Here is a 72089-nt window from a genome sequence, read left to right on the forward strand (position 1 = left end):
TGTTCAATAAGAGAGGAAAAGGAAAGTATTCAGCTAGCTCTTCCGGTTTATTTTTTAATCTTTACTGCCTCTATATTTAGTATTTCTGAGGATCTCATTAATGCCCCCCAGGAACTTTAGGCCCAAGAATCTACTAAAGTTGACCATAGTCATACAGTATGGCAGAAAATTTATTCCTAGGTATTTACCCACCAGAAATGTGTATGGATGTTCACCAAAAGACAACCGCAAGAATGTTCACAGTAGCACTTTTTGTAATATCCCCAAACTGGAAGCTACCTAAAGACTAGAATGGATAGTACCTAGCCGTCACCAATAAAGAAAAGGATGGCTATGGGCGCTCCATCAATAGTAGAATGCATACATTGTGGTATGCTCACCAACGGATTACTATCCGGCTGTGAAAATGAGCAAACCACAGTGAAAATACAAATGAATCTCATAAACATAACATTGACAAGAGAAGCCAGACAAGAAAGAGGGCATAGTGCATGGTTCTATTTACATAATATACAAAGATGGGTGAAACTGTTCTAAGCTACACTGTTAAGTCAGGAGATAGGTTACAATGGGAGACTAGTGACTAGAGGGAACCAGGGTCTCTGGGATGAGGATAATGTTCTCTTATTTGAGCTGGCTGCTCAAGAAAGGGTGAGTCTCTTCTAGAAAACCCAAGCAGTACATTTAGAATTTGTGCACTTACCCGTAGGTATGGGACTCTTCACTAAAAAATTCCCCAAGTGAATGAGTTGGGCCCTGAGACTCAGGAATTATACCTTCTCAAAACTAGGCTGACTCTTGTACAGATCTAGTAGTGCTGGTGGATGGCATGATGCTAGAGACCTGGGTGAACCTAGTAGACTCTCTACCCACGGCTGGTCCTCATTATTCACCTCTCCACAGCTGAAATCCATGCAATGGCACAAATACGCAGCCAGCTGTGGCTAAGACATTGGCCTCTCAGCCAAGACCAGGGCACTTAGAGACTCTCTGTTAGCCAAGCTCTACAGCCTCTCATTTCTCCATTGTCCCCCAGATGTGTGGCCTGAAATATAACACAGGGGTTGTTCCAAATCATTGTATCAGGGGACACAGTGACCTACCAAGCACCAGGCGTATGGCGAATGTATCATTCTATTCAGAAAAAAAAAAATAGATGAATGGAAACAAGCAGCAATGTGGCTTTCAGTACAGAAACCCTAAATTCAGCATCTTCTGGAACAACAGTACAGTTGGCCCTTGAATTGCATGGGTCTACTTATACATGGATTTTCTTCTGCCTCTGCCACCTTTGAGATAAGAAGACCAATCCCTCCTCTTCTTCCTCCTCAGCCTGCTGACATGAAGACAGTGAGGATGAAGACCTTTATGATGATCCACTTCCACTTAATGAATAGCAAATATATTTTCTCTTCCCACTGATTTTCTTAAAAGTATTTTATTTTCTCCAGATTAAGTTATTGTAGAATACAGTATATAATACATATAACATACTAAATATATGTTATTCAACTGTTTATGTTATCCGTAAGGTTTCCAGGCAGCAGTCAACAGTAGGCTATTGGGGGGTCAAAAGTTTTATGTAGATTTTCTACTGCAAGAGGAGTCAATGTCCCAACCCCTGTGTTGTTCAAGAGTCAGCTGTGTATATACACACATAGACATATAGTTATAATTTTTATATGTGTGCTTACATGTAGTTATATATTTTCATATATGATTATATATAGTTTTAAATAAATCTTGATTTTCTATATATGCCCTTGATATGAAATTGTTTCTGGCCTCAGGAAAGCAGTCTTTTAAAAGTTCTCCAATGAGTTAGAAAAGTCATTTTTGGCCACAGGCAATTTCAAGTACAGAATTTAAGTAAAGATTTTAAATACAGCTTCCTAATATACTTAATACTTTTGTACAGCAGTCATTTTTTCAGTGATTACATTTATTTAAATGGTCACACAGACTTTCGTGAAAAATATGTTGAATCCTGTCATTTTTCTCCTCCAAACACTGTGATGGCTCCATAATTCTCCCAGGAGTGGGTGCAAATCCTTTGCTATCCCCAAGTTGCCAGTGTTCAGTCTCCATTCACTGAGTTTAATGTGAGGGGCCAAGCTCCCTGATGGGTGAAAATCTCCTCAAATCTCAGGCACAGGGGCCTGGGAGAACCTTAGGGCCATCTCCTTCAATCTCCCCTCCTTTAGCATCTACCTCATGAGGTCACTTTGTGGATGACAAGACAGCCATGGAGTCAAGCCCTGACCACCCTCTGGTCTCATTTGCAGGTATCGCCCATTAGCCTTCAGGACTTCCAGCCACAGACCCCGTCCTGCTGCCTTCAGGCCTTTCTTCTCCACACTAGCATCCCACATGTCCATTGTCCTTTCCTAAAACAGCCCTTCACCATCCTGTTTATGCCCCTCTGCATGAGCTCCAAATTCTCTCTATCCCTTTCAGGATGTGGGGCCCCAGAAAGAAGAAATAATTCAAGTTGAAGTGCCAGCCAGAGGAGAATAGAGTAGAACTGTCACCTCCATTGCAGTACTACCCTCTATTTATGCAAGCTGCAGTGGCCCAATAATGGCTCCCAAAGGTGTGTCCGTGTCCTGATCCCCAGAACCTGTGTTAACATATTTGGAAAAAGAGTCTTTGCAGCTTTGCAGGCGTGATTAAGTTAATGAACTGATTATTTGGGGGGTGGAGAGATGATGCTGGATTATTTGGGTGGGCCCTAAATGCCATCACAAGTATCCTTATAAGGGAGAGGCAGAGGGAGTTAGACACAAAGAAGAGGGGAAATGATGTGAAGACAGAGGCAGAGATTGCAGTGATGCAGCCACAAGCCAAGGAACACCTGGAGCCACCAGAAGCTGGAAAGATTCTCCTCTAGAGTCTTAAGAGGTAACCAATACCTTGACTTAAGCCCAATGACACTGATTTTAGACTTCTGGCCTCCTGAACCATGAGAGAATGGTTTTGTTGTTTTAAACCCCATTTGTGATACTTTTTTTTACAGCAGCAATAAGCAAAGTAATATTTAACCCAAGACTTCATTTGTTTTCTTGTTTTTTTTTCTCTCCATGATGCTGACTTACTAAATCTAATCAATTCTTTCCTTCTACAAAAAAGCCAATAATGAAGTGGCACAGCTGAGAGGAAAACGTGCTATTTTTTTTTTTTTATTCCAATGCACAGAATATGGAAAGAAGGGCCTTAGTAGAAGTTGGAGACTGATTGGCTGTGTGACCTTGGATAAGTCAGCCTATCTTTGGGTCACTTTCCCCATTTGTAAATGAAGAAATAACCTCTATAGTCTTCCCAGATCATTCTGTAAGTCTGCAAAGCTTTTTACTCAGTTATCAATAATTTCACAGAGTCTCCAGCTGAGCACTGACTTCATGTCACCTCCTTAAGGATCACCTCCCCTGGGAAGTCTTCTCTGATTCACCTCCATTCTCTATGCTCCAATAGATCTTGTATGTATCTATATTGCAACATGTATTGCACTGTGATCTAATGATTTGTGTCCAAGACCATCTTCCTCACTAGACAAGAGTTTCTCGAGGGCAAGAGCCTCATATTATTCATCTATTTTCAGTGCTTAGCTCATCAATAAATGGACAAATGAAGAAATTAATGAGTGGCTATGAGGTATGGACTTTCTCACTGTACACAATTGACTGATGCAAATGTCTGAACACCAGAGTTCTGGAGCCCAAACCTCTGCTGCATGGGAGCCATTGATCAAATAGTCCTGGCATCCATACTGCATTTTATGAGTGATGTATGTGTTTTCATCAATGTGATCTGACTTGTTTTATCTATTTCATAAGGTTAAGTCATAATTCAAAAGCTAACTTGACTACTTGTATGCTTGAATTTTATAATTATGACTAATATATCCATACTTGAAAAATCAAATATCTGCTAGAGATGTCTTGTCCTTGGTCACTGAAGTTTTAGAAAGACTTTCCTCTTTTTTCTGAGATGCAGTCTTGCTCTGTCACCCAGACTAGAGTGCAGTGGCGCAATCTCAGCTCACTACAACCTCCGCCTCCCAGGTTCAAGTGATTCTCCTGCCTCAGCCTCCCAAGTAGCTGGGACTACAGATGCCTGCCACCACACCGGCTAATTTTTGTATTTTTGGTAGAGATGGGGTTTCACCATATTGGCCAGGCTGGTCTCGAACTCCTGACCTTGTGATCCACCCGCCTCGGCCTCCCAAAGTGCTGGGATTACAGGCGTGAGCCACCAGGCCTGTCCTAGAAAGACTTTCCTAAACATCTTTCATATATGTTCATAATTCCAAACTACAGATATAAAATTTAATGGCAATAGATGAAAAGCTGCACATGCAGGAATCTGAACTAGAGCTTGGCATTTTTCTATTCCCTCTGCTGGTTTTGGTTTCTTCCTCTGGAGACATTGAAGGGCTCATCACTGAGGCAGATGCTCCAGCTGCCACAGAGAACCAAGGAGACTTGGCTCAGTCCAGTAAACAAATGCAACCTGCCAGGATTTTGACTGGAGCCTCCTGGTTTTGACTGAATTTCAACATGATCTATGAATCTCTCTAAAGTCAGCTGTCAGCATCATAGTTGGAACTGAACACAAAAGCCATTTATAACAGAAATTAGGGAACCTGATTTGGATTTACAAAATAAACACCCAAATCTAGACTTCTCTATGAAACTCTACATGCATCTAATACAATTTAATCTAGAATTTGTCTGGTGTTATTTTATTACTCAAAATTACTGATATGGAAAGGGGGCAGGGAAGTGCTGGGTAGAGAAGGCGGGGTCCCTGGTGAGGGCTCCACCCTCAGGCCTGTGCCCAGGGACATAAGCGAAACAGGCACTCCTGTTTTCACACCCAAATGTTGTATTTTCCAAGACCACTCTGGCCTGCCATGCACCCCCCATCCTGTGCCCATATAAACCCAAGACCTTAGCAGGCACAGACACAAGCAGCTGAACGAGAGGAGCACAGGAACAGACCAGCAGACCGGCAGACCAGTAACGGTGGAAACACGTGTCAGAGAAAGAAGAGGGATGTCTAGACACCGCGGGGGGTTTGGCTGGGGGTTGTCAGAGAAGAGTCCAGCCGCTGGGCGGCCTGACTCCAAGGGAAGACCACCTTCCCACTCCATCCCCACCTTTCAGCTCCCCATACATCTCGCTGAGAGCCACCTCCACCACTCAGTAACACTTTGCACTCACCCTTCAAGCCCAGTTTGATCCGATTTTCCCAGTACAGTGGGCAAGAGCTAAGGATACAGAAAGCTGTCACACTGGCCCTTTGCCCTTGCAGTAAGGCAGAGGGGCTATTGAGCTGATTAACACAAGCTGTCTGCAGATGGCAAAGCTGGAAGGGCACACTGTAACCCACGCCCACTTGGGCTCAGGAGTCACAGACACCCACCCCTAGACACTGCTGTGGGGCTGGAGCCCAAAAGCGCTGCCCACGGCCTCTGCTCTTGCCCGTGTGCATGCTCCCCCTAGGAGTCTGAGCAGCAAGGTGACGTGACCAAAGGGAATAAGGGAACACAAGTGCCTGCCTGTCCCTTTAGGAAGGTGAAAGTCAACATGGTTAGTCAGACTAACAGTAGATTCAAGAACCTGATAGAGATGGGATTCACCCCAGAACTTCTCTCTTCTGAAACAATGACCAAGCAGGCTTTTAAATGGGATGCACTCACAGGCAGTGGGAACCCAGGTGCCTCTCCTCTTGTCTGCAGTAATATTGCTGGAGACACTAGGCCTTGGAATTTGCTTCTCATATTTATTTATAAACTAGAATTTTCATATTTACAAATGGAAACCTTCTAGACATAAAATTTCCTTAAGTAAGTGAGTTATTAAATACAAATGTAAAGCCCTCTAGATGTAATTTTTCTAACGTCGTTTTAGGAATTTAAGGTCCCTGATGACATAAGCCAAAATTCCCATTTTGTTTCACCTCATAGCTTTAAATGTTTTCCAGAATTATCAACCCCTCATTTAAAAAAAAAAACAAAAACTGTATCTATACCAGTGACTCTCACATTTTGCCTTTTAGAGCCCAGGTATTCTGTGACTCAGACTAAAATGTTTCCAATGTTGGCTAACTTTTCTTAAGTCACATAAGGGAAAATAGAAACAGCGGCAGTTTTCCCAATTACACATTTTCTTCTGTTTTCTTCCAAAAATTTCAGCGAGTGCTATTGCTTGAAGGATAGCAGATAAAATTATTGAATTACTAATAAGCAACTACCGGGGAATATAGACTTTATTTCAATCAAATGGTTAGTTCAGTATGGTGTAAAGAAAGTTCTAATTCAATCTAATTTGTATGGCACAACTAAAATGAGTGAGGCCTATAGAAGACTTTTTTTTTTAAGTTTAAAAATTGTTTCTGCAAATCATTGCTGAATCCTTGGTGAAACTTGTTGGGAAAATAGGACAGCTGTGGGAGAATGTATTGGTGGAATGCAGCATATTGGATGAACAGTCTTTCTCCTCTGGGAGTCAGGAGAGAGTGGTAGACTGCAGTTGAATATAGCAGTGTGGACAGAACCAGGAAAAGATGGGACCTGGGAAGAAGAGGTGAGGAGAGGAATTTCCAGCCAGGTTGGAGAGAAAGGATAAATCACTTAAGAAAAAGGGAATAAAATGCCTGTGTGGAAAAATGGAAAGCAGAACTTTTAACTGGAGTAGAGGACTTATTTAGAGAACTAGAGATTGGAAGCAGAAAATGAAGGACCTTCTATGCCAAGCTAAAGCGTCTGAATGGTTTCCTTTAGGCAATTGGAAAACAGTGGAGTTTGCTGAGAAGGGGAATGACATGACTTAGAAAGATTAATGTCCCTGCATTGTGCAAAGTGCAGGTAGGTGAATTACAAGATGGGCAATCAGCGTAAGTCTACTGAAATAGATCAGGCACAAGCCAGGTTGGCGATGGAGGGAATAAAGGAGTTATATGTAAGAGATGCTGAAAACAAACAATGTCCTGGCTTAGAGGCTAATTGGATGGGGGGACAGAGAGAGTAAGCAGACCCTATATTTTAAGGCCCATATGACTAGGGTCATTAATCAAAATAATACAAATTCAAGTGGAGGAATTATGATGATTGCACATTTTGTTCAATGGAAGGTAAAATATCCAAGAAAAATGTTCAACAATTAAATAGTCACATTTATTCAGAACTCACCACTGAGACAACAACATTCTAAGTCATGTATATATGCATATTAACTCATGAAATTGCCATGGAATCTCCATGAGACAGATACATTATTCCCCTTTTACAGATGGAAGAACTGAGGCCTGCGTCGTATAGGGAGTGAGTGGCAGAATCAAGACATGAACCCAGACCACGGTTCTGCATTCCACTTTCAAGTGTCTAAGAGGAGGCTGGTGATGTGGGGCTGAGGCCTAAGAAAATAATCAGAGTTTGAGCAGAAATTTTGGAGTAATAATGGCAGCCTGAGAGGGAATAAACTGAGAGCTAAGGGCAGAATTCAGGAACGCATTTTTGGCCCTCAGTTTGGGTTTCAGTTGCAGATTTCAATTTAATAAAAGTGACTGTTGGTATTCTGTGATAAATGAACTGAAAGCAGAAATAGAGACTTCCTTGAGAAATAAAGACACTGATTAGGTTTTCCTCCCATTCCATGCTCTTGTTATTTTTCTCTTTCCTTTTCAAATTCCCAGGGATCCATATTGCAATGATCAGAGATTAATTGTCTAACTGGGAGAATTTCCAAATTAATCTGAGCATAACCAAGAGAGAGAAACCACACAGAAATCTGAACAGTAAAAGGTTAATATAAAGAGTATTAACTATAAAAGGGGATTTGATTTACAAGGAACTAGCTAGTATGTAGTAAAATGAATTTTAAATAAAGGAATAGCTTCTCTAGAAGCCACTACTCCCAAAGCTAAGATTCGATTGTGTTAGAAAAGGCACAGCTGTGGCTCATTGGATGGCAGAGAAGACATTGGTGGGTGTCTTCTAAGTTGCTGGGGAAAACTGTTCATGGGAGGTGTCTCACCAGAGGCACTCTTGCCTGAGGCAGGGGTGCTGGGGAAGTTTCTGGCTACTGAATGCTACTGGCTGCAAGCTCTTCCAGAAGCAGAGATACTCTTCTGCAAAGCCACCCAAGAGGGTGCTGCGGAAGCTGATGGCCGCTGTGTACTCCAGAGCTGAGTGTGCAGAGGCTGTGGGCATGGCAGGAGCTGGGTGACACTGGAGAAAGCCATTCCTGCTACAAGAGCCTGCTGAGCAAGCACACCCAGATCCAGGAGGCAAACTCTTTCCTCCTACAGTGTCTCACCAGCACCCTCTACTGGCAAAACATCAGTGGAAAATTATGGAAAGGACCCAGATCCATTTCCACAGAGCAGGCAAAAAGGGTGAATTTGTAGCTGAGAGACCATTAGTCTATAACCTGCTCAAGCCGGTTCACTTCTCTGGTAATACTTAGAAAGCCATTCCATTTGTTTGGCAGAAGGTGGTGTTGGTGTTGGTGTTGATGTTGGTGTTGGTATTAACAAAGAGTCATATTAAAAACCTAGAGCTTTCCCATTTCCTTCCAAACCTAACAGCCAAGCATAATCAGACTGCTATAAAGCTCTAAGTACAAAACTAAGAACTCAGCTAGAGGGGGCACAACCCTTGAAACTTGATAGTCTTTCATGAAAGGAGCTTTGTGTGTTACCAGCATTCATTCTGTTCCTTAAGAATAAGAGTTCAAGCATTAAAACAGCTGATGTCCCAACAAGACCCATAATAAAGCATTTTTATAGAGCCTCGTTCTATTTGTTAACAAAGAAGATAAACCAATCAAGCAGTCACTCTTATTAGCAGAAGGAAAGCGTAGGTTTTAGCTAATATGTCCTGAGTAAAACTAAAGCTGGAAAGCTGGAAAAAGTTCACATTCTATGTGAATTTGCTCAAATTTAAAGTAAAAGAATAGAAGCCACACACCACCAAATGAGATGACCCCTTAATTCCTTACACTTATAACTGATGCTCTGCCACTTTATAAAACAATCTAAACTATTAAAACACATATAAGAGGTATGACAATTGAACAGGAAAAATAAAACTTATTTGTAGGAATTGTGGTTACATCTTTAGAAAACCCAAGAAGCCACCTGAAAAACTATGGTAATAATATTAGAATTTTTTAAATGACTGGACACAAATTATACAAAATTTATAGCTCTCCTATATATTAAATATATATTGCATAAACTCCCCTTTCTCTGTAGCAAGAAAAACTGAAAGACCACACAAAAATCTCTAAAGTGGCTGATTAGGTGGAATCGAGCTGGCAGAAGTAAAATATTTAGAAGTTTACTTCCAAAATTGCTTAAAATTTTAAAAATCATATTTGTAAAAGAATATATCTATAAAAGCATACAGGGGGAAAAGCATAGGAAGGGATTCATCAGAAAACCTGAAGAATTATTGGAAGATAGAAAGCAAATGAAAGCAAACTGACCAAGAAACATGAGTAGGGAAAGGAAAAACTTCCCAGAGAGATCCGAGGTGTGCTGGCTTCTGGGGCGGGAGCAGATACAGGGCATGGCCGGCCTTACAGGCGTAGGCCCAAGGGGCCAGAGATGCCCATGAGCCCCTGACAGGGAATCTAAGAAATAAATCTGGGTCACCTTTAAGAGACTGACCTACAATAGCAGTAATGTTAGGCCTCAGGGTGGAAAGTGAAAACAGCCCTGAAGAAATGTAATTATTTGCCTTTAGAGGGCTTCCAGGTATAGGAGCTGAAGCCTCAGAGCCAACTTGGAGGTACTCAGGACCCACATGGAAGACACTAATGGGGCAATGAGAGGCAGCTCTGTCCAAGGGAGGAAAGCACCAAAACCTCGCCCCCCACCCCTAGAAAATAACCCCCACCTCCAGCACAAAACCACCACCCCCAACACAAATACCTTCTTACTTTGGTCACTGTGGGTCTTTGGACTGCCGTTCTACTTCACAGCCAGGCACCCCAAAATGCAGCACTCCAGACAATAATTAGTGAACCCCATCAAGTTACACAGAACCTGCAATCAGCCCCCAACGTTCAAGGAGAGGCCTGTTGGGAAAACAGAACAAGAAAACTATAAACATGACATCAGCCCTGCCCAGAGCTCCAACCACCACCTCCAGACATTCAAGGCAAACCAACAGGCTAAAGAGAAGGAATCAAGATAAACGGGAACAGCAAAGATCAGCCATGGACAGAAGAGTACCTGAAAAGAAATTCAAATTTACATCCTCAGAGAGATTTGAGCGCCTACTGCATTCATAAAATAAGACAAGGATGCCATGAGAAAAAAGCCAGCAGGGAACGAGAAGCCCAAACATATCAGAAGTCGCAATATCAGTGGGTTAAAATCCCATATGAAAAGGCACTCCAGCTATGACACCACAAAATCTAACTTTCTACTGTTTATAAGACAGTACACAAGTTTTTAAATGACAGAGAGATTGAAACATAGTAATTATAAACACACTCATCTGGAAAACTAACAAAAAATAGGAATGGCAATATTAACATCATGCAAAATATAATTCAGAGCAAAAGCATTAAGTCGAAGCATTATATGTCATGTGGCTAAAGGTATAACCCACCTACAAATGTAACTATTAAGAATCTTTATGCCTCTGGGAAAAACATTGCCAATTTCCTACTGCATATCTATTCCCCTTATCTACCTTAGAAATCAAACCCCAATTTTGTTTAGGGTAGTCTTATGCCCAGCTATTAAAATCCATTTCCTGAGCTCCATGTGGCTGAAGTGGTCATGTTTGGGGCAGTGTTATTTAAATGGAAGTTACTAGATGAGGTTAGCATGTGTGATTTTATCCCTCACCCTTTCCCTTCTTCCTGTAGGAAGAGGTAATACAGTGGGTGGGGCTCTGACAACCATCTCATGTTCATGAGGATGACAGTCACATCCTAAGGCTGGTGGGGTAGAAAGCCAAAAGGAACCTAGGTCCCTGGTGGCTTCGTGGAGCTACCATACCAGGCCTGGCAGCTAGCTTTAGACTTCTTTTATGTAAAGAAAAAATAAACCCTTACCCTACTTAGTATCTGCTTTTTAGGTCTCTGTAACCTAAAGCCAAATGCTGTTTTTAATTCATAAAGCATGTACCTACTTAGCTTTGAAATATGTGAAGCAAAATCTGTTAAGAGGAAAAAAATAAAAATAAAGTAAAATTGACACCTCAACAATCAATGTGGGAGATTTTAGTACAGCTGTCTCTAAAATCAACCGATATTAAACATTACAATTAAAAGACAGAGATGGGCTGGGCATGGTGGCTCACACCTGTAATCCCAGCACTTTGGGAAGCTGAGGCAGGCAGATCACAAGGTCAGGAGATCGAGACCATCCTGGCCAACATGGTGAAACCCCGTCTCTACTAAAAATACAAAAATTAGCTGGGCGTGGTGGCACATGCCTGTAATCCTAGCCACTCAGGAGGCTAAGGCAGGAGAATCGCTTGAACCAGGGAGTCAGAGGTTGCAGTGAGCCGAGGCTACGCCACTGCACTCCAGCCTGGTGACACAGCAAGACTCTGTCTCAGAAAAAAAAAAAAAAAAAGCAGAGATTATCAGAATGAATTTAAAAGAGCACCAATTTTATGCTGTTAAAGATAGAATTTAAATTTTAAAAATGCAGACAGGTAGAAAATAAGATGGATATGCCCTGCAAACACTAAGCACAAGAATCAACCAAAGTGGGCAAGAGAAATACTACTGAGAAATGAGAATCATTCCATAATGATAAAGTGGTCAGTTCATCAACACATAATTCTAAATGTGACACATCTAATAGAGCTTCAAAATGCATGCAGCAAAAATTGACAGAACTAAAGGGAGAAGCAGACAAATCCACAACCATGGAGATTTTGCCATTCCTTTCTCAGAAACTAATAGAAAAAGTAGACGGAAAATCAGTAAGGATATAGAAGACTGGATTAGCACTGGCTAGCAATACTACCTCACTGACATTTATAGACCATCCACCCAACAGCTGCCGAACGCACACTCATTTCAAGCGGACATGGAACAGTTATCAAGATAAACTTTATCCTAGGCCAAAATCAATTGACAAAGCAAACAAAAATGAGAGATGAATTCTGAGGACTTAACATAATTACAGAGTTAGAGCAAACAGATCTCTTTGGAACATATCCCAACAACAAGCTCAAAACATTCTTCTTAAACCAGACAAACCAATACCAAAAACCAACCATGTACCTGGCTGTGGTAGGCAGCCTCCAAGATGACCCCTAGTGACCCCTGCCTCCTGGGAATCTCACCCTGTGTAGTCCCCTCCCACTGAGTATGGGCTGGACCTAACGATTCCCTTCTAATGACCTGATGGTGTGAGACTCAAAAGACTAGGTCACAAAAGCATGTGTGGCGTCACTCTCACTGATGGCTCCTTCTAGGAGAAGCCAGCTACCATATGGTGGAGGCCAGATGGTGAGGAACTGAGGCCCCCACTAACAGCCATGTGAGTGAATTATCATGGAAGCTGCCCTCCAGCCCAGGCTAATCTTCCCATGCTTGAGTCCTGCTGACAGCTTGTTGAGATATCATGAGAGATCTTGAACCAGAACCACCAACTAAACTGTTTCTAGATTCTTCACCCTTAGAAACTGTGTGAGATAATAAGTGTTTGTTGTCTTAAACTACTAAGTTTGGGGGTAATATTTTATAACAACAGATAACTAAGCCATTTTTTAAAACTCAGTACATTTCCCCAACTGAAATTTATACAATCTACTTTGCTGACCACAAAGCAACACAATTAGATATTAATGATCAAATAGTAACAGAAAGAAAATATTTCTTAGTATTTTTAAACCCTTTTAAAGAGGCAATCAAAACTGAAATTACAAACTACTGTATTTATAAATGAATAAAATTGAAACACTCCATATCAAAACCTATGGGATGCAGCCACATACATTAAGGAAAGTTTTTAGCTTTAAAGTCTTGCCTTTATTAGAAATAAAGATTGAATGTAAGTGAACTAAGCACCTAAGACACCAGATAAAAAGATCCACAAAATAAACTTCAATAAAAGTAAAAAGAAGTTGGCAATAAAGATTAAAATATTAATTACGGCCGGGCACGGTGGCTCACACCTGTGATCCCAACACTTCGGGAGGCCGAGGCGGGTGGATCATCTGAGGTCAGGAGTTCAAGACCAGCCTGGGAAACATAGCGAAACCCCATCTATACTAAAAATACAAAAATTGCCGGGCATGGTGGCACATGCCTGTAGTCCCAGCTACTTGGGAGGCTGAGGCAGGAGAATCACTTGAACTCAGGAGGCAGAGGTTGCAGTGAGCTGAGATAGCACCACTGCACTCCAGCCTGGGTGACAGAGCGAGACTCTGTCTCAATAAATAAATAAATATATACATAAAATATTAATTACATGTTTTAAGTAATAGACCTAATGCCAAAACATGTTCTTTGAGAAGTCCAGTGAAAGAAATTTTGGGGCCGGGTATGGTGGCTCACACCTGTAATCCCAACACTTTGGGAGGCCGAGGAGGGCAGATCACCCGAAGTTGGGAGTTCAAGACCAGCCTGACCAACATGGAGAAACCCTATCTCTACTAAAAATACAAAATTAGCTGAGCATGGTGGTGCATGCCTGTAATCCCAGCTACTCGGGAAGGCTGAGGCAGGAGAATCATTTGAACCTGGGAGGCGGAGGTTGCGGTGAGCTGAGATCACACCATTGTACTCCAGCCTGGGCAACAAGAGCGAAACTCTATCTCAAAAAAAAAAAAACAAAAAAAAACTTTTGGGATTTCTAACTTCTAACTGGTAAGAAGAGAGAGAAAGGGAAGGTGTACATAAACATTAGGAATGCAAAAAAGATTATAACTCTAGATAAAGAAATTCAAGTTCTTAATTTTATTTTATAATTACTTTCCACAATTATACAGTATTTTAAAAACTTGAATTTAAAACTGGAAAATCTAATTGAAATGATACTTTTCCAATTCTGCCCAGTAGAACTTTCAGTAAGAATGGAAATATTCTGTGTCTGCATTGTTCAATATGTTAGGCACTAGCCACATACAACAATTGAGCAATTGACATACAGCTAATAATACGGAGGAATTGAATTTTTAATTTTATTTGATTTTAACTAAATTTCAATAACCACATATTGCTGATGAAAACTGTAATAGACTAGACAGTACTCAAGAAACAATACAAAGATTGAGTTAAGAAAAGGTAGAAAATTTACTCCAAAACCTTTGTAAGAATTTGAAAGAGCAAAAATATACTCCATTATATGCGTGTGTGTGTGAATATGTATATAGCCTTAGATGTTTTTATCAGTTCTACTGAATCTTCATAAACAATGTTTATATAATAAATTCTCAAAGTACAGGAAAATGTCAAAACTTCCCATTTATTTCTTCAAAGCTAGCTCTGATACCAAGTTCCAACAAAAAAGTGCACACACACACACACACAGATATGCTGCAGTAACACACAATCCCAACATCTCAGTGACCAGGAGTCAGCAAACCTGTTTGGCCTATGGACCAAATTGGGCCTTTTACCTGCTTTTATAGGGCCTACAAGCTAAAAATAATTTTTACCTTTTTAACAGTTGGAAATTAGCTTTTGCTCCAGACATGATAATGTTTCTTAATGAATTCAACCTAAAATTACAAGGCAAAACAACAGTTATAGGTGAAACATATACAAAAACTAATTTATTTATTATTACACCCCTATGAAACTGTTCATATTGGAAACTAAAGCACAGAGAGATAAAGTAACATGCCTAAAGTCACACAGAAAGTTTTTGGGAGGGCCAGGACTGGAACCCAAAGAGTGTGCACTCCTAAATACGATGTTCTGGGTTATGCCACATAATCATTAAAAAACCAGTCTCCCTAGACAATAATAAAAATTTGAACAAAGAGCTGTGGATGCACACAAGGGTGGGGGCCTAAGGGAATGAGAAAATCTTCTTAGAGGAAAAGATGCACTGTTTTGGAAGATGAGGAATGCATTTTATATCACTACTTTACAGATACTACATAGATATCTCCCTTCTAGACTGTGTGCTCCTAGGAGAGGGGCACTGTCTAATTTATCCACCTTCCAAGCAATGAATGTGCTCAACTGAAAGCACATGCTGGCCGGGTACAATGGCTCATGCCTGTAATCCCAGCACTTTGGGAGGCTCAGGTGGGAGGATTACTTGAGGCCAGGAGTTCAAGGCCAGCCTGGGCAACATAGTGAGACCCCCCTCTTTACAAAACATTTAAAAATTAACCAGGCATGGTAGTGCATATCTGTAGTCCTAGCTACTCAGGAGGCTGAGGCTACAGTGAGCCATTATTGTGCCACTGCATTCCAGCCTGGGTGACAAAGTGAGACCCTGCCTCATAAAAATTAAAAGCATATGCTATAATTGGTATCAGCATTTGAAAGTGCTTATCTGTGTGAAAAGACATTTTTAAATTGAAATACATAAAATCTCATTACAAGCTACCATTAACAAATAAACACTACAATTGATTTGATCATAGGGAACACTAACTTCAAACTCCAGTTAAGTGAACTGTTGTCCCCTTGGCAAAAATATAATATTCATTCTTCTTATTAGTAGAGCTGTATTATAAAAAAAATTATCCTCTATTATGGTATTTTGGATTTCACCAAAAATAATTGGAAATTTCATTTCTCTCTTATGATCTAAGTACCTACGTAATATCTTTGATTTCACTGCTTGGCCTGAAAAATCTAAAATATTTATTAACTGGTCCCTTACAGATAAACTTTACCAACCCTTCATTTAAACAATGATAGATTATTTCTTGCCCATGTTACATGTCCATTGCTGGTTGGCAAGAGTCTGTTCATCATAGTCACTCAAGGGCCCAGGCTGGCCTTGAAGGTTGCTGGTCACTGAGTCAAAGGGAGGAAAAGACAGCCCTGGATATCTTGTAGTGGCAATAAAATGCTTGGCCCAGAAAAGTGACATTATTTCCACATCTAACTCATTGGCCAAAACTACTAACATGGCTCCATCCAGCACAAGGGATCCAAGAAATATAATCCCACCACATGTTCCAAAGGCAGAGTGCCACACAAATGACAAACCTGCAGTGGGTTAAATGGTGGCTCCAAAATGACATGTCCATGCCCTAATCCCCTAAATCTGTTAGTGTGACCTTATTTGGAAAAAGGATCGTTTGTTACAGCAGCACTTGGAAACTAATACATCTCCCTGGAGGACTACCTCAAAAACTGATACAGATGAAATGATTTTAAATTAAGTTCTGGCAAATCAAATCCAAAAATGTATTGCAATAACACTTCAAAATGGCTAAAAGGGGCTTATTACAGAAATAAATAAATGATTCAACATTAAGTTGATGTTGAACTGATGTAATTCATCACATTAACAAGTAAACCAAAAACAAGATCTCAATAAATAATAAGAAATATTTTTAAAAATATTATTTGGCATATTCCCAATGAAACTTTTAACAAACATGGAATAAGAGGAAGGATTTTTAACTTTATAAAAATTATCTAAAAGAAAATAACATCATACTTAATGAAAAACATTAGAGAAGATCTAACTAAATCAGGAATAAGGCACAGATGCCCACTATCAGCCCTGCTATTCAAAATTGCACTGGAGATCTTTGCCAATGCAACAAGAATCGGAAAATAAAAGATGATATAAATATTGGGGAAAGAGAAACAAGACGTAATTTTGAGAGGTGACAGCGTGCTGACAGTCCTCACAGCTCTCGCTCGCTCTCGGTGCCTTCTCTGCCTGGGCTCCCACTTTGGCGGCACTTGAGGAGCCCTTCAGCCCACCGCCGCACTGTGGGAGCCCCTTTTTTTTTTGAGACAGAGTCTCGCTCTGTCACCCAGGCTGGAGTGCAGTGGTGCAATCTCGGCTCACTGCAAGCTCCGCCTCCTGGGTTCACGCCATTCTCCTGCCTCAGCCTCTCCGAGTAGCTGGGACTACAGGTGCCCGCCACCACGCCCGGCTAATTTTTTGTACTTTTAGTAGAGACGGGGTTTCACCGTGGTCTCGATCTCCTGACCTCGTGATCCGCCCGCCTCGGCCTCCCAAAGTGCTGGGATTACAAGCGTGAGCCACTGCGCCCGGCCTGTGGGAGCCCCTTTCTGGGCTGGCCAAGGCCGGAGCTGGCTCCCTCAGCTTGCACGGAGGTGTGGAGGGAGAGGCGCGAGCAGGAACCCGGGCTGCGCGCAGCACTTGCGGGCCAGCTGGAGTTCCGAGTGGGCGTGGGCTTGGTGCACCCCGCACTCAGAGCAGCTTAGCAGCTAAGCAATGAGGGGCTTAGCACCTGGGCCAGTGGCTGCAGAGGGTGTACTGGGTCCCCCAGCAGTGCCAGCTCACCGGCGCTGCGCTCGATTTCTCGCCAGGCCTTAGCTGCCTTACCGCGGGGCAGGGCTCGGGACCTGCAGCCCGCCATGCTTGAACCTCCCACCCCCTTCGTGGGCTCCTGTGCAGGCCCAAGCCTCCTGGACGAGCGCCGCCCCCTGCTCCACGGCGCCCAGTCCCATCGACCACCCAAGGGCTGAGGAGTGCAGGCACACCATGTGGGACTGTCAGGCAGCTCCATCTGCAGCCCCGGTGCGGTGCGGGATCCACTGGATGAAGCCAGCTGGGCTCCTGAGTCTGGTGGGGACGTGGAGAACCTTTATGTCTAGCTCAGGGATTGTAAATACACCAATCGGCACTCTATCTAGCTCAAGGTTTGTAAACACACCAATCAGCACCCTGTGTCTAGCTCAGGGTTTGTGAATGCACCAGTTGACACTCTGTATCTAGCTACTCTGGTGGGGACTTGGAGAATCTTTGTGTCCACACTCTGTATCTAGCTAATCTAGTGGGGATGTGGAGAACCTTTGTGTCTAGCTCAGGGATTGTAAACGCACCAATCAGTGCCCTGCCAAAACAGACCACCCGGCTCTACCAATCAGCAGGATGTGGGTGGAGCCAGATAAGAGAAAAAAGCAGGCTGCCCAAGCCAGCAGTGGCAACCCTTCCACACTGTGGAAGCTTTGTTCTTTCGCTCTTTGCAATAAATCTTGCTACTGCTCACTCTTTGAGTCCACACTGCTTTTATGAGCTGTAACACTCACCGCAAAGGTCTGCAGCTTCACTCCTGAAGCCAGCAAGACCACGAGCCCACTGGGAGGAACGAACAACTCCAGACGCGCCACCTTAAGAGCTGTAACACTCTCTGCAAAGGTCTGCAGCTTCATTCTTGAAGTCAGTGAGACCAAGAACCCACCAATTCCGGACACAATTTTAAAACAATATATTTATCAACTTAGAAAATCCAATGGAATCAACATTGGAACGAAAGGAGACTTCAGTTGGGTAGCCGTACCCAAGAGGAACAAATTCACTATAAAAGCAGTTAGAACATGTCACGGGAAAAGATTGCATTCGCAGCCGCAACCCAAATTGTCAAATACCTAAGAATAAATTTATCAAAAAATTCATAAAACAAATATGGAGAAAACTAGAATTTTTTTCTATAGGAGAGAATTACAATGATTCCCAAATAAAAAGCTGTAACACTGTTAAGATTTAGTTCTTCACAAATTTACCTATAAAGTCAATGCAATTTCAATCCAAATCTCAAGAATATCTTATTAATTCTGGCAAGCTAATGCTAAAACTCATGTAGAATATGCCCACAAATTTCCAAGAAAATAGTTTGTAAAACAGTGAAGGGCAATTGATGAATTAATGAGTTATCTTTGTAAGAAGAGGAAAAGAGACGAGAGCGAGCATGCTCAGCACACTCAGCCCCTCGCCACATGATGCCCCACACTATCTCAGGACTCCGAGAAGTCTCCACCAACAAGAAGGCCCTCACCAGATGTGCCCCCTTAACCTTGGACTTTCCAGCCTCCAGAACTGTAAGAAATAAATTCTTTTTCTTCTTAAATTACCCAGTTTCTGATATTCTGTTATAAGCAAAAGAAAACAGATGACTATACCACCTAAGAAAAAAAAAAACAGGTGGATTATTACAACAGTGGCAGAAATTATAGACCGAAGCTTTTAAGGTCTTGACACAGTAAAGAAACACACAAAATCCAGAAAAGACAAGACTAACCAAGATAGATTTAAGACCTACAGATTTAAATCGATAGACCACGTAGTTTAAAATTTGATAACAAAAGATCCTATAAGCAATATTAAAATATTAGGAAAAGATGAAGAAAAATAACTGCAAATAATTAAAAGTTAAAACACATGAACGTAATATATAAAATTTATAATACATAAAGCATTCCTCTAAATCAAGAAAAACACAAACTATAGAAAAATGAGCAGAGAATATATAAAGAAAAGTCACAGAGAAAGAAATAAAATTCAAATAAACTTTTTAAATAATGTCATCCTTCAGTTGTAATAAAATAAATGCATATTAAAACTACAAGAGAACTATTTTTATCACCCAAATTGGCAACTTTTTATCAGTGATGGCATTAGCAAGGATGGTCAGATGGTCACACTCACACATTACTAATTTTAGAAGGACAAGTTGGCAAAAATGTTGTATTCTTTCACCCAGTAATTTAACCTCTAAAACTCCATTTTATTACCTTTTAAATCACTCAAATGATTTATATTAAAATAATTTTCATCAAAATATTACTTAGTAAAATAGTTAACACAAATAATAACAACCATCAAAAATTTTAAAACATGAGGAAATGTTCATAACAAAATGAAAAAGCATGATATCAAATTGTATAAGAGTCACCATAGGAAGAGAACAGTAGTAGTAACTATTAACATTTGTTGAATACTACTATGGCCCAAAAACTATTCTAAGTCCTTTCCGTGTATTAAGTTATTTAATTTACACAACCCCATTATGAAGATACTTTAGTGCCCATTTTAAAGATAAACCGATGCAATTAAGGTTTGAGTGGATTTATCTATGCTGGAGGGCAACGTTCACCTATATGAAGTAACTAGGCAGTAGCTGCATTGTAACTGCAGAGATTCGATGTGCTCTGAGCTCATTCAGTGAAGGTTTTCAGGTGATGAGGCCTCTTGTCTGGTGACCTGGGGAGCTACAGGTGGAAATTCCACCGCTCACCCTGGACTGCTGGGTGAAAGGAGAGTGAGAGACACCAAAGCCATGTCCAGGCTGAAGATGCCTCACCTCCCGGAGTAGGTTGGCATAACCTACTGTCTGAGTTCTCACCTCCTAAAAATAACACCAACCTGCCATGATTTCACAACCAGGCTGACCTGGTGAGGCAAAGCCCCTACCACTTTTCTGTCCCCCTCCCCGATTTCCCAACCGGAGTCTCAAGGACCCCCAACACTCAGTTTTGCTTTCACCTGCCCAAATCACTCAAGAAGGAAGCATGGGATTTTGAAACTTTATTATCACTCAATGAATTATCAGCAGGAGATCAAAAAAAGAATGGCTCTGGAGCAGACAGTGCACAAAGCAAGAAAATAATTTGCCAAGGGTAAGCTTTGAAGCCTCAGTGGGGGAATATTTAAGAAGGACTTGCCAGGCTCCACCCCCTCAAGCCAATTTGGTAGATGCTGATACAGCTGATCCTGGTGGCAAACAGCTCAATTAGCAATCAGCTCTCTTTTCACCTTATGAAAAGGCAACCTGATTTCCCCGCAAGTGTAATATATTGGATAATTAAAAATGCTCTGAACGCCCCCGTGGAATAATTAAAGAGTATGAGACTAGAAATGTGAAAATATCGTGATAGATGGCCGCGAACCAGCCCTGTGAAACACAGCTGCAGGAAAGGCGTGGAAGTAATTAATGAAAACTTCAGACATTTTAAAACTTCCCAGCAACACAGGTCAAAGTCTAACACCGTCTTTGGGCTTTCCTGTAAGGAGGCAATTTAAAGCTCATAATAGAGTGTCATTAAAACACCATGTGTTCTGTGGCTCCTAGCAATTTATGACTTGGCAGTTGGACACTGTGACATCTGAGACACCCTAGACAGTCCAACTCAGGTACCAACCCGGGAGACAAACGGCCAAAGAAGACTGAGCTTATTAACTACAGCTACAAAGCAGCTTTAATTTAGAAAGTAAAAATGGCACTTAATGTTAAAGCCCAAGACACCCTAGCAGGGGAGCATTAATGAGGCTGGTGAGGAGAGGAATTGAATGCTGGTGGAGTGGAATCGCTGGTCCTGGTGCTGTGGGACTCGACACCATGCTAGAGACCAGTGTCATGCTACTCAGGGGAAGCAAGGATGGGTCCCACCTTCTTTCTTACCTGGATGGAGACACTGGCTTAATACGCAATTCCACTTTGGTGACCTTAACTTGCTGCATGGTGCACCCATGGTTTGCCAGGTACTGTTCCAAGAAATAAGGACGCAGACATGAACAAAACAAAAGTGCTCTCAACCTTCTCGGGGCTTTCCACTTACAGCAAATGTTTTCTGTAGAAGACCAGAGAATAAATAATTGAGGCTTTGAAAGCCATATGGTCATAACTACTCAACTCTGCTATGGTAGCATGGAAGTACAATCAACAGTACATAAATGACTAGGCGTGACTATGTTCTAATAAAACTTTGTTTACCAAAGCAGGTGGTGGCTGAATTTGACCCACAGACAGTAGTTTGCTGACCCCAAGTCTAGAAAGCCACTAAACACAAACACAGTTAATAACTACAATTACAGGAGCCTGCTCTGTGTCAAGTACTGTTCTAAATGCTTTACAGATGTTTACTCACTTCATCCTCCCTAAAACCCTCTGAGCTAGTAGTAGTATGCCCACTTTACAGATGAAGAAACTAAGGCACAGAAAGGTTAATAACTTAGCCAAGGTCACACAAGCAGCAAATAGGATGCGCTAGATTTTGAACCCAGCAGCTCCAGAGTCTGCGTATGTGAGTATTGCACCAGCTCTCCCATGCTGTACTGCCTCTCAGAAAGTAGATATGGCAAATTGTGGCTGATGCTAGGAGGAAAAAGAAGAGCGAGAGAATAGCAGGTGGACCTACTGATTAGATGGGCTATCTGATTAGATGGGCTAATCAGAGATAGCTGAGAGTGAGCAGGAGCATGTGCCATCAGGAAACTAGTAGTGGAAAGAGAATAACATTCCAGGCTGGATCCGTTTTCTATTGCTGCGGTGCAAATTACCATAACCTAAGCAGGTCAAAACAACATAAATATGTTATCTTGTAGTTCTACAGGTCAGACTCCAGGGAAGCTCTCCTGGTTTTTCTGTTCTAGGTCTTACAAGGCCAAAATCAAAGTGCCAACTGGCCAGCCTCTTATCTGAAGCCTCTGGGAAGAATCAGCTACCAAGCTTATTCAGAATTGTGCCAGGTGTGGTGGCTCATGCCTGTAATCCCAGCATTTTGGGAGGCTAAAGCAGGCAGATCACATGAGTGCAGGAGTTCAAGACCAGCCTGGGCAACATGGCAAAACCCCATCTCTACAAAAAAGTATAAAAATTAGCTGAGTGTAGTGGTGCACGCCTGTGATACCAGCTACTCTGGAGGCTGAGGTGGGGGGGTCACCTAAGCCCGGGAGGTCAAGGCTGCAGTGAGCTGAGATTGCAGCTCTGCACTTCAGCCCAAACAGGAAGGGGAAAGGGGAGGGGAAGGGGAAGGGGAGAAGGATTGCTTGTGGCCGCAGATCTGAGTCTGGTTTCCTCACTGGTTGTGAGGGACTCTCCACTCCTGAGGCTGCCTGTACCCCTCACCAGGTGTCCCCTCTATCTCGAACCAGCTATCGTGCCTGAGTCCTTCTCATGCTCCTAATCTCATTGACTTCTTTCTACTCTGCCTCCAGCTGGAGAAACTTCTCTGCTATTAAGGGTTCATGTGATTAACTGGACCCATCTGGGTAAGAGAGGCTTCTCTAGGTTAGAGTCTGTAGCATTCATGACATCTGCAAAGTCCCTTCTGCTATGCCACATTAGATGTCACAGGTTATGGGGATTAGGGCATGGACATTGCTGGGGGCCCTGAGGAAACCACATGTGCAAAGGCCTTGGCATAGAATGGAAATAAGGCCAGTGTGGCTAGATGGGAGAGCAAGGAAAGAGCCAGGCACGGCCAAGCTGGAGAGGTGGCAAGGGCCGGCTGCTCCAAGGAGGCCTTGCAGACTGTGACACAAAGTGAGTTTTTGTCCTAAGTGCTATGGGAAGCTGTGAAAAGCTGGTACACAGGAGAGGTATTATATGATTCACATTTTTTAATGTTTAGCTGCTGAGGAGATAATAGATGGGGCCTGGTGGGGGCCAATTAAGTGGGTCACTGCAGTGGTCCAGATGCAAGGTGGTGGTGACCTGAGATGATGGTAGCAGTGGAGCTGGAGGGAAGGAGATTTGAAACACAGTTGTGGAGGAGACTTGTTTGCAGATGAGATGCAGGTGGTGAAGAAAGGAAAGATGATAAGAGTAAGAAGGAAAGACTTTTGGGAGAGCAGATGTGGGGCTGAAGATTAAGAGTTCAGCCTTGGACATGCACTGCCAAGATGGCTATTCAATATCCAGACAGTGCTATAAAGTAGGCAGATGCAGTCATCCCTTAGTATCTGCTGGGAATTGGTTCCAGGACACCCCACGGACACCAAAATCCACAGATGCTCAAGTCCTTTACACCAAATGGCATAGTATTTACATATAAACTACATACGTCCTCCCATTTACTTTAAATCATCTCTAGATTACTTATAATACCTAATACAATGTCAATGCTACATAAAGTGTTGTTGTACTGTATTGTTTAGGAAATAATGACAAGAAAAAGACTGTACATGTTCAGTACAGATACAAGTATCTTTTTAAAAAATATATTTTCAATCCTTGGTTGGTTGCAACCACTGATGCTGAACCTATGGACATGGAGGGTCAATTGTATATTATTTGGGAGGCAAGTAGGTGCCACAGGTTATGCTCATGCCAAAAAAAATTTCAGCCAATTCTTGTCACTGACTTCATTTGTTTGGATTAAGGTTTTCAGGCTCCAGAAGGATGCTACTGAGTGGCCAGCAAAGTGTTACACACTCAGACAACACGACTGCTCAGTTGTGTGGATCTGCAAGTGCTCTCATTAGGAGGTTGTGAGCCTGGAGGGAAGAGGGAGACACAGGAAGGGGCAGGGGCATTGTTGATGATGAAAGACAAGGCTACGGCACGTCCTGGGAGGTGGGGCCTGAGCAGGGAGGCATCTCAGGAGAACACTGTCAATTAGGGCCTGCATGAAGGATCTGAACCAAATCACCTTTGCTAAACCCAAATCCCTGACTGCAGAAACAAAGTCCTCAATTAAAGAGAAGCACAGAGATTTCTGTGGGGTGATTGTCAACCAACAGAGGGACAGAATACTGGCTTAGCAGAATCCATATCCACCTTTTGGCATGCCCAAAAGGTACATGCCCAGGTTCCCTGCAGGATGCCTCAGGCCTGATCAAAGAAGTCAGCATGACTTGGCACAGGCCTCAGCGTGCAGAAGTGTCCAGGTGGGCAGCAAAACTTTTATTACAGTTCCTAAGAATTATTTGCTCTGGATCCTCTCCTCCACCTGAAGATTTCCATGTGCCATTTCTTGCAAAAGTTTCCTTCCTTTTGGCCTGGTACAAACTCAAGGGCCAAAACTGCCTGGCTTTGTATTCCAGCTGTACCTTTTACTAGGAAACCTCAGGAAAGTCAGATTTATCTGTTCCTCAGATGTCTCATCTGTAAAACGGAGATGCGAACACTAGTACAGGCATGCCTCATTTTATTGTGCTTCACTTTATTATACTTCACAGATGTTGCATTTTTTTACACATTGAAGATGTGTGGCCACCCTGTGCCAAGCAATTCTATCAGTGCCATTTTTTTCAAAAGCATGTGCTCACTTCATGTCTCTGTGTCACATTTTGGTGCTTCTCACAATATTTCAAACTTTTTTTATTATTATATCTGCTAGTGTGATCAGTGGTCTTTGATGTTACTACTGTAATTGTTTCGGAGTACCACAAACCACAACCAAAGCAAGATAGTGCATAAAGGTCAACTCTGTGAGCTTTAATTCAAGAAGGAAAATGGAGGCCGGGCGCGGTGGCTGACGCTTGTAATCCCAGCACTTTGGGAGGCCGAGGCGGGCAGATCACGAGGTCAGGAGATCGAGACCACGGTGAAACCCCGTCTCTACTAAAAATACAAAAAATTAGCCGAGCGTGGTGGCGGGCGCCTGTAGTCCCAGCTACTCGGAGAGGCTGAGGCAGGAGAATGGCGTGAACCTGGGAGGCGGAGCTTGCAGTGATCCAAGACTGCGCCACTGCACTCCAGCCTGGGCAACAGAGCGAGACTCTGTCTCAAAAAAAAAAAAAGAAGGAAAATGGGAATCCACCAGAACCATGACAGACACCCCAAATCCTAGGGAGGAGAACTCATAAACAGCCCCTGTGATGGCATCCAGCTGATAAAAGTAAGTGAAGCCCCAGTACATGAGAGAAGCAAAGAACCTCCCTCTGTGACTCACCTCTCCACTGGGTGTTCAAGCAACTGGAGCTGAGGGAGAGCACTTTGTTTCTCACAAGCCCTGGAGCTAACTTGGAGAGAGGCTTGGAGATGCTGTGAAAGGAAGACACCAGGAAAAGCTGCAATCGTTTTCCCAGACCTGGGACTGAGAGGAGGATACCCTGTTAAATCCACACACAAACAAAGTCAACCATTCTTTGGTGACCCAGCAGTGTGGCTATGCAGGCATTTTAGTCTAGGGCTAGGGATTGGAGTACTTGCTCTGGAGGGAGGTAAGGGCCTCTACAGCCAGAAATATAGAAAGCTCCTCAGAAGTAGGTACCGGAATTGTGCTCTCCCCCATCACAGGCCTGGGGCAATAGGAGAGCTGCTACAGCTGCAGGTTTTCCTGGTGACAAGACTTGCAGCCTTGGTGACCTAGAAACAATCTGCATATGCCAGGGTGTCACAGCCTGCTGCTCTCCTGAGATTGTGGTACAGTGGGACCCTCTCTGCTCCATCCCCTGCCCCCCGGCATAAATCCAGGTATTCAGAGCACCTGCTTACCAGGACCAGAATCCTGACATGCCCCACCCTTCATGGACACAGATCATGGTACAATGGGGCCCTTTCCGCTCCACACCCAGGCAGATCTCCAGAGGCATTCAGAGCACCTGTTCACCTAGAATAGCAGCCTGAGCTGCCCCACCCTTTCTCTGCAGAGATCCTGGTGCAGGGTGGCCCTCTCTGCTCCACATCTGGAAAGATCTCCAGACATCTGGAGCACCCGCTTTCCTGGATTAGGAGTTTAGGCCACCACACATTCCCATCCAGAGAACTTTGGGCCAAGGATGTTTCCTAGCTCCAGGCCTAGACACACCTCTGGTCACTTGGTGGCCACCCAACTGGATTCTCCCTCAGTGCTGGTGCTTGTGCCTATCATTAGTGGACATGTAAGCAGACCTGCTATGTCCAGCTCCACCTGCCTTGCACTCCCCTCCCCCAACCCTGGGGGATAAGCAGGGAGCTCAGACCTCTTGTGTACTCCACACATCAGGCCATTGCCTGAAGCAACAGAGAGCTTTTCCCAGTAAGCAAATATCAAATATACACTCAGCTATGTTGGCCACAGCTGCCTCTTACCTATAAGCACAATCTACCAGCTTGTAGGTAGAACTACACAGCCTAATAAAAAAAACTGTCAACAGAAATGCATAGGAATATAGAAACAAACCAGAAAGATCCTATTCAGTATTTTCTACTGTAACAACCCCTAGGGAGGAGGGCAAAGAGAAAGGGAAAAACCTCAACGATAATATAAGGAAAGAAAGAAAAACAAAAAAAATTCTACCCAAAAGAAAATAATTATAAAAATATAAAGTGCAAGTGTCTCTGGATGAAAGGGAACCAGCACAATAATTCTGGCACCATGAATAATCTGAATATAGTGACAACACAAAAGTATCATGCTAGCTCTCTAACAGTGATCCCTAACTAAAATGGAAATGCAAAAATGACAGATGAAGAATTCAAAGCATGGATTGCAAGGAAGCTCAACAAGATGCAAGACAAAGTTGACACAAAGAAACTTCTAAAGCAATCCAGGAAATGAAGGAAGAAATAAACACCTTAAATAGAAATCAACCGGAGCTTCTGGAATTGAAAAACTCACTTAAGGAATTTCAAAATACAATTAAAAGCAGTGTCAATACACTGGACCAAGCAGAAGAAAGAATTTCAGAACCTGAAGACCAGGTTCTGAAAAATAAAGAAAAGGGAACTTTAAAAAATGAACAAAGTCTTTGAGAAATATGGGATTATGTGAATCAACCAAACCTACAAATATTGGCATTCCTGAGAGAGACAAAGGAAAAGAAAACAACCTGGAAAACATATTTGAGGGACTAATTCATGAAAATTTCCCTAATCTTGCTAGAGAGGTAGACATCCAATACAAAAAATCCAGAGAACACCTGTGAGATACTGTACAAAATGAGTACCACCAAAGCATATAGTCAGTCACCAGACTGTCCAAGGTCAACAATAAGGAAAAAATTTTTAAAGGAACCTAGAGAAAAAGGTCAGATCATGTACAAAGGGAATGCATCTGGTTAACAGAAGACTTCTCAGCAGAAACCTTACAAGCCAGGAGAGATTGGGAGCCTATTTTCAGCATTCTAAAAGAAAAGAAATTCCAGCCAAGAGTTTCATATACTGCCAAATTAAACTTCATAAGTGAAGGAGAAATAAAATGTTTTCTAGATAAGCAAACACTAAGGAAATTAGTTACCACAAGATCAGCCTTACAAGAGATCCTTAAGGGGGCTCTAAAAATGAAAAAAATGGAACAATATTGCTACCACAGAAACATACTTAAGTACATAGCCCACAGACTGTATGGAGGGACCACACGATAGAAACTACAAAGCAACCAGAAAACAATGTCACAATAGGATCAAAGCCTCACATATAAATATTAATGTAAATTAGTATTGGATGTAATGAATGTAAATAGTCTATATTTCCACATAAAAGGAACAGAGTGGTTAAGTTGGATTTTTTTAAAAAAGATCCATCCATCTACTGTCTTCAAAAGACTCATTATGTAAAAACACCCATAGGCTCAAAGTAAAGGGTTGCAGAAAAATCTACCATGCAAATGGAAAAAAATAAAAAAAAAAAGCAAGGGTCTTATACATTCTTATATCGGATAAAACAAACTTTAAACCAACAACAGTAAAAAAAAAAAAGTAAAAAACAGTAAAAAAAAAAAAAAAAAGGACAAAGAAGGGTATTATGTAACAATAAAGGGTTCAATTCGACAAGACTTAACTGTACTAAATGTATACACACCCAACATTGGAGCACCCAGATTAATAAAGTAAGTGTGTCTACACCTACAAAATGACTTACACAGCCACACAATAATGGTGGGGAACTTCAACACTGCACTGATACTATTAGAACATCAAGGCAGGAAACTAACAAAGAAATTCTGGACTTAAATTCAACATTTGACCAATTGGACATGATAGACATCTGTAGACTACTTCACTCATCAACCATGGAACACACATTCTTCTCACCTTCACATACAACACACTCCAAGATCGACTCCATTGTTTGGCCATAAAGCAAGTTTCAATAAATTAAAAAAAAATCAAGTCATACCAACCATACTCTTGGACAACAATGGAACAAAAATAGAAATCAATATCTAGAAGATCTCTCAAAACCACACAATTATATGGAAATTACAAACTATCTCCTGAATGACTTTTGGGTAAGCAATGAAATTAGAGGGGAAATCAAAAATTATTTAATATAAATTAAAACAGAAAAAACATACTAAAAATCTTTGGGATGCAACAAAAGCAGTGTTCAGAGGAAAGTTTATAGTGCTGAACACCTACCTCAAAAAGTTAGAAAGATTGAAAATTAATTATCTAACATCACACTATAGGAACTAGAAAAACAAGAACAAACTAACCGCAAGCAGGCAGAAAAAAAAAAAAACTAAAATCAGAGCTGAACTGAATGAAATTGAGATCCAAAAATCCATACAAATAATCAACTAAACCAAAAGTTGGTTTTTTGAAAGGATGAACAAGATTAATAGGCCCTTGTACTAGTTCATTCTGATGCTGCTAATAAAGACATACCCAAGACTGGGTAATTTATAAAGGAAAAAGGTTTAATTGACTCACAGTTTAGCATGGCTGAGGAGGCCTCAGGAAACTTACAATCATGGTGGAAGGGGAAGCAAGCATGTCCTTCTTCACGGGGCGGCAGGACAGAGAAGTGCCCAGCAAAAGGAGGAAACCTTCTTATAAAACCATCAGATCTCATAAGACTTGTTTGCTATCATGAGAACAGCGTGAGGGTAACTGCGCCCATGATTAAATTACCTCCCACCAGGAACCTCCCACAACACATGGGGATTATGTGAGCTACAAGTCAAGGTAAGATTTGGGTGGGGACACAGCCAAACCACATCAGCCCTAGCTAGATTAACAAAGAAAAAAGACTAGATGCCAATAAGCACAACCAGAAATGACAACAGTGGTATTACAACCAATTCCACAGAAATACAAAAGGTCCTCAGAGACTATTATGAATACCTCTATGTACACAAACTAGAAAATCTAGAGGAAATGGATAAATTATTAGAAATGCAAAATCTCCCAAGATTGAATCAGGAAGAAATTGCAACCCTGAAGAGACTGATATTGAGTTTTGAAATTGAATCTACAATTTAAGAAAACCTACCAACCAAAAAAAAAGCCCTAGACAAGATGTATTCATAGCCAAATTCTACCAGATGTGCAAAGACGAGCTGGTACCAAATCCTACTGAAACTATTCCATAACCTCGAAGCGGAGGGAGTCCTCCCTAACTCATTCTATGAAGCCAGCATAATCCTGATACCAAAACCTCACAAAGACATAATGAAAAAAGAAAATTACATGCCAATATCCCTGATAAACATAGATGCAAAAATCCTCAACAAAATACAAGTAGACAGCATCCAACAGTACATCAAAAAGTTAATTCGCCATGGTCAAAGAGGCTTCATTCCTGGGATGCAAGGTTGGTTCAACATATTCAAATCAATAAATGTGATTCACCACATGAACAGAATTAAAACTATTATTAATTATTGTTTATTAAAAGATATGCTCATCTCAATAGACAGAAAAAGCTTTTGACAAAATCCAACATTGCTTCATGAAAAAACCTTCAAGAAACTAGGCATTGAAGAAACATACCACAAAATAGTAAGAACCATCTATGACAAACCCATAGTCAACATCATACTGAATGGGCAAAAAGTGGAAGCATTCCCCTTGAGAATGAAAACAAGACAAGGCTGCCCACTCTTGCCACTCCTATTCAACACAGTACTGGAATTCCTAGCCAGGGATATCAGGCATAAGAATGAAATAAAAGCATCCAAATAGGAAAAGAAGAAGTCATGCTATCTCTCTTCACTGATGATATGATTTCATACCTAGAAAACCCTAAAGGCTCCACCAAATGGTTCCCAAAACTGATAAACAACTTCAGTAAAGTTTCAGGACACAAAAATCAATGTACAAAAATCAGTAACAAATCTATACACTAATAACATTCAAACTGAGAGCCAAATAAAGAATGTAATCCCATTTATAATAGTTACCAAAAAAATACCTGGGAATACATCTAACCAGGGAGATAAAAGATTTCTGCAAGGAGAACCATAAGACACTGATAAAAAGAAATCATAGACGACCAGGCATGGTGGCTCATGACTATAATCCTAGCACTTTGGAAGGCCAAGGCGGATGGATCACTTAAGGCCAGGAATTCTAGACCAGCCTGGCCAACATGACAAAAACCTGTCTCTAACAAAAAATACAAAAATTAGCTGAGTGCAGTGGTGTACAACTGTAGTCCCAGCTACAAGGGACACTGAGGCAGAAGAAACATTTGAACCCTGAAGGCAGAGGTTGCAGTGAGCCAATATTGTTCCACTGCACTCCAGCATGGGCAATAGAGTGAGATTCTGTCAAAAAAAGAAAAGAAAAAAAGGACAGGACAGGACAGAACAGGACAGGACAGGACAGGGAAGGGAAGGGAAGGGAAGGGCAGAGCAGACAATACAAACAAATTGAAAAAAATTCCATGCTTATGATAGGAAGAATCAATATCATTAAAATGGCCATATTGCCCAAAGCAATCTATAGATTCAATGTTATTCCTATCAAACTACCAGTATTACTATTCACAGAACTGAAAACAAAAGTTATTCTAAAATTTGGATGGAACTAAAAACAATTCAGAGTAGCCAAAGCAATCCTAAGTAAAAAGAACAAAGCTGGAGGCATCACATTACCCAATTTCAAACTATACTATAAGGCTACAGTAACCAAAATGGCAAGGTACTGGCACAAAAGAGGCACATAGACCAATGAAACAGAATAGAGAACCCCAAAATAAACCACAAACTACAGCCATCTGATATTTAACAAAGTGGACAAAAATAAGCAAGTGGGGAAAAGAGTATTCAGTAAATGGTGCTGGGATAGTTGGCTATCCACAGGCAGAAGAATGAAACTGGAAACCTACCTTTCACCATATATAAAAATTAACTCGGGATTAAAGATTTAATGTAAGACTTCAAACTGTAAGAATCCTAGAAGAAAACCTAGAAAACACTATTCTGGACGTTGGCCTTGGGAAAGAACTTACGACTAAGTCCTCAAAAGCAATTGCAACAATAGCAAAAATTGACAAGTGGGACCTAATCAAACTAAAGAACTTCTGTAGAGAAAAAGAAACTATCAAGAGTAACAGTCTATAGAATGGGAGAAAACATTTGCAAACTGTGCATCTGATGAAGGTCTAACATCCAGAGTCTATATGGAACTTAATTTAACAAGCAAAAATCAAATAACCCCATTAAAAAATGGGCAGAAGACATGAACAGGCACTTCTCAAGACGTAGAAGTGGCCCATGAACATATAACAAAATGCCCCACATCACTAATCATCAGAGAAAAGCAAATCAAAACCACAATGAGATGCCATTTCATACCAGTCAGAATGGCTATTATTAGAAAGTCAAAAAACAACAGATGCTGGCAAGGCTGCAGAGAAAAGGGAATGCTTATACACTGTTGATGGGAATGTAAATTAGTTCAGCCACTGTGGAAAGCAACTTGGAGACTTCTCAAATAACTTAAAACAGAACTACCATTCAACCCAGCAGTTCCATTACTGAGTATATATCCAAAAGAAAATAAATCATTATACCAAAAAGGCACATGAACTTATATGTTCATTCCAGCACTATTCACAATAGCAAAGACATGGAATTAACCTAAATGCCCTTCAACAATGAACTGAATAAAGAAAATATGATATATATACACCATGGAATACTACACAGCCATACAAAAGAATGATATCATGTTCTTTGCAGCAATATGGATGCATCTGGAGGCCATTATCATAAGAAAATTAACATGGGAACAGAAAACCAAATACCACATGCTCTGACTTATAAGTGGGTGCTAAACAATGAGTACTTATGGACATAAAAATGGCAATAATAGAAACTGGGGGCTACTAGAGGGGATAAGGAAGGAGCGGGGCAAGGGTTGAAAAACTACTGGGTCCTATGCTCAGTACCTGGATGACAGGATCAGTCGTGCCCCAAACCTCAGCATCATGCAATATATGCAGATAACAAATCTGCACATGTTCCCACTGGATGTAAAATGAAAGTTGAAATTATCTTTACAAAAAAAAAGGAGATATAAAATCCAGAAATCTGTTGAGCATGCAATCTATGTTTACAAATTCCATTTTTATGATAGTACTGACAGCTATCTGAGAGGGTTTTCTTGAAAACAATTAAATCGATTTAGAGATAAAGACCTACGCTGGGCACAGTGGCTCATGCCTATAATCTCAGCACTTTGGGAGGCCAAGGCAGGTGGATCCCTCAAGCCCAGGAATTCAAGACCAGCATGGGCAACTGGTGAAACCCTGTCTCTACTTAAAATACAAAAAGTTGGCAAGACATGGTAGCATGCACCTATAGTCCCAGGTACTTGGGGGGCTGAGATAGGAAGATTACAGGAGCCCAGAAAGTTGAGGCTGCAGTGAGCCATGATCATGTCACTGCACTCCAGGCTGGGTGATAAGTATGAGACCTCCATCTCCAAAACAAAAAAAGAGAAAAGAAATAGCCCAAAAATGTTGTATATGTTCTGACTGATCCACAAACCATTCATTACCCCATCTCGCTCCCCTTCCCTGGGCCTACCTATTCCCTGAGACACAACAATATTGAAATTAGGTCAATAAATTACCCTCCAATGGCCTCTAAGTATTCAAACGAAAGGAAGAGTCACACATCTCTCACTTTAAATCAAAAGGTAGAAATGTCCCCACTCAAAACAATCATTGTGAGGGTAGCACTTAAAGATGGTTGACTGGAGGCACCAGGCACTGACATCCTCCACAAAGAAAAACAAAAACAGTGAGTAGATCATCACACTTTGAATAGAGCATCTAAAAGAACACTGGAATTCAGCAAAGAAGTGATAGGAAATACCTGAGGCACACAAGGAGAGAAAAGTGGGGCAGCTGGCTCAGCTGGGATTGGCTGGGAGCCCAGAGATTTTCCCCAATGTGGGGAAATGATGATTGAGAGATCCCCACTGGTCCATATTCCCACAGCCAAATCTTGCAACCTTTGTGACAGGAAAGCCCCTTGATCCTCACAGGCCAGCCCTGAGACTAGCATAAGAAACTACCTGGAGTCTACATGACAGCATTGCTCCAGAGAGGGAGCTCACCCTAGGTCTCACATAACTCCCAAGAATGAAGCAGCTGCAGCATGATGCCATTTTGAGAGCCCACCTCCCACCAGACTGTATTCTGCCCTAGGGCCCAATAGCCCCTGCATCTCCACTGATATACCCCCGTGTTCACCCAGAGAGCTACAGGACCCAGCAGTGCAGCTGGGTCTCTGGCATGCTAGCCCATACAATGTCCTACACCTTGGGGAAAGAGTGGTGCAGTGTACCAGGGAGGCTGCCATGAGGACAAAGGCAGTCAAAGCAAGTGGTCTCCAGAGCCTGAGAACTACCAGCCTGCAGGCCACTACCACTAATAGCAACCCCGCTCCCTCAGCAGCAGTGCTGCCATGCACTTGCATGTGCCCTGAGCACAGGCTCTTCTCACCTGCTGCTGCTGCTGCCACCACTACCCAAGCATTCCGCCCAGAGGCCTGGGGATTGCCTATCCCTACCCACCACAGCCTGTGCCAATGTATGCAATCAGATGGACCTAAGGACAGGCCTTCTCTGCCTACCACCACCTCTCCCACAGCTCAAGCATGCCACCTGGGGATCACCTCATCTCATTCCATCATCACCCTGGGCACACACACACATTATCAGGTCTGACAAAAGACTCAGCCCATCTGCAATTGGCTCCTGAGCATGCTGTCTGGGGGCCTAGGGATCACCATAGCCTAGGCCCATGGGCACCATTGGGGGACCTGAGGACAGGCCTGTCCCACCCAGCCACCTCCCCCATTGCTTGAGCATATCCTCTGGGGACTGGAGACAGCCTCACCCATCATTCACCTTGGCTGTGTGCACACACAATCAGGGGGCCTAACAATGAACCCAGAACTCCTGCTGCCTGCACATAAACATGCCATCCAGAGGCCTGGGGATCATCCTGCCCTGCCCACTACAGCCCAACCTGAACACACCATTGAGAGGCCTGAGGACAGACCCATCCTGCCTAGCATCATCCCTCCCAGTGCTCAAGCACACCACCCAAGCATCTAGAGATCACCTAACCCCATTTGTCATGCTGGGCATGTGCATACACCATCAGGAGGCCTGATGGATCCAAAATGCCTGTTGTCATTGCCCAAGCATATTAATTAGAGGCCTAGGGATTGACCCACCCTGCACATCATGGCTTGTGCTATATGTACCATCAGGGGGCCTGAGGATAGGCCCACACCATCTAATGCCACCCTCCTCCAGTGTCCAAGTGCATTATCTGGGGACCTGGAGATTACCCTGCCTCATCCACCACTGATGACACCTGTGTACTCCTCCTGCAGGCCTACCAAGGTTGAACCAGAAAGAAATGGAAAACCTGAATGTCATAAAAATTCTCCCAACAAAGTAAAGTCCAGGAACAGATGACTTTACTGCCAAGTTCCACCAAACTTAAAAAGAAGAATTAACATAATTCTTCTCAAATTATTCCAGAAAATGGAAGAGGAGGGAATTATTCTGTACTCATTCTATAAGCCCAACATTACCCTGATACCAAAACCAGACAAGGACAAAACAAAAAAAGAAAACTATAGACCAACATCTCTGATGAACACAGATGCAAATATCCTCAACAAAATGCTAGCAAGCCAAATTCAGCAAGACTTTAAAAAGATAATACATCATGATCAAATGAGACTTATTCTAGGCATGAAAGAATGGTTCAACATATGCAAATCAATAAACAGGATACATTACATCAACAGAACAAAGGACGAAAACCATGTGATCATCTCAATAGATGCACAAAAAGCATTTCATAAAATTCAACATTCATTCATGGTGAAAACTTACAATAAATTAGGAACAGAAGGAACATACCTCAACATAATAAAGGTAATATATGAAAAACCCACAGCTGACATAATATTGAATGGGGAAAAGCTGAAAGCCTTTCCTCTAAGAATTAGAATAAGATAAGGATGCCCATTTTGACCACTCCTATTCAGCATAGTACTGGATGTCCTAGCCAGAGTAATTAGGCAACAGAAAGAAAGAAATAGCAAACAAGTTAGAAAAGAAGTCAAATTTTCCCTCTTTGCAGATGACATGATCTTATATTTAAAAAAACCTGAAGACTCCATAAAAAAAAAACAAAATAAACTTACAAAAGTCAGTTGCCTTTCTCTTTTTTCCTTTTTTTCTTCTTCTTTTGTTTTTTTTTTTTTTTTTTTTTTTTTTGAGACGGAGTCTCACCCTGTCACCCAGGCTGGAGTGCAATGGCATGATCTTGGCTCACTGCAAACTCTGCCTCTCAGGTTCAAACGGTTCTCCTGCCTCGGCCTCCCAAGTAGCTGGGATTACAGGCACCCACCACCACACCCAGCTAATTTTTGTATTTTTAGTAGTGACAGGGTTTCACCATGTTGGCCAGGCTGGTCTCAAACTCCTCACCTAGTGATCCACCCGCCTCCACCTCCCAAAGTGCTGGGATTACAGGCATGAGCCACCATGCCCGGCCAGTTGCATTTCTATATACAAACAATGAACTGACACAAGAACAGAAAACAAAACACTGCATGTTCTCACTCATAAGTGGGAGTTGAACAATGAGAACACATGGACACAGAGAGAGGAACACCACCCACTGGGGCCTGTTGGGGGATGGGGCAGGGGGAGGGATAGCATTAGGAGAAATACCTAATGTAGATGATGGGTTGATGGGTGCAGCAAACCACCATGGCATATGTATACCTATAATATTTTATAATACAAACCTGCACATTCTGCACATGTACCCCAGAACTTAAACTATAAAAAATATATATAGAATACAAGCTTAAAAAAAAGAAACAAACAAAAGGTAATCCCATTTATAATAGCATAAAAACAAACAAAACACCTAGGACTAAATTTAACCAGGGAGGTGAAAGACCTCTACATGGAAAACTACAAAACACAGCCAACTGATTTTCAACAAAGATGCCAAGAACATACACTGAGGAAAGGACACCCCCTTCAATGAGTGGTACTGGGAAAACTGGGTATCCATATGCGGAGAATGAAACTAGACTTCTGTGTCTCACCATATGTAAAAATTAACCCAAAATGGATAAAAGACTTCACAGTAAAAATCTAAGCTATAAAGCTACTTGAAGAAAACAGGGGAAACACCCTGCTCTAGGCAAAGATTTTATGGCTGAGACCTCAAAAGCACAGGCAATAAAAACAATAGACAAATGGGACTACATTAAACTAAAATGCTTCTCCACAGCAAAGTAAACAATCAACAGAGAGAAGAGACAATCTGTTGAATGACAGAAAATATTTGCTAAGTATTCATCCAACAGGAGACCAATATTCAGAATATATTTTTAAAAACTCAAACAATTCTACAGCATAAAAACAACCCCATTTAAAAAGTGGGCAAAGGATCTGAATAGACATTTATCAAAAAAGATACACAAACAGCCAACAGATATATGAAAAAAATCACTAATCACGGAAATGTAAATTAAAACCACAATAAAATATCATCTTACCCCAGTTGGAAATAGCTATTACCAAAAAGGCAAAAAAAAAAAAAAAAAAAAACAGATGCTGATGTGGGTGCAGAAAATAGGGAACTCTTATACAACTGTTGATGGAAATGTAAATTAGCACATCCATTATTGAAAACAGTATGGAGATTTACTAAAAAAAACTACAGATAGAACTACCATATAATCCAATGATACCATGACTATTTATCCAAAGGAAAGGAAATTGGTATATCAAAGACTCCCATGTGTTTTACGGCACTATTCACAACAGCAAAGATATGGAATCAACCTAAGTGTCCATCCACAGATTAATGAATAAAGAGAATATGGTATATATATGCAATGGAATATTATTCAGCTATTAGAGGAAATGAAATCCTGTCATTTACAAAAACATGATGAAACTGGAGGCCATTATGTTACGTGAAATAAGCCAGGGACAGAAAGACAAACACTGTATGTTCTCATTCATATGTGGAAACTAAAAAAGTTGATCTCATGGAAGCAAAGAGTAGAATGATAGTTCCCAGAGGCTGGGAAGAATGTACGGGTGGTTAAAGAGAGGTAGATTAATAGGTACAAACATTAAAACAAGAAATATAGAAGAAATAAGTCCCAATGTTTGGTAGCACATTAGGGTGACTATAGTTAACAACAATGCGTTGGGTATCTCAAAGTAGCTAGAAGAAAGTATTTGAAATGTTCCTAACACAAAGAAATGATAAATGCTTGAGGTGATGGATGTCCTAAGTAAACTGACTTGATCATTACACATTCTGTGCATGTATCAAAATATCACATGTACCCCATAAATATGTACAAACATTATGTTTCAGGAAATAAATACAAAAGCTAAAAATAATTAAGCATAGTGAGGAAAGCATGTCAAAACACCAGATAAGCTGATAGCTAGGCCCGGATTGCCCCCAAACAGCTAATTCAAGTTGTGAATCCAAATGAAAAGTTCCTGCAGGAAATGAAAAGTGCCACTCCAGTGAACTCACAAATGATAAGAAAGCAAAGCAGCCTTATTGTCGATGTGAAGAAAGTTTTAGTGGTCTGGATAGATCAAACCAGCCACAACATTCTCTTAAGCCAAAGCCTAATCTAGAGGAAGGCCCTGACTTTAATTCTATGAAGGCTGAAAGAGGTAAGGAAATAGCAGAAGAAAATCTGGAAGCCAGGAGAGGTTGGTTCAAGAGGTTTAAGGAAAAAAAAAGCCCTCTCTATAACATAAAAGTGCAAGCTGAAGCAGCAGGTGCTGACACAGAAGCTTCAATAAGTTACTCAGAAGATCTAGTTAAGATCATTGATAAAGGTGGCTACACTAAACAACAGATTTTAATTGTAGATGAAACAACCTTGGTATGGTTTGGCTGTGTCCCTATCCAAATCTTATCTTTAACTGGTAGTTCCCATAATCCCCACATGTCATGGGAGAAACCCAGTAGGAGGTAATTGAATCATGGGGGTGGTTACCCCCATGATGTTCTCGTGATAGTGAGTGAGTTCTCACGAGATCTGATGGTTGAGGGGCTTTTCTCCCTTTTGCTCAGCACTTCTCCTTGCTGCTGCCATGTGAAGAAGGATGTGTTTGCTTCCCCTTCTGCCGTGATTGTAAGTTTCCTAAGGTCTCCCCAGCCATGCTGAACTGTGAGTCAATTAAACCTCTTTCCTTTATAAATTACCCAGTCTTGGGTATGCCTTTATTAGCAGCATGAGAATGGACTAATGCAAACCTTCTGTTGGAAGGGAATGCCATCTCGGACTTTCATAACTGGAGAGAAGTCAATCCCTGTCTTCAAAGCTTCAAAGAACATGCTGATTCTCTTGTTGGGGGCTAATGGAGCTCATGACTTTAAGTTGAAGCCAATGCTCATTTGCCATTCTGAAAATCCTAGGGCTCTTAAGAATCATGCTAAATCTACTCTGCCTGTGCTCTATAAATGGAATAACAAAGCCTAGATGAAAGCATGTCTGTTACAGCATGGTTTACTGACTGTGTGAAGCTCACCGCTAAGACCTACTGCTCAGTAAAAAAAATTTTCAAAATACTACTGCTCATTGACAGTGCACCTAGTCACCCAAGAGCTCTGATGGACATGTAGAAAGAGATGAAATCCATTTTCATGTCTCCTAACACAACATTCATTCTACATCCCATGGATCAAGAAGAAATTTCAATTTTCAAATCTTATTATTAAAGAAATACATTTCATAAGGCTATAGATACCATAGACAGTTATTCTTCTGATGGTTCTGTGGAAAATACATTTAAAACCTTCTGGAAAGGGTTCACCATTCTAGATGTCATTAAGAACATGCATGATTCATGGGAGGAGGTCAAAATATCAACATTAACATGAGTTTGGAAGAAGTTGATTCCAACTTTCATGGATGACTTGAAGGGGTTGAAGACTTCGCTGGGGGAAAGTAACTGCAGATGTGGTGGAAATAGCAAAGAGAACTAGAATTAGAAGTGGAGCTTGAAGATGATGTGACTGAATTGCTGTAATTTCACGATAAAACTTTAACAGCTGAGCAGTTGCTTCTTAGGGATAAGCAAGGAGAGTGGTTGTTTCAGATGCCATCTACTCCTGATGAAGTTGCTGTGAATATTGTTGAAATGACAACAAAAAGATTTAGAATTTTACATCAATTTAGTTGATAAAGCAGTAGCAGGATTTCAAAAAATTGACTCCAATTTTTTTTAACAAAAAGTTATGCTGTGGGTAAAATGGTATCAAACAGCATTGCATGCTATAGAGAAATTGTTCATGAAAGAGTCAATCAATGTGGCAGACTTAATTGTTGTCTGATTTAAAGAAATTGCCTCAGCGACTCCAGTCTTCAGCAACCACCACCCTTATCTCTCAGCAGCCATCAACATCAAAGCAAGACACTCCACCAGCAGAAAGATTACTACTCACTGAAGGCTTAGGTGATTGTTAGCATTTTTAGCAATAAAGTATTTTTAATAAACATATGTATATGTATACACAATGCTATTATATGCTTAACAGACTACAGTATAATATAAACATAACTTTTATATTCACTGAGAAACAAACAAAGAAAAACCATGCGTGACTTGCTTAGTTGCAATATTCACTTCACTGTGGTGGTCTGGAGCTGAACCTGAAATATCTCCACAGTAGGCCTGTACTGAGGAGTTTCACTTCCTGGATAGCAATGTGAATTCTACAGACCTATTCCCCGGTGAAACAAGCCTACCTGGTAAAACTATTTAAAAAAAAAACAACCAACCATTTAAAGTCTCTGAAAACTGTCCTAAGGGCATATAGCAAATGAAGTAGCATTTATTCAAGGAAATCTACTAAAACTCAGTAAGAACTGCAAGAGTCTGTGACTTGAACCACAACCCCCCTCTGTCTCCCATCCAGCTCAGCTCCCATCCCTCTCATCCACCCTGGGCAGCTGTGGCCAAGAAGATGGGGGTCCCTCTCCTCTCAAGTCCTAAACCAAGGGTGTAACTCACCAGGAGAAGCAGGCTGCCATCTCCAGTTGAAGAAGTTAAATTCCTGGTGAGTGCAGTCAAGAAATCAGGGGCTCCCTTCTTCCATCCAACCTCCATTCATAGCACAGAGCTCTACCCTCCATGCTCATCAGGCCAAGAATCCTGAGGCCTCAATTGCCCTTGCCCCAGCTCAGTCAGAAGGCAGAGGTTTCACACCAATAGGGGCAAACCGAGAAGACCAAAGACTAGTGCCTCACCCACTGCCTTGAGTGGTGGCTCAGGGATTTTGCCCAGGGTGAGAAGCAGACCCCCAAAGGAAATGACTTAATTTGAAACAGAGAAAAATTTCAGGCCTAAGGGCACTTTCAGAAACAATGGAGATTTTGGTGCCAAAAAAATAAGACAAGGCTGGTGGTTCTTCTCAATTAATAGCAATCAGCTAAACCATAGGCCAGCTAGTTCACCAGGGAGAACCAGGGAAAGAGACAGCTAAGAAGAGCCCTACTGGAGTCAGAAGAAACCTCAAACACTGACCTCAAAAACTACCTCTTGGATTAAACCACAGAGTAATCTATGCCCCAGGGCATTGTTGAAATAATATAGCAATCAGCTGGCAATTAGTGGCGCCTAATAGCTGGGTGTGTTACCAAATGAGGCAGACAGTTTCTTTTTTTTTTTTTCGGAGACAGAGTCTCTGTCGCCCAGGCTGGAGTGCAGTGGCACGATCTCGGCTCACAAGGCAGACAGTTTTACAGAGATCAGAGAAGGAGATAAAGCCATCATTCTCAGTAAACTATCGCAAGGACAAAAAACCAAACACCGCATGTTCTCACTCATAGGTGGGAATTGAACAATGAGAACACATGGACACAGGAAGGGGAACATCACACACCGGGGACTATTGTGGGGTGGGGGGAGGGGGGAGGGACAGCATTAGGAGATATACCTAATGCTAAATGACGAGTTAAGGGGTGCAACAAACCAACATGGCACATGGATACATATGTAACAAACCTGCACATTGTGCACATGTACCCTAAAACCTAAAGTATAATAATAATTAAAAAAAAAAAAGCGAGAGCCCTGTAAAAACAACCTTATCTCAGGGAGATTGTAGATGTGGCCTTTACTCTGGGCCTCAATCATTTTGGTTTTCCTCTATGAATAAAGGAGGTCAATATTTAAAGTGAATACTGCAGGGACTAAGGACAACTCTAAATTACCGCATTTGGGGAATTATGCTCAAATTAGATAACGTTTAGCAAAGCACTTTACAAACTGTAAAGTATACCATGTATATTGAGCAGCATTATTACTTAACAGGGCAACCAATAGAAGGTAGAAATTAAGAACATAAATTCTAGTGTGGGGCATGTGGTTCAAGACCCTTCCTAACATTGAAGGTTACCTAACTTCTCTAAGATTCAGTAATCTTATCTGTGAAATAGATCATGTATCTTCCAGGGAAAGTATTTGTAAAGTCCTAAGACATTGCCTGGTACGAACAGTGACAGTTGTAGCAAAACATACAGTAGTGCTAATATCCAACTACGTCCCAAACCCAAATCTGAAAATAGAAAATTGATGCTAATTCATTAATTTGTTGGAAGTAAATAAGACCTATGGAAATAGACACCTGCCACTTTTTAAAAATTCAGTCATTGGTCTGTTAAATGTTACTAGTACGTTTGCATATTTCCAATGTTCTCAAAAAGTTTCACTTTGTAAAGGTAGTTCTAGGGTGCATCCGAAGGGTATTTGCTGATGGTGCACAGTGATGTACATCGTAGTGCTTTTGATTGACATAGAAAGACTTCCGACAGTTTCTCAAAGGCACTAAACGATTCAAACGATTATTCTTTTGTCCTTCAACTTGTCTTTAATACAGATCAGGTGAACATTATTTAGCTGGAGCCATGTTGCTTCTGGCAGAAACACTGGGTGACTTTTTGCGTTTATACCTTAGGTTGGTCCCTGCCTGACCACTTTGTTCTCCAGATGAAAAGGTGACTCAATTTCCATAGAAGAAATGGTTTGATGGTTTCAGCCCATGCAAGAGGAAAGCAACGCAGCTTACTCTTTTTTAAGCAAGCTGCCCTAGGAGTTTTCTTTGACTGCAGACTCTAAAATGGAATTAATGTCTGAGTGATGGCCTTTACTAGATATTTTGTAGATAATAAATCATCCCCGAACACCCAAATTTAGTGAGATATACCACATTCTGTGTACGCATTAATTCTTTACCTACTGAATTCTCTTAACTTTACCTACTGAAAATATCCCCAGTAAAATAATGCTTCATTCTTTTTTACATCCCCAAGTATAAATGACTTTTTTTGCTGCATGTTGGCGGGTGGAGTGGATCTGACTTTTGTTATGAAACAGTTTCTTCAGTTCTTGTTGTTAAGTAGCTTTTCCCAAGAAATATATTAAGTTTGCTAGACTATGGAGTACATTTATTCCCTCACGGTTTACATTTTTTAAGCATGCATATCACCAGCCTATGCTCTTTTAGCTAAAAGTGAGGTCTCTGGGCCATTGCTCTGGCTGAAGTCTGCCATCAGGCACCTCCCCAACCCCACCTCCACGCTCACACTCAGGCCTCCATCATCTCTCACCCCCACCTCCACGCTCACACTCAGGCCTCCATCATGTCAACCCCACCTCCACGCTCACACTCAGGCCTCCATCATCTCACCCCCACCTCCACGCTCACACTCAGGCCTCCATCATCTCTCACCCCCACCTCCACGCTCACACTCAGGCCTCCATCATGTCAACCCCACCTCCATGCTCACACTCAGGCCTCCATCATCTCTCACCCCCACCTCCACGCTCACACTCAGGCCTCCATCATCTCAACCCCACCTCCACGCTCACACTCAGGCCTCCATCATGTCAACCCCACCTCCACGCTCACACTCAGGCCTCCATCATCTCTCACCCCCACCTCCACGCTCACACTCAGGCCTCCATCATGTCAACCCCACCTCCACGCTCACACTCAGGCCTCCATCATCTCAACCCCACCTCCACGCTCACACTCAGGCCTCCATCATCTCTCACCCCCACCTCCACGCTCACACTCAGGCCTCCATCATCTCTCACCCCCACCTCCACGCTCACACTCAGGCCTCCATCATGTCAACCCCACCTCCATGCTCACACTCAGGCCTCCATCATGTCACCCCCACCTCCACGCTCACACTCAGGCCTCCATCATGTCACCCCCACCTCCACGCTCACACTCAGGCCTCCATCATGTCAACCCCACCTCCACGCTCACACTCAGGCCTCCATCATCTCAACCCCACCTCCACACTCACACTCAGGCCTCCATCATGTCAACCCCACCTCCACGCTCACACTCAGGCCTCCATCATCTCACCCCCACCTCCACGCTCACACTCAGGCCTCCATCATCTCTCACCCCCACCTCCACGCTCACACTCAGGCCTCCATCATGTCACCCCCACCTCCACACTCACACTCAGGCCTCCATCATCTCTCACCCCCACCTCCACGCTCACACTCAGGCCTCCATCATGTCAACCCCACCTCCATGCTCACACTCAGGCCTCCATCATGTCACCCCCACCTCCACGCTCACACTCAGGCCTCCATCATCTCTCACCCCCACCTCCACGCTCACACTCAGGCCTCCATCATGTCAACCCCACCTCCACGCTCACACTCAGGCCTCCATCATCTCAACCCCACCTCCACGCTCACACTCAGGCCTCCATCATCTCAACCCCACCTCCACGCTCACACTCAGGCCTCCATCATCTCAACCCCACCTCCACGCTCACACTCAGGCCTCCATCATCTCAACCCCACCTCCACGCTCACACTCAGGCCTCCATCATGTCAACCCCACCTCCACGCTCACACTCAGGCCTCCATCATCTCAACCCCACCTCCACGCTCACACTCAGGCCTCCATCATGTCAACCCCACCTCCACGCTCACACTCAGGCCTCCATCATGTCAACCCCACCTCCACGCTCACACTCAGGCCTCCATCATCTCAACCCCACCTCCACGCTCACAATCAGGCCTCCATCATCTCAACCCCACCTCCACGCTCACACTCAGGCCTCCATCATGTCAACCCCACCTCCACGCTCACACTCAGGCCTCCATCATGTCAACCCCACCTCCACGCTCACACTCAGGCCTCCATCATGTCAACCCCACCTCCACGCTCACACTCAGGCCTCCATCATCTCACCCCCACCTCCACGCTCACACTCAGGCCTCCATCATCTCAACCCCACCTCCACGCTCACACTCAGGCCTCCATCATGTCAACCCCACCTCCATGCTCACACTCAGGCCTCCATCATGTCACCCCCACCTCCACGCTCACACTCAGGCCTCCATCATCTCTCACCCCCACCTCCACGCTCACACTCAGGCCTCCATCATCTCTCACCCCCACCTCCACGCTCACACTCAGGCCTCCATCATGTCAACCCCACCTCCACGCTCACACTCAGGCCTCCATCATCTCAACCCCACCTCCACGCTCACACTCAGGCCTCCATCATGTCAACCCCACCTCCATGCTCACACTCAGGCCTCCATCATGTCACCCCCACCTCCACACTCACACTCAGGCCTCCATCATCTCTCACCCCCACCTCCATGCTCACACTCAGGCCTCCATCATCTCTCACCTGGACTGATGCTGCAGGCTCCTCACTGATCCCCCTGCCTCCAGCCGCAGGCCCCTATAAGCTGAAAGAAGCTTCCAGGGTAGGGCAAAAGGTGAGTGCAAAGTATTACTCCTTCCCAGTAAGTTCAAAACAAGTGAGATTCTGCAAACAATAGAGAAAGGATGACTAGGGACATGTTCAATATTCCTTCCTCCTCATGAACCTTTATAGTGAACAATTGTCAACAGGCAACCTTTCACTCTGACAAAGTGGGCACCAGCAAGAGGTTATGTTTCTTTTTAGTTTAAATTTTGTGAAATGCATTTAGGACTGACATAAAGTAATCCTATCTTTCTTTACTGAGAAACTGACAGTGAACTGTACTTTTATGCCTACAGGCTAGAAGTCCTCTATTCCCACATCTGAGCCCTACTGGACAATGCTTCAAAAGCAAGTAGCTGCAGGCCAGGTTATCTATAAGGACCTACTGTTAAGCTATTAATATCCTTCAACCTTGAAAAGCCACCTGAAGCACCACTCAGGAGTGAATTTGATATTGTCTCCACCAGGAGTGGGAGGGGAAATGGCAGCTACAGTGAACATACTACTCTCTTCCAGCCCTGTCAGGTTCTAACCTCCAGTGTGCCTGACCTAGCTTGTACCAGCTTGAGAGAGGTGACTTAAATTTTCAGGAAGTTTGTGAGTCAGTTGTTAAACAAAGCCATTATTAAAAACTAAGTTACATAAACTTACAATGAAATAAATTGAAATAAATTATAGAAAAAAGATAATAATTATTGGAAACTCATCACTTTCTAATTATTTTATTTCCCTTTGTAATTGTCTATACTCGAGGTTACTTGCATCTGCTATTATCTCATTGGAGAAAATACCATTAATATATGATGGTGCACTACCAAGCATCTCTTCCCAACCTCATCTTCAGTACTATCATGTTGGCAGCTTGACATCAGCCATACTGGGAGTGGCTGCACCATAAAAATCAGAAGATAACACAAATCACAGGCCTCCATCCCCCTTCGGCAGAAAAGGTTGTTAACATTTCTGAGCACACCTGTGGGTCTAACCCATCCTCAATGGTCAGGATTCCATAGAGTAGTCAAGCAGCTTCCCCTGTCTCTTCTACCATAGGGGATATAGCTCCTGGAAACAGTGATTGATCCAGGAAAGATCACGTGATCCAAACAGGGCTCATCAGAGATCTTTGGAAAGGGGATAAATATGGATGCTGCTAGAGGAAAGGTCCTTCTCCCTTTGAGATCATAAGCTGAAACGTTCGTGTTACCCTGGAGTGGCTGGAGATCTTCATGTAGAGGAAGCATGTCAGAAACCAACAAAGAAGAAACTAGAGAAAAGAAAGAGAACATTTGTGATGTCATTTGAGCACCTAGATCCACCTATACCTGAAACTGGAACCAATTCCTGGAATTTTCAGATATTTAAGAGAAAAAAACTTTGGGGGCTTAAGAAAGTATAAGTCATGTTTCCGTCTCTTGTAACTGAGAAAGTTCTGACCTGTCTACCTTTCTTGGTAGGATTCAAGTAGACCCTTGGGCTCTAATTTAGGTTGTGTACTTTTCAAAGAGTAAAAAATGTTCAGCCAGCTGCCAGGAAGGAATAGGAAGAAACAGCAGAGAGCAAGGCCAGCCTCCTGCCAACTGAGTACACCCTAACAGTACAACTGTTGGCGAAAGTGCTCTGAAGATGCCTTAACGGAACCTCCATTCCCAATACCCAGGCACAGAAAACACAAAAAGTCAAACATGCCCTAATCACTAAGACCTCTGGATCCTAACCTCACCCCAAGAGGTTAAGGCTCCATGGGTCCAGGATGGGACAAATGAATTAGTATTTCTATCAGGTTTTAGGTGATGCTGATGCAGCTGGTCCAGGGGCCACACTTTGAGAACTGTAATTTGTACATTGGAAACATAGATGTAGAAGACAAAAGCTTCAAGAGCAGGAAAGAGGAGGACACTCCCCAGACCCTATTCTTCCTCCCCTGGTTATGGTTCAATACATAGAGTGGGCCCCCAGGGGTCGTATTTGTGCCACTTGACTCTGCCTCTTGTTCAGCACTGATCAAAGTCGAGCCAACTTAATGGTTTTTCCCAAGAATTTGAAACTTAGAAGGAGAGAGACAGAGACTGGATGCCATCGTAGCTGACTCTCAAAAGTGGCAACCTAGAAAGTTGATCCAGAAGGATGCAGAGGCATCCATGTGTATTAAGAATAGAAGCTCTAAAGTCAGCCTGCCTGGGTTCTAACCTCCCTGCCCCCAGTAGCTCAGTGGCAAAATGGGGATGATAAAAATGATAACGACTTCATGGAGTTGCTGTGAAAAGTAGATCAGATGACATTTTTGGCCCTGAGCCTGGCATGTAGAAGTATTCAGTAAATGTTAGCTGCTATTACTATAATTGTTGTCCTTGTTCCATCCTGGAGCTGACCTGGCTCCAGCTCCTCCCTCAATTCCATGAGCTTTCACAGTAGCCTTCCAGTATATTCCCTTCTCTTAAGTTACCCAGAGTCAGTTCCTATGGTTTTCAATCAAAGGAACTTAAGTAAAATACAATTATGTAGAAAAGCTGCAGACATGGCTACATTGCTACAGCATCATGCACCACCAGGTACAAACCAGCCCAGGAAATCACTTCATCCAAGTTCATGTAGCCTGCTCTTCATCCAACAAGCGTTGATTGAGTAGCTCTTAGATGACAGGCATCGCACCAGACCTAAAGGGGAAAACATAATCCCTGCCCTGAACAAGTTTCCAGCCTGGGAAGAAATCCAGACTTGCACACAGTGAAATGAGGTGCAAGGTGAGAATCAGAGTTAACCACTAGGAAGACAGCTAACAAAAGTACAATATTCCTGCCTCTCCTGTGGGCGACTGGAGCTTAATCCTGCAGGGCAGGCTTGGGGAGCCAGTATAACACTCACACATCAGAGGTCCCCCACCAAGAGGCAATGGAGTCAGGGCTTGGCTGCACAAATGCTCCTCTGTGGCTGGGTGAGGGTGGCTCCCAAGGGGCATTCGTTTCCCCACATTCTCTGCCTACTGTAGGGGAGGCAGAGCATGCTCCAGGGGCAAGAGAAGGTGCCAAGGCCAAGAACCTAGGCCCTAGCTGTTAGAAGTCAGGCCTTGGGCACTGGAGTGGCAAGCCCCAGGGACACGGGCAGGGCACCAGCAGCACCTGCCACCTCACAGGGTTGAGCAAGAGGAAGGAAAAAGCAGAAGCAGCAGCTCAGAGAGGTAAAAGTCACTATCCCTGGGGGTAGAACTGAGTGGCTCCAGGGAGGACTGCTCATTTTCCTGACCTTGCTATTGGAGTTTTAAAAATTATATGCCTTGATTTTTTAAAGTTAATTTACAAAGAAATAAAAAGAGCCCGCTACTCCTCCCAACCTCCCCTGTTGGGTGACTCAGCAGTTCTGGAGTGGGATACACACACTACTAGTGGTTGCCACGTACATGGTAGGAGTAAAGGATGAGGATTTATTAATAATAACAATAGTTGAGTACTTATTTTAATGTGAGTCAGGAAAAAACATAACTGGCACATAAAATCTTTCATTGTGTAGTATTGTTTGGGATGACATTAAATTTTTAATTAAGTAAATAATAGCTCAGGTAGTTTGGAAATACAACAAAAATTGTAGAGGTGGTGTTCAGGTGACTAGAGCCTAAGAGAACATTGCCTGGGCTAATAAGCCTGCCAGAACTATCACTTTCGAGTATGGCAAGTTAAATGGAACTTGAAGGAAATAGGCATTTTAACCTCAAATGGGAGTGGGCATTTAATTGAGGGCAGAAGGAACATCTGGCCTTTTCCAGTTGACCTGGACACCTCACTGCCACTTTTGACACACCTCTCCACCCTCTTACTTCACCCCTAAAACTCCTAAGAACTATACCAGTAAGATAGATGGAGAAGGGGCATTGCACAGGAAGAGGTGGCTGTTTGAAGGAGGGGTCCACCTTTCTGCAACCTGGTTGTCTCTCTCAAGTCTGGTTTTCCCTCATCACCTGAGAGAGGGTGATGTCATGGAATGAAGGGAGCATGGAGCAGAGCTGGATTCAAATTGTTACCAAAGCTTCCTGGAGGCCTGGGCAGGTCACTGTCCTCTGAGACTCAATTTCCTCATCAGCAAAAATGGCATATACTTGATATGATGTGATGAGAATGGTACTTTATCTCTGTGTCTTTCTCCCAAAAAACTATCACCCAAGTCTAATCATGAGGAAGATGTCAAACAATGTCTCCAATTAAGGGACAATCTACAGATACTTGACCAGTACTCCTCAAAGCTGTCAAGGTCATCAAAGACAAGGAAAGTACAAGAAACCATCAGAGCCGAGAGGCACCTAAGGAGACGTGTCGGCCAAATGGAATGTGGAATCCTGAATAGGATCCTGGAACAGAAAATAAGACATTAGGCTAAAAACTAAAGAAATTTTGAATACAGGGTGGACTTTGGTCAACAATAATATGTCAATATTGATTTATTCTTTGTAAAAATATACCATACTCATGTAAGATGTTAATTAGAGGGGCATCTGGCTATGGGGTAGATGGCAACTCTCTGTACTATCTTTGCAATTTTTCTACAAATCTAAAATTGCTCTAAATTTAAAAGTCTGTGTAAAAAAATGGAGACACACTCTCCTCCTTCCCAGGATTGTTAGAGGGCTCAATACGAGGCTATATGGAAAGTAAGTGACATAGAGAGGCTCCCATAAATGACAGGCTTCTTTTACCTTTTGAAAGCAAAATCAAATTACAAGATGTCACTATATATACATCATTCCACACCCCAGTGCCCAAACCAGCTGACAGTCTCATTCGGTGGCATTCCAGGGCAGCTCTCAGACACAGATCAGAGAGCCCACAAAGACCTAAGGCCAGTGAGATTCCAGACCACAGACACACATTATTGAGAGGAAGGATGAGCTTCTCATTCTTTTAAATGCAATGGAGAGCTTGATTGGAGGTGAGTCCATGCTCTGAGAAGGGCTGCCAAGCTGTGACACTTCTGTCCCTGCCTGTGCGGGGCCTGTTAGGACAGGCCAGCTGATATGAAATGAAATGTGTCTTCATACAGATTCGCCACCAAGCAGGGAGAAAGTAGAGAGAAGCCCTTCCTGTCACCCCGCCTTCCATGATATCAAGGTTAAATGAATGCTTCTGAACGACAGAAAGAGTGCCCAGGGTCCCCCAGCAAAAAGCATTGATTACAGGCTCTAGGACTCTCTATTGTGTTTTTCAGTCTGAATTGAGCTCAGAGCCACTTTGGAGAAAGAAAGAAATTATCAGCTGATTACACAAATGGATTTCTTAGGATCGCCTTGGAAATGTCAGTACAGAGTCTTTGGTTGCTTTTTAGAAAGGCTTTTTCCCAAGGACATTTGGATCTGTCTTCCTCATTGCTTTTACAAAGTGATGTCTGCCTTTTCTTTCATGGGTTGAAAACCATAGGCACCTCCAAATGGCACGTTTGTTCCCCACACCTTGCCCGCTTTCTTGTGCTGAAACAGATTGGGGTTTCCAGGCTAGGCTCAGGCATGGGTCTGGCACTTGCCAACCATGTGACATTGGGGGCATGGGAGAGGGAAGGCAACAGGTAGATGGAGAAAGTGGACAGTTTGGGGAGCTCCGTAGACCAAGCCCCTCTTTCAGTGGGGGCTGTGCTGTGATTAGAATGCTGAGACCCTGCCATCTCCAGGTGTCCTGGTGATCTGAGAACAGCATGGGGCTCCAGACCTCTTTCTCAAACCATGGCGAAGACTCTTCAGCTCCTCTACTGGCCTGGCAGGGGGTGAACAGGCCAAGGCAACACCGAGACACTTCCTCTGCCAGCCTGCAGTGTGGCTCCGAGCAGTCTGCACTTCAGTGAACATCTCCCGGCAGGAAAGACTTCCCTCACTAGCCTGTAATTAAAGCAACACACATCTGACAAAGGGCTAATATCCAGAATCTACAATGAACTCAAACAAATTTACAAGAAAAAAACAAACAACCCCATCAAAAAGTGGGCAAAGGACATGAACAGACACTTCTCAAAAGAAGACATTTATGCAGCCAAAAAACACATGAAAAAATGCTCCTCATCACTGGCCATCAGAGAAATGCAAATCAAAACCACAATGAGATACCATCTCACACCAGTTAGAATGGCCATCATTAAAAAGTCAGGAAACAACAGGTGCTGGAGAGGATGTGGAGAAATAGGAACACTTTTACACTGTTGGTGGGACTGTAAACTAGTTCAACCATTGTGGAAGACAGTATGGCGATTCCTCAGGGATCTAGAACTAGAAATACCATTTGACCCAGCCATCCCATTACTGGGTATATACCCAAAGGACTATAAATCATGCTGCTATAAAGACACATGCACACATATGTTTATTGTGGCACTATTCACAATAGCAAAGACTTGGAACCAACCCAAATGTCCAACAACGATAGACTGGATTAAGAAAATGTGGCACATATACACCATGGAATGCTATGCAGCCATAAAAAATGATGAGTTCGTGTCCTTTGTAGGGACATGTATGAAACTGGAAAACATCATTCTCAGTAAACTATCGCAAGGACAAAAAACCAAACACCACATGTTCTCACTCATAGGTGGGAATTGAACAGTGAGAACTCATGGACACAGGAAGGGGAACATCACACTCCAGGGACTGTTGTGGAGTGGGGGGAGGGGGGAGGGACAGCATTAGGAGATATACCTAATGCTAAATGACTAGTTAATGGGTGCAGCAAACCAACACCGCACATGGATACATATGTAACAAACCTGCACATTGTGCACATGCACCCTAAAACCTAAAGTATAATAATAAAATAAAAAAATAAATAAAGCAACACAGAGATGATAAACCACAAAAGGTTTGATTGATATAGCTAGAGACTTTCCACTTTAAAGGTCTTTATTTTATTTTATTTTTTTTTTTTTTGAAAATCTATTCTGTCTCGTATATTATATATTTTTTCTTTCTATACAGTTTAAAACTTAGACCAAATGTAATATATACTCATTGTTTGCAAGTTCGTTAATTACAGTAAGTTTGTCAATTACAAAGGCATGAAAATTAACAGAAATCCCCATCATATCATAGTTAATATAATGTTGTATTCCTTTTTACTCACTCTTTGACATTTATCATCTCTATCATCTATCTTTTTTTTTTTTGCCTTTTCATTTTCTTTATTATGTCTTGATAGAGAAAATTGCTTAGTTTTAATATAATTGAGTTTATGATTATATATATATATATATATTTTTTTTTTTACATTAATACATACTGGTTTATTATACTTTAGGGTTTTAGGGTACATGTGCACAATGTGCAAGTTTGTTACATATGTATCCATGTGCCATGTTGATTTCCTGCACCCGTTAACTCGTCATTTAGCATTAGGTGTATCTCCTAATGCTGTCCCTCCCCCCTCCCCCCACCCCACAACAGTCCCCGGAGCGTGATGTTCCCTTCCTATGTCCATGAGTTCTCATTGTTCAATTCCCACCTATGAGTGAGAACATGCGGTGTTTGGTTTTTTGTCCTTGCGATAGTTTACTGAGAATGATGTTTTCCAGTTTCATCCATGTCCCTACAAAGGACACGAACTCATCATTTTTTATGGCTGCATAGTATTCCATGGTGTATATGTGCCACATTTTCTTAATCCAGTCTATCGTTGTTGGACATTTGGGTTGGTTCCAACTCTTTGCTATTGTGAATAGTGCCGCAATAAACATACGTGTGCATGTGTCTTTATAGCAGCATGATTTATAGTCCTTTGGGTATATACCCAGTAATGGGATGGCTGGGTCAAATGGTATTTCTAGTTCTAGATCCCCGAGGAATCGCCACACTGACTTCCACAATGGTTGAACTAGTTTACAGTCCCACCAACAGTGTAAAAGTGTTCCTATTTCTCCACATCCTCTCCAGCACCTGTTGTTTCCTGATTTTTTAATGATGGTCATTCTAACTGGTGTGAGATGGTATCTCACTGTGGTTTTGATTTGCATTTCTCTGATGGCCAGTGATGAGGAGCATTTCTTCATGTGTTTTTTGGCTGCATAAATGTCTTCTTTTGAGAAGTGTCTGTTCATGTCCTCTGCCCACTTTTTGATGGGGTTGTTTGTTTTTTTCTTGTAAATTTGTTTGAGTTCATTGTAGATTCTAGATATTAGCCCTTTGTCAGATGAGTAGGTTGCAAAAATTTTCTCCCATTGTGTAGGTTGCCTGTTCACTCTGATGATAGTTTCTTTTGCTGTGCAGAAGCTCTTTAGTTTAATGAGATCCCATTTGTCGATTTTGGCTTTTGTTGCCATTGCTTTTGGTGTTTTAGACATGAAGTCCTTGCCCACGCCTATGTCCTGAATGGTATTGCCTAGGTTTTCTTGTAGGATTTTAATGGTTTTAGGTCTAACATATAAGTCTTTAATCCATCTTGAATTAATTTTTGTATAAGGTGTAAGGAAGGGATCCAGTTGCAGCTTTCTACATATGGCTAGCCAGTTTTCCCAGCACCATTTATTAAATAGGGAATCCTTTCCCCATTTCTTGTTTTTGTCAGGTTTGTCAAAGATCAGATAGTTGTAGCTATGCGGCATCATTTCTGAGGGCTCTGTTCTGTTCCATTGATCTATGTCTCTGTTGTGGTACCAGTACCATGCTGTTTTGGTTACTGTAGCCTTGTAGTATAGTTTAAAGTCAGGTAGCGTGATGCCTCCAGCTTTGTTCTTTTGGCTTAGGATTGACTTGGCGATGCGGGCTCTGTTTTGGTTCCATATGAACTTTAAAGTAGTTTTTTCCAATTCTGTGAAGAAAGTCATTGGTAGCTTGATGGGGATGGCATTGAATCTATAAATTACCTTGGGCAGTATGGCCATTTTCACGATATTGATTCTTCCAACCCATGAGCATGGAATGTTCTTCCATTTGTTTGTATCCTCTTTTATTTCATTGAGCAGTGGTTTGTAGTTCTCCTTGAAGAGGTCCTTCACATCCCTTGTAAGTTGGATTCCTAGGTATTTTATTCTCTTTGAAGCAATTGTGAATGGGAGTTCACTCATGATTTGGCTCTCTGTTTGTCTGTTATTGGTGTACAAGAATGCTTGTGATTTTTCTACATTAATTTTGTATCCTGAGACTTTGCTGAAGTTGCTAATCAGCTTAAGGAGATTTTGGGCTGAGACAATGGGGTTTTCTAGATATACAATCATGTCATCTGCAAACAGGGACAATTTGACTTCCTCTTTTCCTAATTGAATACCCTTTATTTCCTTCTCCTGCCTGATTGCTCTGGCCAGAACTTCCAGCACTATGTTGAATAGGAGCGGTGAGAGAGGGCATCCCTGTCTTGTGCCAGTTTTCAGAGGGAATGCTTCCAGTTTTTGCCCATTCAGTATGATATTGGCTGTGGGTTTGTCGTAGATAGCTCTTATTATTTTGAGATACGTCCCATCAATACCTAATTTATTGAGAGTTTTTAGCATGAAGGGTTGTTGAATTTTGTCAAAGGCCTTTTCTGCATCTGTTGAGATAATCATGTGGTTTTTGTCTTTGGTTCTGTTTATATGCTGGATTACATTTATTGATTTGCGTATGTTGAACCAGCCTTGCATCCCAGGGATGAAGCCCACTTGATCATGGTGGATAAGCTTTTTGATGTGCTGCTGGATTCGGTTTGCCAGTATTTTATTGAGGATTTTTGCATCAATGTTCATCAAGGATATTGGTCTGAAATTCTCTTTTTTGGTTATGTCTCTGCCAGGTTTTGGTATCAGGACGATGCTAGCTTCGTAAAATATGTTAGGGAGGATTCCCTCTTTTTCTATCGATTGGAATAGTTTCAGAAGGAATGGTACCAGTTCCTCCTTGTACCTCTGGTAGAATTCAGCTGTGAATCCATCAGGTCCTGGACTCTTTTTGGTTGGTAAGCTATTGATTATTGCCACAATTTCAGAACCTGTTATTGGTCTATTCAGAGATTCAACTTCTTCCTGGTTTAGTCTTGGGAGGGTGTATTTGTCGAGGAATTTATCCATTTCTTCTAGATTTTCTAGTTTATTTGCATAGAGGTGTTTGTAGCATTCTCTGATGGTAGATTGTATTTCTGTGGGATCGGTGGTGATATCCCCTTTTTCGTTTTTTATTGCATCTATTTGATTCTTCTCTCTTTTCTTCTTTATTAGTCTTGCTAGCGGTCCATCAATTTTGTTGATCTTTTCAAAAAACCAGCTCCTGGATTCATTAATTTTTTGAAGGGTTTTTTGTGTCTCTATTTCCTTCAGTTCTGCTCTGATTTTAGTTATTTCTAGCCTTCTGCTAGCTTTTGAATGTGTTTGCTCTTGCTTTTCTAGTTCTTTTAATTGTGATGTTAGGGTGTCAATTTTGGATCTTTCCTGCTTTCTCTTGTGGGCATTTAGTGCTATAAATTTCCCTCTACACACTGCTTTGAACGTGTCCCAGAGATTCTGGTATGTTGTGTCTTTGTTCTCGTTGGTTTCAAAGAACATCTTTATTTCTGCCTTCATTTCATTATGTACCCAATAGTCATTCAGGAGCAGGTTGTTCAGTTTCCATGTAGTTGAGTGGTTTTGACTGAGTTTCTTAATCCTGAGTTCTAGTTTGATTGCACTGTGGTCTGAGAGACAGTTTGTTATAATCTCTGTTCTTTTACATTTGCTGAGAAGAGCTTTACTTCCAACTATGTGATCAATTTTGGAATAGGTGTGGTGTAGTGCTGAAAAAAATGTATATTCTGTTGATTTGGGGTGGAGAGTTCTGTAGATGTCTATTAGGTCCACTTTATGTAGAGCTGAGTTCAATTCCTGGATATCCTTGTTAACTTTCTGTCTCGTTGATCTGTCTAATGCTGACAGTGGGGTGTTAAAATCTCCCATTATTATTGTGTGGGAATTTAAATCCCTTTGTAGGTCACTGAGGACTTGCTTTATGAATCTGGGTGCTCCTGTGTTGGGTGCATATATATTTAGGATAGTTAGCTCTTCTTGTTGAATTGATCCCTTTACCATTATGTAATGGCCTTCTTTGTCTCTTTTGATCTTTGTTGGTTTAAAGTCTATTTTATCAGAGACTAGGATTGCAACCCCTGCCTTTTTTTGTTTTCCAGTTGCTTGATAGATCTTCCTCCATCCCTTTATTTTGAGTCTATGTGTGTCTCTGCACGTGAGATGGGTTTCCTGAATACAGCACACTGATGGGTCCTGACTCCTTATCCAGTTTGCCAGTCTGTGTCTTTTGATTGGAGCATTTAGCCCATTTACATTTAACGTGAATATTGTTATGTGTGAATCTGATCCTGTCCTTATGATGTTAGTTGGTTATTTTGCTCGTTAGTTGCTATAGTTTCTTCCTAGCCTCGATGGTCTTTACAATTTGGCATGTTTTTGCAGGGGCTGGTACCGGTTGTTCCTTTCCATGTTTAGTGCTTCCTTCAGGAGCTCTTTTAGGGCAGGCCTGGTGGTGACAAAATCACTCAGCGTTTGCTTGTCTGTAAAGTATTTTATTTCTCCTTCACTTATGAAGCTTAGTTTGGCGGGATAGGAAATTCTGGGTTGAAAATTCTTTTCTTTAAGAATGTTGAATATCGGCCCCCACTCTCTTCTGGCTTGTAGAGTTTCTGCTGAGAGATCAGCTGTTAGTCTGATGGGCTTCCCTTTGTGGGTAACCCGACCTTTCTCTCTGGCTGCCCTTAACATTTTTTCCTTCATTTCAACTTTGGTGAATCTGACAATTATGTGTCTTGGAGTTGCCCTTCTCGAGGAGTATCTTTGTGGCGTTCTCTGTATTTCCTGAATCTGAGTGCTGGCCTGCCTTGCTAGATTGGGGAAGTTCTCCTGGATAATATCTTGCAGAGTGTTTTCCAACTTGGTTCCATTCTCCCCATCATTTTCAGGTACACCAATCAGACGTAGGTTTGGTCTTTTCACATAGTCCCAAATTTCTTGGAGGCTTTGTTCATTTCTTTTTATTCTTTTTTCTCTAAACTTCCCTTCTCTCTTCATTTCATTCATTTCATCTTCTATCAGCGATACCCTTTCTTCCAGTTGATCACATCTGCTACTGAGGCTTCTGCATTCTTCGCGTAGTTCTCGAAACTTGGCTTTCAGCTCCATCAGCTCCTTGAAGCCCTTCTCTCCATTGGTTATTCTAGTTATCCATTCTTCTAATTTTTTTTCAAAGTTTTTAACTTCTTTGCTATTGTTTTGAATTTCCTCTCGTAGCTCAGAGTAGTTTGATTGTCTGAAGCCTTCTTCTCTCAACTCATCAAAGTCATCCTCCATCCAGCTTTGTTCCGTTGCTGGTGAGGAACTGCATTCCTTTGGAGGAGGAGAGGTGCTCTGTTTTTTAGAGTTTCCAGTTTTTTTGGTCTGTTTTTTCCCCATCTTTGTGGTTTTGTCTACTTTTTGTCTTTGATGATGGTGATGTACAGATGGGTTTTTGGTGTGGATGTCCTTTCTGTTTGTTAATTTTCCTTCTACCAGACAAGACCCTCAGCTGCAGGTCTGTTGGAGTTTACTAGAGGTCCACTCCAGACCCTGTTTGGCTGGGTGTCAGCACCGGTGGCTGCAGAACAGCGGATTTTCGTGAGACCACAAATTCAGCTGTCTGATAGTTCCTCTGAAAGTTTTGTCTCAGAGGAGTACGCGGTTGAATGAGGTGTCAGTCTGTCCCTACTGGGGGGGTGCCTCCCAGTTAGGCTGCTCAGGGGTGAGGGACCCACTTTAGGAGGCAGTCTGTCCGTTCTCAGATCTCCAGCTGCATGCTGGGAGAACCACTACTCTCTTCAAAGCTGTCAGTCAGACAGGGACATTTAAGGCTGTGGAGGTTCTCACTGAGTTTTTGGTTGTCTGTGCCCTGCCCCCAGAGGTGGAGCCTACAGAGGCAGGCAGGCCTCCTTGAGCTGTGGTGGGCTCCACCCAGTTCGAGCTTCCTGGCTGCTTTGTTTACCTAAGCAAGCCTGGGCAATGGCGGGCGCCCCTCCCCCAGCCTCGTTGCCGCCTTGCAGCGTGATCTCAGACTGCTGTGCTAGCAATCAGCAAGACTCCGTGGGCATAGGACCCTCCGAGCCAGGTGCGGGACACAATCTCCTAGTGTGCCGTTTTCCAGGCCCATTGGAAAAGCGCAGTATTAGGACGGGACTGACCCGATATTCCAGGTGCTGTCTGTTTCCCCTTTCTTTGACTAGGAAAGGGAACTCCCTGACCCCTTGCGCTTCCCGAGTGAGGCAATGCCTCACCCTGCTTCGGCTCGCGCACAGTGTGCTTCACCGACTGTCCTGAACCCACTGTTAGGCACTCCCTAGTGAGATGAAACCGGTACCTCAGGCAGAAATGCAGAAATCACCCGTCTTCTGTGTCGCTGGGGCTGGGAGCTGGAGACCAGAGCTGTTCCTATTCGGCCATCTTGGCTCCACCCCCTAAAGGTCTTTATTTTAAAAAGGATACTATAAATATAGAAAGCAAGACACAGCTGAAGATATTTGCAACTTACTTCACTGACAAAGGATCAATATCTATTACACACCACATATAAGGATAAAGGATTCTTTATCCTTACAAATCAATAAGAAAAGAGGACAGCCCAGAAGAGAAAGACTGAACTGCCAAAAAATATGTGAAATGATGCCCAATCCCACTAATAATGAGGGATCTGCAAATGGCATCCAAGGGGTATGGGATGGTTGGGAATATGGGCTGGCTGGGCCCCAGAGATAGTAACAACAACAACAACAACAATAATAATAATAGCAGACTGGGAAAGAGAAAGCCCCTCACATGGTTATAAATAACCTCAGAAAATGAACCAAAGGCTGGAGTAGGGACGTGAGGTCCCGTCCTGCTTCTCTCTGGAAATACTCTTCTTTCTCTCTCTCTCTTTTTTTTTTTTTTTTTAGGTTTCTTTCTTACAAAAAAGAACAAAATCTGAAGCAACCATGACAAAAATATAATATTTGAGAAAGTTGTGAGACGGATATATGAATGTTATTGTTTGAACTGCATGCTTGCTTGAAATATTTCACAATTTTTATAAAGTGAATAAATGGTGAAAACGAGTGAAATTGTGACATTAAAATTAAGGACAGAGTTGGAACAGGACTCCAAGATGAGGAAGCAATTCCATGGGTCACAGGCCTGGAGGACGGCAGTACAGGTGTCACCTCCCCATCCCAGTGCCCAGGGTCCACTCACCACAGTTATTCCCTCGGGTGTTCATGACTGTGGGAGGGGCCTTTCTCCTGCCCTGAGTTCCCAGCCCACATTCCAACCACCATACTGACTTTGATGACAGGCCATAAAGACTGAGGCTTAGATTTTTGGTATTAAGAAAGAGTGTACCTTTCAAATTAGCCAAACCCTGATGTTACTAAGAATATTCATTATTCATTGTAAATGTAGATACTGGGAAATGCCATGAGCTGAGTTCTTATCATCTGTTACAGGCTGTGTTTTGGTAACAGGACTTTCATTTAAATGTCCCAAGTTTTGGCTTTTTCTTCAATTCTGATATATACATATATGTATATATGTATGTGTGTATATATATGTATATATGTATGTGTATATATGTATATACGTATGTGTATATATGTATATATGTATATATGTATATATGTATGTGTATATATATGTATATATGTGTGTATATATATGTATGTGTATATATATGTATATATGTGTGTATATATATATAAATTCACTGTGAAAGAAAATCAGTACAGGTTGGGGCAAAGATAATGATATGACTTTCTGAAATGTCAAGGATTAGTGCTTTTGTATTCTGTGAGGTATCTGATCACAGCAACTTGTGCTTCTTTGTGATAGCAATTAAGTCAAAGTTGCAAAAACGTATAATTTTAGGCTTGAAATTGACTCAGATGGGTGAAATTATTTATTTTTCCCTTGCTCTTTCTGTGGGCTCACATAGTGAATTAAATGCAGGGCTCTCTTTCTTGATTATTGCTTTAGAAAGAAATTGTCATGCCTCATTTCTCATTTTCAAAAAGAGATGATAGCATCCTTTATTATAAGATTTTTATGTATTGCTAATGTCTAGAAAACTCAGCAGATTGATTCTCTCTACATAAGGTGAAATTGATTGAGTGAATTAGATACCTGTTTTTTAAAAAGCCCATCAATTGTGACCTGAAAACTTTATAGAAGAGGGCACACAAGGATCCAATGGGAAAAGAATAAATCTACCACCAGATATGTCAGATTCCACCCAGAAAATTGTCTAAGATTGATCTAAGAACCATGCTATCCAATAGGTAAATTCTAAATATTAAGTAGTATAAATTACCTATGGGAGATGGAAGACATGTGAAAAACAACTAAAAATATACTCTGAGGTTTATAAGGAAGGTCCAAATTAAAGAAGTTAAATTATAGGCATTTAAAAGCCAGGCATAAATAAAGTTTCAGGTGCAATTTCCAAGGAGTCTCATAAGATATGACATCAGTAATCACAGGACAAGTTCTGAACGTCAGGCAATTGTGTAGTTGAAGAACACTGGACTCAACATCAAGAGATGCTGATTCCAGTAGCTTCTCCATGTAGATGAGAGATCTCCACAATGTGTGTTTGCCCAGCATGACTTTCTCACCCTTTCTCCTTGAAAGGAGCTCCTTCCATGGGGTTCAAGTGAGGCAAACCTTTGAGGCTATCTATGTTTGGCCCTCCAAACCCAATCTCCACCCTTCCTCACCCTGCTCAGATGCCTGGAACCCACAGTCTGGCCCGTGTTCACGGCTCCTTGGCATTCTGGTTTCCAGCTAGGATTGTCCAATGGGAGTCACTAGTAGGAGAACCAAAGACAGGAGGAAGGTAAGGTTAGGGTTCATTTCCCACCTCTTTCTGTTCCACTGCCAAAGGCCACAGCTCCTGTCAGGAAGCCTCCTGGGTTCCAGTAACTGTGCCCTCCTTGCTCCGGCAGGTCTAGGGAGGTAAGAGCGGCCAGGGTACTGGATTATCCCTTATTGGTGTCTCTAAATCCTTTCCTATATCTTGGCAAATAATCTATTTATGATGCTTAAATGACCCACATTGAGTATGCCATCCACTTCCCAGTGGGAGCCGGCTAATGGCCCTCCCTTGACACCAGCTCCACCAGTGGGTAGAGCCTGGAGGCTCTAGACTTAGATCATTCAGGCAGCTGGTGCTCCTGGTAAACAAAGAGCACTTCTTTCTTGATTGTGGTAAGCAAGCTGGAAACAGGTTTAGATTTGCATTTGGAAAGAAAACATTGGCAGTAAAACAAGATTAGGAAGAAGGCAAAACTGGAGGCAGGGAGATCAGTTGCTGGGTTGTTTTTATTGTTGTTTTATGCCTACTATATGCCAAGTACTGTGTTAAGTCCTAATAATGGAAACTTGCACAAAAAACAGTGGTGTCTACAGCCTAGAGAACTTGTTGAATTTGAAGTATTATGATTACCTTGACCTGGACTTAACCTCATTTGGGACACTGACACCATTTGCAAACTCATCCCAGATTTAAATGTCCTATGCAGAAGTTTCTGGATTATTTTTCTAAAGCCATATTTAAATAGACCAGAATACTCCAACTCTGGAGTGCAATTCATCTGGCAATTTCTGTCGTTATAGGAACAGAGCATTGTCAAATCCTCACAACAGCTGGAGGAGGAAAGTTCTGTTGCTTTTCCAGTTTTACAAAAGTGGAAACTAAGGCCCAAGATCACACAACCAAAAAAACTGATAGGACTTCGAAACCAGGTAATCCTGATTTCTATACCTTTGATCTTAACCTCCACTCTCTACTGCTTCTCTAATCATTTTCGGAATAATCACAAAAAATCGCCAAGGAATGGTTTTATAGGAAAAATGGAAAATCCCCATAACATTCAGACCTCAGAAAACATTATCAAAATTAACAGTCAGGCACATTTTCAATATTAACATATCAAGCCAAGATGTTATTCATGCCATTTTAGGGATATTATTGCATAAGTCTCAACAGAGGGTTCTTAGTATGGAGCCCTAGCAAGGCCTGGTGAGAATCTAATCTATTTTTTATTGTATCCAGAATATCACATTGACAGATGGAGGTTCTCCAGTTCAATCGGGTATTAGCACTGAGCGTTCAGTCAGCGCTTCATTATCGTTAGTTATGACTGAGCTACAACACACTTGTTAATGGAGTGTGTAGTGTTCTCTTCATCATCTGCATTTGCCATCAAACCACGGTATTGTGAAGCACAGCACATTCAGGTTTCAGTAAGACGTGTGTGTTTAGCACTGATTAAAGCAGCCTATTCTGCACCTGCTTCTCATCAGACAGGGCGGGCACTCAGGGGCTCCTCTCTGGAAATCGAGGGATGGTGTTTGCTATGTTACAACTTACACTTTGCTTGGAGTGTCTCACTCCATTCAGATGTTCAGGGGTTATGAGTTAAGACATAAGTCCTGGAGACAGAGAAGGAAACAGATCCAGTTAGAGGAGAGAAAGATGTTTCAGATATTTGCCTTGCAAATGGTGAAAGTACAACTGCTTGCCATTTCCATTGGCTGGGTGGGAATTTGGGGTGCCTTGAAGGCACAAAACCATGGAACCAGAAAATATGAAAAATCGAGTGTTTGGGCTAAGTTGGTAGGTCAACAGTTGATAAGTAGCCATAATGGGCATGCATGAACACATGTATACACAAACACACACACACACACACACACACACACACACACACACACACACACACGATAATCAAAGATGTCCCTGGAGGAGTAAGCCAGAATCCAAGTGGGAGTTGGCTCCACCCAGGGCAGTGGGTCTGAAATAGAAAAGCCACAGGAAATCCGAATGGGTACAAGGGGTCAGTTTAAATCTCCCACAGGCTAGGGGGCCAGTGCCAGGTATTCAGAGAACAAATATGAGCCACCAGCACCAAGGAGGCTGACTCTTCTAAGGGAACCCAGCCTGGTCTAAAAGCTTCTTTTATTGCTTACAGTTGACTGACCTCGATGTGCAGGCAAATAAGCCTGCCAGAGGGAGGAATACAGGAGATTCAAAGCTCGGCCTTTCGCTGGGTTACTTTGCAGTTCCTGACTCTTTCGCAGGTTATTCTTTCCCCACTCTTCCTCAGCACCAGATCAGATCACCCACATTGGCTGCCTACAATGACCTAATCAACTGGATAACTATTCAGCACTTCATTTCTCTATATGCTGAGTGCACACAGTCTAGAACCAACTTTGAACCTGAGTTGAAGAAAGTTCTCATTGTGAGCCACCGGAAATAACTAGCAAGAGTTTGCCAATTACCACATCACCGAAATTTAACACTAACAGAAGTTGACTGTGGGTTATAAAAGAAAAAAATCCTTTAAAAAGTAAATTAGTGAAATCCAAACATTACTTTAGACAATCAAAATTATGCAAATTCTGCCTGTCTTCACATTTTTTAGTCAATTTATTGCCAATGCAGTGTGTATATTCAATATTCTAAGGATTTCTATGGGAATAACTTCATTTTAAGATAAACAAGTTTAGTCACTGACATATAAATGTAGCCACTGGAATAAAAATGAAATGAGTCCAGCCTATTACAGTATCCAGAATTTTCCATGTGTCTATTCTATTGTAGCTGCCAAAGTCACCATTCTTTGTCAACCTCTAATTGGACACCAGGCCTAAAAGCCTTCATGGATGGGGAGAGTCCTTTTGAGCTCTCAGATCCAAAACTTCTACCTACTCCAGGCTTAGTTATAAACCTATTATTCTGTAACTATTAAAACTGTACCATCTTCAGGCATCTCAGGGACCTCGAGACCTCATAAAATGAGAGCTCTCCTGAGGTCAAGTGCCACATAAATGTGCTGACACAGAGATGGGTTTGCAGCAGCAAGGTAAACTGAAGAAATGATGAAAATTACGATTTTATAGATGCAAATATTAGAAATCTTTAAAAAAACATGTATACCTAATGTGGAGGGAGAGAACTTTTAACTAAACAATTGCATTTAGCTTTATTATAAAAGGTAGGGAAAATATGATCCATGTATAGTGAAATCAGTAGAAAATTCCAGTACACATTAAGCTCTAGATTGTATTGAGATTGTCCTTCAGATAAGATTTCCATTGCTGGAGTACCTGCTAAGAGATGCATTAGAGGAATTTATAAAAAAAAAATTAGTCAATTGCAAGGTGACAATAATTCTCTGAGCTAATGCAAAGCCATAGATGTAATTCCAAGCTTAACACAGTATGAAATCCTAAACACTATGAAGCAAAATGACTGCTTGTTTCCTGTGCACTTTTTCAGGATGTGTTTGTTTGTCTCCGACTTTCCTTTCAGCTCCAACATCTAACACTTCGGCCATAGGCCCCCAACATCCATGATAATCACTGGGAAAACCTAAGACTAGGGCCAGCAAAATTCACAGCCATCTTCAATTTTCTAGCGCAGCAAGTCCTACCCAAAGAATGTATAGGTCTCCAAGGGTCTTTGCTGGGAGTGAAGAAAATAAGGATGGTGAGAGTCCTTTTTAGCTCTGAAATCCAAAGCTTCAACCTACCCCAGGCTTAGTTGTAAACCTATTTTCCTATAACTTTGAAAATTGTTCTATCTTCAGGCATCTCAGGGACCTGGAAGACCTCATAAAATGAGAGCTCTCCAGAGGTCAAGTGCAGTATAAATCTCCTTTAGCTTGCAGCAGTCGCTGTGAAATTTGTTATTATAAATAATCCATGGAAGGCCTGCCCCGCATGCTCAAGTGACGTTAGCTCATGAGTTGAATGTCTTTGCCATTGTAATTCAAGGGGATTTTCAATGTAGTCACACAAAATGTCCAAACCAGAAACATGAAAATCAAGTCTGGCAGCTCTAGAAGGCCAAAAGAAAAAAAAAAAAGCATGCATTTAGAGAAGGTTTGTCAACCTGTTCCTCACAAAATTGTAAATTCCAGTTAGAAAGGACTTCCCAAAATTCTGGATGAAGTCTTGTATAAGTGGCTTGGGAAAGAGCCCCACGACTTGTTACATTCCAAGAAAGCATCTCCGGTCCCGTTAATAACTGCTGCTTCTCTTTGACATTTGGCTTATGTGAGCATCCAAAGTCCTGTTTTCTCTTCTTTTCATATTGCAACCTGTGCTCAAATCACTGCTGAGTGTACTCCATGGTCCTGCTATAGTTTTTAAAATACTCATTAGCACTCTAATGAAGATATCCTATTGGGTCTCTTCTCGGTGCTGAGAGATATTATACATTTGGATATTTTAGGAATGGCAATCTTATTTCAATTTTGATTGGCATAAATATATTTTTGACTGATGCAGCTCCAAGTTTTAGTCTGTCATTTGCCTGAAGGTTTAATTGTCAGCTCCTCTTCCAAATGCAACTGATCAGTTTAGGATTCTGTAATTAGTTAGGATATACCTCAGTAATTTTAAGCACCTGCCTTACCTCCTAGCATAGAAAAACTCATAAACCGCTCAAGAGCTCTAAACAGTCCTGCATTCACTGTGCCGCCTACTTCATTGTGAGGATAAACAGCCTCTCTCCACTCCATTTAACTCAAATCAGTGACACATCTCAAGGTTTACCACTCCAGGTATTCTTATTTCCCATTTCACATGCACAGCTTGCTTAATAGCAAGCTGAGCTATCCATTTAAAGGCCTTAAGTAACTTATTTACCTTCACCCTTTTGGGGAATTAATTCAGTATTTTTTACTTAGGAGCCAATTGCATCCCAAGAAACTGATTTTTTTCTCTTTGAATGAGGTAAATATCTCTCTTGGGTTCTGATTGAATTCATACTATTATCAATGTAATGCCAGGAAAGGTTGGGACAGGATGCTTAAAAGATATGAAGAACATCCAGAAGAAAGTAATGAAAATAAACAAAAGGATGCAAAAACAAGACTTGCAAAAGGATAAATGAACTGAGACCAAAAGGCTGAGAAAACAGTTTCCTATGCTGCCTCTCTCACAAATGCACAAATGTCAAGTTCTTATAAACATTTACTTACATAAGTTATTTAGTGTCCATTAGAAGTCTTTCTGTCCCAGGTCCATAACACTATTGTCTTTGATCTCAAAGATGTGTTGAATTCTCCTGAGTTTATAGAAGTCTCTCAATTATTTCAGAGATTTTAGGGTAATGTGATTATTATCCTCAAGGGACCCAAAATGTAGGGGTTATCTTATATATGACTAAATAAAGTCCTAACAATGAACTATGAATAGTGAGTGAGGACCCCAAGGACAACTGAGAAAAAGTGTCATTCTTTAAGTTCCAAAACTAATCACTAAAATATACACAGTAACCTATCAATGTGTGCTGGATTTCAACTCTATACAAGGTATGACAGATGTTTACCACGAGTTGTTATGTTTCACCTGAAAAGATTATCAAAACATTCTCCATATTGATGCTGCCCTTTTGACGCCATAATGAACACAATGCATAGCATACAGTTCATACTCAATAAATATATTTTAAATAAATAAGGTGGTACATGGGTGGCATGCATCTTCTTGGTAGCTGATTGTGTTAGAATTGCCACAATGCAAATTTTAGAGTAAGAAACATATAGTTCTGATTAAATAACAAAATTACATACAGTTAAACACTTTGTTCAGAAGCAACTACAGTATTTACCCTTTCTCCCAGCATTTCATTTTTTAGGGTCATCTGCAGAAACTAATTTGACCAAAGTCAATCGAAACCTAATGTATGAACTCCCAGTTAGACATGGCAAAAGAAAAGCATTTTGTAATTTACTCCTTACCTTGAAACCTACAGAAAAATTATTTTTAAAAAAGAACAAAAAAGAGATTTTACAAAGCCTCCATTGTCAGTGAAGCAAAGTAATGGTCATAATCCCAAAATGCAAAATTAGAAGAACAGCTACCAAATACCGTAAAACATAGGCCAGGGTGAAGCAGGACTCTGAAAGTTAACACATCACATCTCTGATCCAGACCAGGACACAGGTCTCCCCACAAGTGTTCTCGAAAGATTGACCTATTAGACATCAAGACGGGAGGCAGGGGTCTGGCAAGCCTTGTGAGAACAGAATAACATTCCAATAGCTTCTCAGTGGGTCAGTGCAGAATGGCAGGGGAGGGGAGCTGAAGGAGGAACCATGTGACGTGCCACTTGATCATGTTCCAGCCTTCTGGCCACAGGTTCTTGAAGGGCTGGGAAAGGAAAAACGGGACTGCAGGGGCTTCTTTCCACATCGCGACTCAAAAGGCCTGTGGCCTGAGGGGCTCCACCATGAGTAAACTCCCCACTCAGTGCCAAAAATAGAAGACAAACATGACCCTTGGACAGAAAATCTAACAGAATGCGGTGTCCATATAAGAAAACAGTCTTAAAATAAGTTATGAATAGCCCTAGCTCGCTGTCCCCCCCATACCTTACTATTCTTCAACACACATATGGCAAAGAAAGAGATGTTCACATTTAAAAATGAGTGGTAACCAGTAAGAAATTGGCAGAGAACAACAAAAAGTAAGAAGGGTGAAGAGTTATAGAGTGAAAGACGAATGCAAGAGTTGATGAAGGGAATTCACCTGGAAAACAGAAGTGTTTGGACAAATCATTCTACATAAATTCAGACAGCTTAATTATTCTGAAAAGAGCTCAATAAGACACACAAAAAAGAAAAACAAAGAAGATACAGACAACAGGAGAAAAGAAAGTGCAAGCTGGCAGTGAAAGTCAGAAAAGAAATGAAAAAGATCTTCACAGAGACCTATCAGAAGCCACAAAAAGATTAAGTGTGACTGAGAATATAGAGATATAGAGACCTCTTCAGAATTCCATTTTTTAAAGAGGAACAAAGAGATAAATGCTATTAGAGAGAAAAGGATAAAAAGGACAAAGATTCAAAACATGCATCAACCAATAAAGCTACCCACTCCTGCCAAAAAAAGAGCAAGAAGATTTGAATGGAAAAAAATTACTAAAAATACTAAAGATTTAAAATAACACTATTTTTTTCTTTCTTTTTTTTTTTTTTTTTTTTTTTTTTTTGAGACAGAGCCTTGCTGTGTTACCCAGGCACGATCTCGGGTCACTGCAGCCTCCTACTCCTGGGTTCAAGCGATTCTCCTGCTTCAGCCTCCCGGGCAGCTGGGACTACAGGCACACACCACCATGCCCAGCTAATTTTTGTATTTTTAGTAGAGATGGGGTTTCACCATCTTGGCCAGGCTTGTCTCGAACTGCTGACCTCGTGATCCACCTGCCTTGGCCGCCAAAAGTGCTGGGATTACAGGCGTAAGCCACCGCACCTGGCCAACACTAATATTTTTAAATCCTAAAAATTTTTTAAAGATTTTAATTTGAAAGTCCAATGGCCAACAGATGTTCTTCAGAATGAAAAGGAATGAATGTCAGTGTGCAGAAGAAATGAAGCACAGCAGCAAACATAAAGATGTAAGCAAACATAAGAGACTGTATTTTCTTCTCTTGATTTTCTTTTCTTCTCATGCCCAAGTGATTTACCTGGGAGAGGCAGGTCTGTCATGTACCTGAGCATTCCTGCTTGCCCTGGCTAAGTATGCCAAACTACAAAAGTCTTAAAAGGATAGTTTAAAGCAAAAATAACATTGTAAGTTGCGAGTTATAATTATGAAGGAATAAAATATATGACAACAGTAACACAAAGAGACGGGTATGGGTAAGTGGAATTAAACTGTTTGCTAGGTGGAAAGGGTAAAGTAGGAAGTGGAAAGTGTCATGGGTAAAATGTGAAAATGGAAGTGTGAAGTGGAACTTTATTTACTCTAAGACTTTGATAGATTAAGGATGCATATTAATAGCCTCAGAGCAACACTAGAGAAATAATAATAAAAGATGTAGCTAAGGAGTCAATAGAGGAAATAAAATAGAATGCTAAATAATATTTGATTAATCCAAAACAAAAAAGCAGGAAAGGAGTAACTGAGGAACATAAAACAGAAAGGACAAATACTAAACAAATAGCAACATGACAAACTTTAATATTGTTGGTTGTTATTAATTTAAGGATAAAGGCATAAGTTTACAGTATAAAGATGGAAGGCCAGGTGTGGTGGTTCACGCCTGTAATCCCAGCACTTTGGGAGGCCGAGGCTGGCAGATCACCTGAGGTGAGGAGTTCAAGTCCAGCCTGGCCAACATGGTGAAACCCTGTCTCTACCAAAAATAAAAAATTACCTGGGCTTGGTGGTGCACATCTGTAATCCCAGCTACTCAGAGACTGAGGCAGGAGAATTGATGAACCCAGGAGGCAGAGGTTGCAGTGAGCCGAGATCGCACCACTGCACTCCAGCCTGGGCAACAAGAAGGAAACTCTGTCTCAAAAATAAATAAATAAAGATGGAAAAAAATACCATGCAAACAATAACCATAAAAAAGCTGAGGTGCCTGTATTATTGTCAAACAGTACAAATATCAAGAAGTAAAATAGTACCATAGATAAAAAGGGATATTTCATGATGATAAAATAATTATTGTATAATGAAGACCTAATAATTTGAAATATGTATGCACCAAATAACAGAGTGTCAAATATGTAAAGCAAAAATTGACATAACTAAGGAAAGAAAAGACAAATCCACTTTCATAGTTGGAGGTTTTGATATCTGCTTCCCAGTAATCAATAGAACAAATGAACAAAACATTGATTAAGAATAAAGAAAATCTGAACAACACTATAAACCAACTTGACTAAATTAATATTTTTGGAACACAAAAATCAACAACTTCAAAACACGCATGCTTTACAAGTGCACACAAAATCACCAAGATAGATTATATGCTCAGTCATGAAATGAGTTCAATAAATTTCAAAAGATTAAAACCTTACAGAGTAAGTTTGCCATGCATAATAAAATTAAATTAGAAATTAAAAATAATATAGGAAAAAAACCACATTGTTGGAAATAAAATAACATACTTGTATATAATCCATGGATCAAAGAAGTCACAAGGAAATTAGAAAATATTTCCACTGAATAATAATGAAAACACAACATACCAAAATATGTGGGATACAGTTAAAGCTAGCTCAGGGAGAAAGCTATTATTTTAAATGTCTACAATAGAAAAAGAAAAAGGATTTAAAATCATTGACCTAAGTTTCCCCTTATGAAGCTAGATGAAAAAGAACTAAGGATATCAACTAAGATATTAAGGTAAAAACAGAAATCAATGAAATAGAAAATAGACTAAATAAATACAGAAATTTAACAAAGTCAAAAGTTGGTTCTTGGGAAAAACATCAACAAAATTGATAAACCCCTTGGCAAGACTAATATATAAAAAAATTGAGAAAGCACAAATTACTAATAATAGGAATATAAATATATCCAACAGATATTTAAAGAATAATAAGGGAATAATATGAAGACTTCATTGCCAATCAGTTGGACAACTTAGATAAATTCCTTGAATGACATTAATTACCAAGGTGGAATCAAGAAGAAACAGAAAATCAGAATAACTTAGAGAAATTGAATCTGTAAATCAAAAACCTTCTCACAAAGAAAACCTCATGCCCACATGATTTTCCTGGGAGAGGCAAGTCTCTCATGTACCCTGAGCATTCCTGCATGTTCTGGCTGAGTATGCCAAGCTACAAGGCCCAACCGTCCCCTAATACTGAGCAGTTTATATAGCCAGTCATTTAGGCAGTTAAGTGGGTCAAAGCAACCACTAGTAACTACCACGGGCCTACTTACTCCTTAGGGTAGGGAGACTGACCAGTTGGCTGCTTGCTAAAAAGGATGCTTAGTTCTTGGCCCTGGGTTTCTCAGCTACAGCACAAACTACTGTATGCATATTCACCATCTGATCACATCACAACACCCTGTGGGACTTGCAGCAGGAACTGCTCCTGCTGTTTGCATTGCTGTGCGTAATAAACTGCGTTATTCTAATCCATTAGGTCTCATCGCCCACTTTCAGCATCTACGAAGTTTTGGCAGGTTTACTTCTTGCCATTGACCTAGAGGTTCTCCTCTGACATGAGCCAACTTTACTAAAGAAATAATGTCATCATTACACAAATTCGGAAAATAGAGGTAGCGAACATGCTTTCCAATTCATTTTATGAAGCCAGCATAAAACATACCAAAACCTGACACTTTAGAAGAAAAAAACTACAGACCAAATCTCTCATGAACAAAAATGCAAAAGCCCTCAACAAGATGTTTTTAAAAAACAAATTTAGTAAAAAATAAAAGTGACAATATATCACAACAAGGTGGAGATTGTCCCAGGAATGCAACATTGAGTCAATATTTGAAAATCAATCAGGGTAGTTTACCATATTTACATAATAAAGGCAAAAATTATATGATCATTTCAATACATACAGCAAAGAAATTAGACAAAATGAAACAACCATTCATGATAAAAATTCTCAGCATGCTATTAAGAGAGGACTTTCTCAATTTGATAAAGAGCAGCTACTAAAACCCATGGCTAACATCACACTTAGTGGTGAAATAATAAATGTTTTTCTCCTAAAACAGGAACAAAGTAAGGATGTTTGC

The 72089-nt window shown here is 41.6% G+C and overlaps 1 long non-coding RNA gene across 1 annotated transcript; it reads right to left on the bottom strand.

The window, feature by feature from the left end:
- Positions 1 to 21324: 21324 nt before the first annotated feature.
- Positions 21325 to 46961, bottom strand: LOC129465285 (uncharacterized). Its single transcript, XR_008651926.2, has 3 exons — positions 46579 to 46961; positions 45525 to 45665; positions 21325 to 21503 (listed from the first exon to the last, which is right to left on the bottom strand). It is a non-coding gene; the product is annotated as an uncharacterized lncRNA (long non-coding RNA).
- Between the last annotated feature and the right edge of the window lie 25128 nt (positions 46962 to 72089).

The sequence above is a fragment of the Symphalangus syndactylus genome, chromosome 2 (assembly GCF_028878055.3).
Source record: "Symphalangus syndactylus isolate Jambi chromosome 2, NHGRI_mSymSyn1-v2.1_pri, whole genome shotgun sequence".
Classification (NCBI taxonomy): domain Eukaryota; kingdom Metazoa; phylum Chordata; class Mammalia; order Primates; family Hylobatidae; genus Symphalangus; species Symphalangus syndactylus.